General features: G+C 39.9%; 2 protein-coding genes across 3 annotated transcripts; one reads left to right on the forward strand and one right to left on the reverse strand.

The window, feature by feature from the left end:
• Nucleotides 1-386: 386 nt before the first annotated feature.
• Nucleotides 387-10,475, forward strand: PKD2L2 (polycystic kidney disease 2-like 2). Its single transcript, XM_009869020.1, has 12 exons — nucleotides 387-635; nucleotides 1,863-2,119; nucleotides 2,888-3,109; nucleotides 3,710-3,938; nucleotides 4,436-4,606; nucleotides 6,012-6,193; nucleotides 6,681-6,801; nucleotides 7,469-7,570; nucleotides 8,737-8,816; nucleotides 8,909-8,978; nucleotides 9,781-9,902; nucleotides 10,355-10,475. Exons 1-12 carry the CDS (start codon nucleotides 387-389, stop codon nucleotides 10,473-10,475), a joined length of 1,926 nt encoding a protein of 641 aa, XP_009867322.1.
• A 3,671-nt stretch (nucleotides 10,476-14,146) lies between these two features.
• FAM13B (family with sequence similarity 13, member B) lies at nucleotides 14,147-50,893 on the reverse strand. 2 transcript variants are annotated; one of them, XM_009869019.1, is made up of 23 exons: nucleotides 50,727-50,893; nucleotides 49,582-49,772; nucleotides 48,918-49,130; nucleotides 45,983-46,160; nucleotides 45,246-45,390; nucleotides 38,935-39,038; nucleotides 35,930-35,971; nucleotides 34,757-34,912; nucleotides 32,791-32,926; nucleotides 32,521-32,544; nucleotides 29,251-29,318; nucleotides 28,478-28,532; nucleotides 27,928-28,075; nucleotides 23,961-24,171; nucleotides 22,043-22,172; nucleotides 21,489-21,570; nucleotides 20,972-21,201; nucleotides 20,577-20,660; nucleotides 19,323-19,418; nucleotides 16,642-16,725; nucleotides 16,368-16,540; nucleotides 15,856-15,957; nucleotides 14,147-14,660 (listed from the first exon to the last, which is right to left on the reverse strand). In XM_009869019.1, the coding sequence occupies exons 2-23, from the start codon at nucleotides 49,736-49,738 to the stop codon at nucleotides 14,537-14,539; spliced, it is 2,742 nt and encodes a 913-aa protein (XP_009867321.1). In that variant the 5' UTR covers nucleotides 49,739-49,772; nucleotides 50,727-50,893; the 3' UTR covers nucleotides 14,147-14,536. The 2 variants fall into 2 exon arrangements, with proteins under 2 accessions (XP_009867321.1, XP_009867320.1); XM_009869018.1 differs by lacking the exon at nucleotides 38,935-39,038 and adding an exon at nucleotides 42,528-42,685.
• Nucleotides 50,894-60,413: the final 9,520 nt, after the last annotated feature.

Below are 60,413 nucleotides of genomic sequence, written 5' to 3' on the forward strand. Positions count from 1 at the left end.
GGCACCTGGGCCCGATCCCCGCCGGGCCCGCCCCGGCCCTCCCCTGCGGAGGATAGTGGCCGGGAGGGCTCGGTCCCCTGACTGCCCTCCGCCCCGAGCAGGTGCCGTGAGGGCCGGCGTCAGCCCCAGCCAGGAACGGGAGACGAGAGCCAGGCTGCGGGAGGGGCTCATCTACATGCGTGCGTAAGTCGCCCAACGGGCCAGACGGCAGACGGGTGCTCACACACAGGTCACCTGCGAGCTGTTCCCTCTTCCAGTATTTACTCCTTACTCCACCCGCCTTCCCTCTTCCAGTATTTACTCCTTTACTCCACCCGCCTTCCCTCTTCCAGTATTTACTCCTTTACTCCACCTGCCTTCCACCCAGAAGCGTCACTCGGGTCGAAATGGCTTCGACTGCCGTTCTCTGGCAGCCGCAGCGGAGGAGCAGGCTGGGAAGCTGTTGGTATCTGCCGCTCTCCAGCCACGAGTGTCCCTCTCCTTGCCCCTTCTTTCCAGTGACGTTCGGCATGGTGAGCACCGACATGTACCACCTGAACCAAGTCATGTCCCGTCTCTTCGTGAAGCCCTCCTCTTCCTCTGAGGACAACAGGAGCGGTTTCAGGAGCATTGAGAGCAGAGCTGATTTCTGGAGGGTAAGGCTTCCATCAAAAAGATGTTTTCTCGGAAAATAGACAAGGGAAGAAGCTCCTAGTGTTAAATTCTGAGCAACAGTCTCGTGGTTCTCCTAAAAAACCGTGTTCTAGATGATGTTTTCAGCTGAAGAAAGGCAAATAAGTTCTAAAAATGTTTGGGGACAAACAAGAATACTGATACTTGTGAATAGTCAGTTGAGGAAGACAATTAATTGCAGCATCATATTCTCAAGATTAGACTTGGTCTGAGAAGAGCTTCGATAAAACCAAAGATGCGGAGTTTACAGTTCTTTCAACCTCTAGCTGTTAAAAAAAAAATTCGTCATTTCCACTGGAGCAGCCAGGATAACAGCATCTTGATTCACCTGGTTTGCTGTCATATTACATCATATTTCAGTGATGGTTGGAAAACACATGCCTCGGTTTTCCTGACTAGGTGGAGGACTTCCCAAACTTACCAGCATCGCCCAGCTGACAGCAGAAGGCAAAGTTTCTCACCCTACTCTTCCTTAAGAATGGAAATGCCTGGTTATTAGAATTCATTTGGAATGAATTGTAATTAACACCTCTTATCACAGTGTCTGCTATTGCTAGTCCGTGAGATAGCGAGCCCTTGCTAGATAGACAATTTGTGTACTGATGTACTAGAAATGGTTGTAATACATGCTCAGATGGTGCCAGACCATGGGGACCTGTTGTCTGGTACTCAGAATAATACTATCCCCAAGTTGAATGCTCTTTATCTGCATCTAAGGAACACCCAGAAAAAGAGGGCTTTTTCTTTTCTTGCCTTCAAAAATAAATACTTCTTCATTTAGACTCAGTTGACTCAAAACTCAGTCAGAAATGTATCCCAAAACAGATATTCAGAGATTAAGATAACCAACAGATTTTGTTAAAACAACATGTAACGTGTTTACACATACTTGTTTGGAATTCAGCAGAATTTTGCAGTGAAACTCCAGACAGACATATGTTTTAGTCTTACCCTGAATAATCTCATTACACATCTCTGATAGAATTATACAGGGAATAGAATTGACTTACAGCAAAAAGCTGTAAATATATTTACAAGACAGTTCATAGATGGGAACTGTTTGTATTCTAGCTTAGGCTGTGCAGCTATGAAGTATCCTGAAAACCCTGTAGAGATTTGTGCACTAAAAAGTGGGGTAGTAGGGGTAGGTAAGTCTTCTTTTAAATCTTTAACCTCACTGGTACATGTAGTTTGCAGAGGGACCCCTGTTGGATGGACTCTACTGGGACAAGTGGTATAACAACATGGCATTAACCTTCAAGAACAACAACAGCCGTATTTACTATGAGAATTTGCTGTTAGGAGTGGCCCAGATTCGCCAGCTGAAAGTACGCACCGGCACTTGCTCCATCTACCCGTATTTCCGTACTCTTTTAGAAGACTGTTACAGTGAATATCATTATCTAGCTGAAGACAGGTCAGACTTTGGTCTAAGGAGCGGATCTGAGTAAGTCATCCTACTTCGGCACAGAAATGTTTTTGAAAACCTAACCAAATCCTTAATGCCACTATTCTGCCATTAGTAACACCCGTGCATACCATCAGGTGAGCTTTTCTCTTGGTTACATTGAGATAAACCGTTGGTTTTCTGCCAACATTATAGGCAGGAATTCAGAATGGGAAATCTATAGTGTGGAGAGACGGGAAGAACTGGAGAGAGGGAGCCCAGTTCAGCCCCACTGCGGTGTGCTTCTGCTGCTCTCTCCACTAACATCTCTGGAGAAGTGCTCAGCTATGTGAGGCCTGAATTTAAATCACATATTTATAGGTTGGAATCATGCTAAAGTGTTCTGTAAACAGAGCCAAAAGGCCTGCTTCACGCACTTCATTTAGCCTTGATTTAATGCAATGAAAGAACTCGTGAACATGTCACAGTAACAGTGAACTATGTAACCTAGAGATAATTCCAGTTACCTATAAAGGTTTTAAGGTAATAAACTCTCTGGCCCACGTTGGGGGAAATCCAGATTCATAAGCAATCGCTGTTTTGTGAATGCACTGAGTAGCTAAATAAAACAAATGGGAGTGTCGTAAGGCCATATGTCTTGTGTGTATTTCGTGGAAAGAAAAGTGTTATTTAAAGGTTTGCTTTAAACAGTCAGTTGTGGGTGCAGAAGAGCACAAGCACTAACAAGGACTGTATAAAATAAAAGTTAACACTTACTGCAGTCCAGTTTCCTTAACCTGAGCTGCTTTGTTTTCCCGTTTCTGACAGATGGAAATACACCTCGGCCTCCTCGTTATCCCCGTGGTACTGGGGATCTATGGGCTTGTACAGCAGCGGAGGCTATTTGTTCACCCTGCCTAAATCAAAGCAGGAGAGCGTGCAGAAGCTGGTGTTCCTCAGGCAGAACAGCTGGCTCACTAGAGCAACCAGAGTTGTATTTATCGACTTCTCAACCTATAACGCTAACATAAACCTCTTCTGTGTAATCAGGTCAGTTCTTACCTTTACTACATGTGAAATCCAATTTACTGAGGCGTGATGCATCCATAAAGGCACGAGGAGAGGCTGGTCACCTCAGGCATATGTAGCCGTGTTTCTCCCGTAGCAGCTGGCAAGTCAGCAATTCATCACGAATGCAGAAGTTCAGTCAGTGTGGGGAGCAGACCAGATCCTTCCTTTGCATTGCTTTGTAATACTGTGTCTGGTCGGCACGACTGGTTGCTGCTGTCTCTTGGAATAGATTTCATAGACTTTTGCAAGGTCAAAGACTGGGTTATTGGTCAGGTCAGCTAGTGAAGGGAAAAGACTGAGGGCTGGGTGAACATTTGCTCTTCTAAGACAGTTTCTTTTAATACTTTAACCAAACACCATCGCTTGGGTATCCAAAGAGCTTCTCTGTTTCCCCTCAACCTTCCCTGCCGTGTAATACTCTTTCAAGGGGCTACTTAGCATAACCCTTACAAGAAGATCTTGCAGTTGTAAGAGTTCCGGTAAGGTAATATTAATATAGTAATAATTAATATGATAAGATTAAGGGCTGTGATGATTTCAAGGGATGGTAACTAACACTAGACACCAATTTTTTTTCAGGTTGGTGGTAGAGTTCCCTGCAACAGGGGGGGCTTTCACCTCCTCACATATCTACTCTGTGAAGCTCCTCAGATATGTCACCTATTATGATTACTTCCTGGCTTCTTGTGAAATCACCTTTTGCCTCTTTATCATTACATTCGTAATCCAGAAGGTGATACAAATAGTAAAACTGAGAAAGAAGTATTTCAGGAGTGCCTGGAACTGGCTGGATTTGCTGCTGCTGGTGGTGAGCTTCACCTTGACTTTCACCTCTGTGCTTGCCCGCCTACGCTAGCGCTGGCGAGATGCCCAACATCTCTTCCTGCTTAGTGGGTCACCTGCTGTCCTGTACTGAAGAGGCCACTTGGCCACCATAGTTCAGGACACCTGAACTTTTTTCTAGCCTGGCTGCAGCTCCATATCATTTCCATTCATTATTCACCTTATTTGCTTGATCCTTAATCTCTGCAGAGCAGGGAAGCACAAGCACATAAGGGCTAACGCGGTAAAATTAGAATGTGTGCAGCACATTACATGGCACAAGCCCAGAACGATGGCAGTGCCATTTCAAATGATTTGGCCAATAAGGCCTCATATAAACACGTCATGACAAAACATCCAACTAACTCAAGTTCTTCAAATCTAACCAAGGGCCTTTTGAAATTGGTGCGGTCTTCCCTGTGCAAAGTGACAGTGTGAAGAGAGGGCAGGGAGCTGGACTTCAGCTTCACTGTTTTCCTGCAGGTATCCATCCTTGCCATTGCCTTCAACATCTACCGCACGGCAAAAGTGTCCCTGCTGATGGAAGAGCTGCTGGCTGATGCCCATGCATACCCAGACTTCTATTTCCTTGCGTTCTGGCAAGTCCTTTACAACAACATGATTGCTGTCAACATCTTCTTTGCTTGGATAAAGGTATAGGCTCTTATTCCCTTTTTTTTAACGTATTCAAGAATCATAGTGTTTCTAAGCATATCACAAATGTTCAATTTTTACCTTTTCATAGGTGGACTGCAAAGGCGGGGCTAAAAGGCAGAATTTTGTTTGTAAGATTCCAGAGGAGTTTAAAATTACCTCCTCCTCCTAAACACGGGTCACACAAATTCCAAGCCTGTCTAAAAAACAAAATTTGCATGTGGGCAGCTGTCTCCACTGGAGCAGCTGGGAAATTACCACGGCCAAATAGCCTCCCCAAACTCAGTCTTTTCCTAGACCCAGTATTATGCAGGTCACAGCCTGACCTATACAAACATAGGGCTCTAATAGGTGAAGCTATTGAGAGCTTTTGCAGCCAAAAGCGATGAAGAAAGTAGCTACTTTTTAACTGAAGGCAAAACACCTCTGAACTTGATTCACAAGTGGCTTTTTGCCAGGATACCTTTAATTTCGTTTTTATTTGCAAAGAGAGTTTGTGATCTCTGGACAGAGTAGCAGACTAAGATTACAGGCTACTTGTAACCAGGTGCTCTGGTGCCAAACCAGTCTTGCCTGTTCACCTGCCACTGCCCCTCATCTACCAAACCCTGCTGGGCTCTGCCCCCAGCAGACAGCAGTGGCTGTGGTTTAGGTGATGAATGTTCCCAAAGCTTTGCCTGATCCCAGGCTGCTTACAGGCCCCCTCTACCCTTTGTAAAACGCCCGGCACAAAGTGGCTGAGAAACAGGCAGGGAAGGTGCTTACATCTGCCAGAAAAAAAACCTGCTTTAGGGTCATGCTTCCAGTACCTGACCTTGGAGTGTCATGAGAGGTCACATCCTTTTAAAATCAATGGGCTTTTGGCTTTCCTGCACCTCCCAGGCCGAGGCCGCAGAAGCAGCTGTTGGGGAGTGCCGGCCGTTAACCAGCTGTGTGGGCAGCCTTCCTCCTGTGCCCATTCTGGGCCCCAGCTACACGTTCCCCCCCGCATCATCTCCTCTCAGGCCGATGACTCTTAATTGCATTTAGAATTAACAACTGCCATGGAGCAAGGCTTTTGTTCAGATCCAAAGTAAATAGAGCTCCTTACCAGCTCAGGCTGTCAGGGAATCCTCAGAGGCAGGACGGTGGTACGGCTCGAAGCTGCCTGGACCAAAGCTGGTGACACACACCAGTTCCCAGCAAAGACCTGCCCACACATGATTACTTGTAGCACGTAGAGCCTGTTTGCCCCAGCTTCTCCAGAAACACTCAGTCCTAGTTCTTACAGCTACATACCGTGCGACTTATTTCTAGGTAAGACTTAACTTATAAATTATGGGCACAGATAACATTCCAGCAGTTTTGTTAAGAAGTTGCAATATATTTTGATCCTCCGATAACAACAGGTTCTGTTCTCTTGCAGATATTTAAATACATAAGCATTAACAAAACCATGACACAGCTGTCCTGCACTTTATCGCGCTGTGCCAAAGATATCGTTGGATTTGCCATCATGTTCTTCATCGTTTTCTTTGCCTATGCCCAGTTAGGCTACCTGGTCTTTGGGTCGCAAGTTGAAGACTTTTCCACTTTCCAGAACTGCATGTATGATACTTTCTCAACTTTTTGGTACAAAACTCCCAATTGGTGCAGGTACAAGCCAACTTAAATACAGGTCTCCAACACTGAAGCTTATTTCATAAAGCAAAACCAATTTTGTTGGCCCTATGATCCATTTCCCAAAGCCTTAACGTGGTTTGTTAGTACAAGGTAAGGGATCATAAAACTAGAACAGAAGGGAAATAATTTTTAAAAACACAACTGACCAAAACCAGATTATTTATCCAAAATTTAAGTATTTTCTCATATAAGCTATTAAAAAAATCCTTTATACCTCCAAATTCTCAAATACATACTAAATGCCCAAATTTACCATTACTCTATTATCCCAGCTTGCCTTTTGATTTTCAGGTAATGGTGAACCAGTCTCAATTGTATCTATTAACTTTTTTTTTTTTTTCAAATAGTGCTTACATTATTTGTTTTTAGCAGAAGCCAGTCAACTTCATCTTGGTTATTCTTTTACTCCCAGCTTTACACAGTTCCGTATCATACTGGGAGATTTTGATTTTGAAGCCATAGAAGAGGCAAACAGAATCCTTGGACCTATTTACTTCATCACATTTGTATTCTTTGTGTTCTTCATCCTGCTGGTAGGTCTCATCTTAAAAACTCTTATCTTATTGCATAAGCAGTAGAGAAGGACTGATGTACAGTGCTGGGAGCTTGGCTTTCACCCTTAGATGACCCTGGGCTCGCCTCGGCTGCCTCTCAGGACACCGGGGCAGAGTCGGAAGTCTTTTTGCAGGAATTCCCAGCAGGGAAGACATTTCACAGCTCCCCCTTTCTCCAAACAGCCACAAAATGGGCTTTTGCACCACAAAACTAGCACGTCGCCCCTTTCACTCTGCTGCACCACCCATTTCTTGAGGTTTTAATTTTTGAAAACTTAGCTGGGTGCTCTTGAACTGTGTAATGTTAGCCCTGTCAGGTAAGAAGGTTAAAGAGAGGCTTTGATGGGGCTGTGTAGGTGCAAGTTTGTTTCATCAGATTGATGTTTCCATGAATTACTTCAGATTGAAACACCAGCTGAAAAAGCTACAAGTTACGCCAAAAAATCCCGTACCTCGAAGGAACTGGGCCTTGTAGCTGATATTGCCCATGGGAAATAAGTGATTTGTCTGCCCACAATATTCCCTAAGACTGTTAGATAATGTAACTGCATTAGGAGCATGGCTGCACACAACAAAGCTCTTCAATTCCAAAAACAGCCCCAGCAGTTTCCCGAAACACATACCTAACTGCATCTTTCCTTTGCAGAACATGTTTTTGGCTATTTTAAATGACTCCTACTCAGCAGTCAAAGCAGAATTTGAAGCAACACCCAGCCAAGAGCTTAAGATCAGAGACCTCATTAGAAAGGTAAGTAAGCATTTCTCATTTAATCCAAGGTAAGAGGAGGAATTCTGAGCTACATCACTCGCAAACAGCTGGGACATAACCCTTTGATGAACACCCAGTATTTTATTTTTCCCTTTAAACAAATACTTGACACATACAGAGACATCCTTCCATCACACTCACTGGAGCTCCTAATGCTAAGAGTAGCACATGAGTTAGGGTGCAAGGAGCCTGCCTTTACACCATCCTTTTGAAAGCAATATTCAAGCCCAGCCCAGTTTACGAGATAACCCATCACCAGCTTGCTTCAGCGTTTACTGTTGCTGCTCTACCAAACTGAAAAACTAAAGATCTTCTCTGTGTGGGAAGACAAAACAAGGAGAAATGGGTGCCTTTAAGACTCCCGAAAGTTCAGACTCTTTTTACATGCCAGAAATTAGTACAAAAGGGAAATGAGCCCTTCCCTAACTTCTCAGCTCAATTTAAAATCATGACGTCCTCCTTCCCTGCCAAATGCACGCACTGAAGCCCAAGAGCTTGCAGGCAGTTGTTGCTGGGACAAGTGAGTACCTCTGCCTGGAAACCTGACTTTGTATGGAGATCCAGCATCACCAGCGAGATAAGTAAGAGCGAGACGGGGTGTGGAACAAGGGACCTGCGCATCCACACAGCTTTCTCCAAGTTAGCGTACACTGACCCTGCTGCAGAGGGGGGCTTGGCAGCCCTACCTACCTGAAATTTTCCTGCAGGATTTTATCAGTGGCGTAGACACAGGTTACACGGTTTCTGCCAAGCCCAGTTTTCACTAAGGAAAAGGGAGTCTCTGGCCAGGGTACAGCTAGTCTGGTTGGCACCAGCACAGCTTAGATTCCCCGACTTGAGCTCATTCTCCTACTTATCTGGGACTAGAGCAAGAATAAACCGAATATGTTTGAGAACAGAAATTGTTACTGGGTTTGGTTGGTTATTACCTTCAGGAATTTCATGACAAATTTGAGATAGAGCATGTTAAGTTCTCTGAGCTAAGCTAAGGGAACAAAGAAAGTGACAGCCAGGTGGGATTTCTGTTTAATTGCCAAGGCTTTATGCTGACAGTTCGTTCCCTGCGTTCAAGTCCTCGTGTGAAAGCATCTCTGATTAAACACAAGCCATTTAACATGCCCGACCTTTTCCCTGCCTATGTTCAGAGCTGCAATGAGGCCCTTGTCAAGCTGAAGCTGAAGAAACCAGAGATGGATCCAACGCCAGCAGGAGAGAGCTTGGCAAGGTACCATCTCAGCATTTTCTGTTCCCCCCCACACCGAGCACTGGCCTATTCTCACAGGACTTTTCTCTCTTCTCATTTGTGCGAATGACAAGCAGGGAATTTCCATCTACAAAAAGAAAGGATATTTCCAAGCTTTCCAGCGGAGACAATGCTAGTGAAAAGGTAGGCATTATTCTTCCCTAAATTATGTGGAAATATAACGAGCAGTTTCGAAGTCAAATAATACAAAAGGAGTCGCAGTTGTCCCCACTGATACTTACAAAAGCTATTTCTCCACAGGATGCTATTTTTAACATCATAGGAGTAGCAAAAGCTAGACCTATAAATAAAGATAAGTCACTGATTATGCCCAAAACTTCAAATAAAAAGCCTGTTCAGGCAAGGTCATACACTGCAACAGCAGAGCTGGTAGTAAGGCGAGATCAATGTGTCTTAGCAATGATAGAAAACTGTGAGCTGGGCACTTGCCCAAATGTTAAACAGAAGCAAACGTACAGAAAACAAGTTTTAGAGCAATCTTTTGGGTCATAGAATGCATCTACAGCAAGATTACTGTATGTTCCTTTTGCTTTATAGAAAGGTTTCAAGCAGTCTTTGGTAGTGCCCTGTCTCGAGTAAGCCTGTGCAAGTACTTCTAAAACATAATTTATAAAAAAATCACTTCTACAACAAGAGGGGGAAAGCCCCTTGGTAGCTGTAAACACCACTACATACAGTGCTTGCAGTTTCTCTCAGTTCTGAAAGAAGTGTATTACTATATCGTGTCCTTTGGGAAAGGCCAGAAGGAAAACGTACTTTCAGATGGAGAACATTCTTCTCCCCAGAGCTGCCTATACCTTCTGCTCTTGCATGCTCCCTCCTCCCTGCAAGAGGGACTGTGTTACAGGTGTCCTTGTGAGCCAGGCTGACTGACTGGGCTTTTGGTTTGGGTTTTTTTTTTTAACATCCCTCTGATGTTGAATAGAGCCACCTGAATTTATCAAAACGACAGGAAGAGGAAGAAGAACATCACCAGAAGTATCCATCTACTGAGGACATGGATGCATCCACAGCCCAGAGCTATGTGTCCCACGCAGAATTCCAACAGTAAGTGTACGAGTCTGTTCTTGGCCATCGTGTTCCCATCCTCAGGCAGACTGTGGCCCTAGCGGAAACCCTTACCAAGCAACAACCTGAGAGACAGAAGATCAACACAAAGTCAGCGATTTTAAGATATTTTAAGTGCACTTAGAGCAGCTGTTGCCAGCCAGTATAAGAGAGGGAAGAAGGAAACCAAAAGAATTAATAAGAGCAGGTTGGAAGGACATTAGTCAGGAATGAGGTGGGACAAGAATTTAAGGTATTGTCACTCCTTCAGAACATCTCCCTGTGGCTGCCCAGGGCAGGGGACAGGGACTGTAAGGCCTTGCTCTTGTGAAGGGGTATTTCAGGACTTAGACCCTCAGCAGCTGACACAAGGCAGCAAAGAGGCAGGCTACAAATGCAAGGTGAAGGGCAGCACCATCTCAGGGATATGTGGCTTTATTTGTGTGTTCTAGGCTCTTGAGGTATACAGCCGAGCTGGTGGTGGAATTTAATAAGAGCAATGCAAAACTCAAGAGAGTTATGAGAAGCGTACAACGACTGAACGATGCTTCGCAGCATGACAGCACAGTCTGACCATACAGTTTAAATAAATCCAAAGTATCCCCCCCTTTATTTTTTTTATTTCTGGATAAAAGAAGTGGGAACGTTAATAAAGGTATATTTCATTGTTGCTTCTGGGCCTTTTCTCCAAGAGTTTCAGGTGCTTTACCTACTGAGAAACCTTGCTAGAGTTTTGGTTGGTCATCTCTACAAATGCCTGAACGTTTACTCCTCTGCTTAATTTTGGGGCTGCTTGTGAGACACAAGATGTGTAACCAAGGGAGCGCAGCATCCTGGGCCTGCTCTGTGTCCTTCTCTCCATCACTGGCCCTACCTCAATCGCTGAGCACAGGCCAGCACCCAGGGCATCAGCCCCACACCACTCGCCACATCTGCCGCCAAGAGTGATGCTTATTTCTCAACAACTCTTGTTCCAGGCACCTGTCGCTTCCAAAACAGGTTACTGTTGCCTTCAGGAAAAAAAAAGATTCAGGGGAAAAAAAAAAAAAGGACACTCTTAATTTTGATCAGGCTGTACCAGCTGGAACCACTAGAGGGTGCTTTGCCTCAACTTCGCACCGGCCTGACTCCCCCAGAAACGCCCCGAGCTCGGATTTACAACACCGCAAGGATTCGCAACGCTATAAAGCCTTACGGCCTGCAGAGCACTGTCAAGCTACTACGCACTCTGAGGGCTCTTTTCGTCAAATCACGGTGTGGAGAAGCCGTGTCAGGGAGAAGGGAGCAGGCAAGTATTGAAGGGACCCAGAAAGAGGTAACTTCAGCTCAGCAGCACCTTGTTTGCCTGTCGGGGTTCGCCAATTTTGGACTTCAAACTCCCAGGCAAGCCAAGCCATCCTCTTTCCTCTAAAAGGGACCAGTTTAAAATAAAACACCTCTTCCCTTTGCTTCCCAAGGGTTCTTGTTGCTATGCAGCATCACAGGACACTGTCCCGGAAAGGGTTATGTCACGGATGATCTGTTTATTTTGATTACTCAATAGCCTGACAGGCAGGAAAGCAGATGTATTGCACCTTCGGCATCTCCAACCTGTCCTCCTCCTGGCAACCCTTCTTGTACAAACAAGTCTCAAAAACTTCACACACAGTTACTTACCCAGAACTTCACGGAAGAGCCTTCAAGCACTTCTTAAACACGCTCTGCTCCGCTAAGGCACAATAAACCCTCTTTATTCTGTCTCTGAAGAACACAGTGAAGGCTGCCTTCTGTCTCTTTTTCCCTCATTTGCTCCCTCAACCTTCAAGTTGTTTCTCTTGTTCCCATTTACCTGCACTGCCACACACCCACAGATAGAGTCTTCACCTTTGGTTCTTCTGTCCCCTGCCTGGCCTTAGGCTCAAGAAAGGTGGATTTACACAAAATACAACAGGTAAGTCAGCTTGAAAGACCTTGATCACTTTTCATATGAACTTACATCAACATATTATGAGAAAAAATAAATTCTATTTGGTTCAGAAGAAAAGCATCCTCTTATGTTTACAGAAGTGCTTGCAGGGACAGCATTTTCCAGCCACAAACCGAGCCGCCCCGTAAGCTGAACTGACAGTTGAGGGGCTGATCTGGTCACTTCCTCACGGTCTCTGCTGAGAGGCACAGTCTAAACGGGTCAAACAAGGCTTAAGCTGCCGCAATTTCATTTATCAAGGGCTCTCTCAGCAGCCAGGCCCCAACAAGGATCCATGGGATCCACCTCAGCAACACCATGAAACTCAAAATACGTACAGGGACAGCAAAGGATTCGGCGCTTGGTTTTAAGTGACGGCAGTGGAGGAGAAAGCACGATGAGCAACGAAGATGTATGACAATAAAGGTTAAGGTACTTTTATTATAAAAGTCTATACAATGAGCACCAGACATAGCAATGCAATTATATCTGGTTTAGTTATATATATTCCATATCTATATATCCATATAGATATATAGGTTTTGCTTTTACCAAAGTAAAACTGTTATATCACAAAATGCCTAGTTCTACCATTTATTTATTGCTCAACAAGGATGGCACAAAACACACTCGGCATAACTGTTGCCATGCTTATCTACTATACTGAATAAACAGCCAAACACTGCATAACGAACACAAAGCAGCTGTTAATTCTGAATTGGAACCAGTCTGATCACTCACTCACTTATAAAAATATTGGAATCATATAGATTTAAGCATTATAAAGGAGGAATATATTATTTAAAACATTTAAATAGTGCATATTGACATTTTGCATGTGGTATATAAAACACAAACATTCATGTACAACACTATACAGTACACATTAGTTTCAATGTTTGGATACACCCGTGTCTGCAGACTGATAGAAAAGGAACTGAAGTGTACATTGCACAACGGAACTGAATCAAATCGAGAAATGGTCTCACGACTAGTTCAACCTCATAATTCTCTTAAGGTCCCAGATCATTTTGCAGTTAAAAACAAACAAACAAATAAAAAAAAAAATAAAGGCATACCACCAGTGCTCAATAGTTTTAGTGCTTTTTTTTCCTGAATTCCAAAATTACATGCCTACAAGCAGAATCAAAGAAAACAAGAAGTATTCTACAGTACGCAGATGAAATCTGAGCACTAAAAATCCTACTTTCAGCCTATTTCCTATGCTCCATGACAGAACAGCAAGCCTATGAGGTTACATGCTAGCCATTTCTTACGTTGTGAGAAAGTTCATTTTTGGTCTTCCATAAAGCAGTGTGGGTAACAGCTCTGTTGACATTAGCTAGTCATAAAAACATGCAGTGAGAATAGGTGCATGCAAAACATGGCCACAATCAAACCGATTCACTGAAGAAAGAAAAAAAAAAAAAAAAAGGAAAAAAACTGAGAAAGCACCAGGTAAAATTAACACAAGATTTTGCCAGATCAAACCCAGCTGCTGATGGCTGTTGCAGAGCAGAAAGCTAGTAGCTAAATCATCATTCAGCACAGCAGATGTGATACTCAAAACATTAGTTTCAACTCTGAAGCTAAATCATGCAAGGCCCATAAACTGTTTTGCTTACATTATAAGGGTTAGGTAACTTATTTTTATTCTCCAACTGTAAAACAAAAACCATGATAAACAGCAGTAATTTTTTTTCACTCCAAACTGACAGCTCACCCCGTGGTGTGCATTAACTACACTATTTTAGCCCTTGAAACCATACTTATGTCGGGTACAGCGGAATTTTAACTGTCCTAAGCCAGCTCTTTCCTGCTGGAGCTACGCAAGTCTGAGCACCGTCACGTTTCCCACACACTGAAATGTTCATTAACGTTCCTCAGATCTTCCGAAAGTGGAGATGCAGTATCCAATTCAGACAAAACACTATGTCACCGCTAGTCGATAAACAATTAACCGATAAAATGATCAAAATGAACAACAGTAACGCAAGTCCTGCAGGCAGCATGTGATAGAACTTTTCAGTTTTCCAAGTTTTTAAAGAAACTACGCAAGGTCACTTTCTGGTTTGTCCACTGTCATTCTTTATCAAGGAGGAAATGTGACCATTAACGAACAAAATCCACAGATGTTAATTATTACTGTGTTCTAGGTGCAATTTAGAATACCAAAAATTAAAGTTGTTCCACAGCAGTCCTCTGACAGGAATTTCAGTCTGGTTTTTTAAAGGTTCCAAGAAAAAAGAGCTGTGCGTTTGGTTTGCTGACTTTTTTCCCCCCATAATAGCAAAGAGGCAAGAGGAGTAGTTCAGTGTAGCATTATGGTATTAATAACTTCTCCAATAATGCAAAGAGTTGGTAATAACAAAAGTCTCGAAGTTCTTGAACGCTAAAAATAAAAAAAAAAGCTATGGTTGTTTTGGAACAAGACGGGTGTGTCTGTAATACAAAACTTTGATGGAAACTGTGTTTGCTAAAGTTGGATAAAGCAGCCTCAAACTTCGAAATCTTACTCGCTCTCTAGGCAGGACCTACTTACCCTTCCGACACGTTAAGAGTGGCACCACAGTAAAGTGCACAAAGGGGATTCTTTCGACAGTGCATGACAAATGAACACAAGCACCCAATAAGTACAGCGGTAGTACAGGGAAACAGCGTGCTACTCAGCGACTTGGAGAAACAGCATTTAAATCGACTTTGAAGAATCTTGTTTGCTGATAAGGACTTCTAACAGCCTCAGTTTGGCTTTGATTTTCTTGTACTCCCTGTACTCATCAAGCATTGGAACCCGATCTTCTTTCTGTACGTTCCTGTAAAAATAAAACAAAACAAAATAAAACAAAAACCCCATATATGAAGTTTCAAGCAAGTCCTCCATGCAGCAAGCCAAACACAAAAGCAGCTACGTGCAGTTATCTTCAGGCAGATAAAAACATTTTTGGCAGGTCACTGACCAATAGACTCATTATTGTATTTCAGTTTATTGTATTTCAAATTGCCATCATCTAACAAACTGAATAGAAAACCCAGCAGCATTTATTCAACCCAACTCCTGCAGCATTGTTTATAAATTGCTCTCAAGTTCTTCCAGAGGTTTCATTAAGAGGGTATGAAGACTTTCATTTTGGATCCTGTGTACACATTACAGAAAAACGCCAAATTTAAGTTAATCTATATTTTCACTGCATACAGACTGACCCACAAATTGATAGCAGAGAATTATTTAAGACTAGAATATAATAAACTTATCTATTAATCTGACTTATTTTTATATTAACCTTCACTATTAGTCTCATTATTTGCCAATAAAATCAGGAGTTATGCCCCGCTCTCAGTAAGTGCACAGTGAAGCCCTATTAGTACAGTTTGTGTGACCAATGGTGCAGGAGTTTATAGTTAAGGAGAAACAGAGCAGAAAGTGTAGTTAAATGAGAATGTCAGCCAGTCAGGAAAGTGACTGACCTCTTAGAAGTGTGGTTCGTTTTGTTCATGAGGTGATACACCTCAGAAAACCTCCTATTACACACAATGGGCAGCAGCTCAATCAAATTCGTAACAGCATGTATGCAAGTAAGATGCCTAAAAGTACTAAACAGTACAGAGAAGAATTAAAATTATATTCCCCTTTAAAGGTAAAGCACATATCCAGCCAGGACTGATCTACTGAAACAAAGGGCAAACAGGCAAACTTTGCCTGCCCTATGTTAAAAACAGAGGGATAATCTGAGGTTTGTGGGGTTTTAGTATTAAAAAAAAAACCATTTTCATGAATATTTTAAAATATTTTTTTTTAACTGAAAAAAAGAACCACTTCTTCCATTTTCATTATTATGCTTTCCAAATTGTAACAGAAGAAACAAAATCCAGGAGCCAGCTTCCTCCACTAGTAGAAACACACAGTCAGATTCCATTGGGCAACATTCATACAGAAAGTTGAAAAAAACCAAAAATACTTGGCGACAAATCGAGGCTGCTGTCCAGCATCTGTTTTTGAGCTAAACAAACCTTCCATTCTGCTGATAAAACTCCTCTTCAAATTCTCGTAAAGTCTTGCGTAGCTTCTTTTTTTCAGCTCTAGCTTTCCACAGTTGCTCCAATAATTCAGGCCTAAAAATTTCAAGTGAAAGAAAAATACCGTTGGCCACACAATAAAATTTAAATCCTTCAAAGCACACTTACAAAGAACTGAGCTTGCTGCACTAATAATCAAATCGTCTTGCTCATCAGGAATATGCTATCTGTCTGACAGTGCAAAATTAAGAACAAACTAGTAGTTAATAAAAGGGTATAAATTTCCTGCTGTCTACCCAGCTCAGGTAGGGCTGAAGGTGGTTTAGAAGAAACCAAACAATTCACTGAACACAAAAGGATCCAAGTCAGACTTATCAGAGGAAAGAACGTTCCTTCAAGTGAGAAACTTTTGTGAAGCGCTGAATATGTCCCTCCCTCGCCCCCAACATCATAGATTTGGTCTCGCATTAAGCGCAATAAATTAGTCACTTTTTATTTTTACATACATGGAAGCAGCGCGGGTGCTCGACAGCCTGAGGTCCCGGGTCAGCTTCTCTTGACCATCTTCAACATCAGACTCGGAGTTTTCAACTGGGCTTAAAACCGACTGTGTCTGGGCAGCAGTTTTCAAGATATCATTCAGGTCTGCAGACAAACCATCGCTTTCCTCCTCCTCCTCCTGAAAATCAAAACCAGAAATTCACAAGTCTGAAATATTTCAGTTCCCTATTAAAAGTGCTGGGAAGTTTGTTTTTGTTTTTTTAAATGGACTGTACGCACCTTAATTTCTTCAAAAAAGTGGGCAGTTTCACCTTCAATAATGGGCTGTAACATCTGGCCCCGTCTCTTGGTTGATGGTGACCCCTGCAAAAATTTTTTTTGTTTTGTTATGTGGAATGAGATGTTCAATGCTGTGTGGACTCAGAATTTTGTTCAAGTCACCTAATACCTACAGGCATTCCTTCTTTCAGAAGAATAAAAGACTGCAAACGTACTTACAGAGCACAGACACATACAACAGAAACATACACAAACCCAACATGAAACCATATAACTCAAAAAGCTCAGATGCCCAAAGTATTCTTGACACAGAAATAAAAATATCTGAAACTCTAATATTCTTCTTCTGGCTTAAAATAAAAGCACTCTCACTCTCTGTGTTTTGTAGAGAATTCATAAACCCAAAGTACTTAAAAGGGATCCTACAGGAAAGATGGGGAGAGACTCTCTATCAGGGCGTGTAGTGACAGAACAAGGGGTAACGGCTTCAAACCGAAAGAGGGTTTATTAGATTAGGTATTAGGAAGAAATTCTTTTCTCAGCGTGGTGAGGCACTGACACAGGTTGCCCAGAGAAGTTGTGGATGCCTCATCCCTGGAAGTGTTCAAAGCCAGGTTGGATGAAGCTTTGAGCTACCTGGTCTAGTGGGAGGTGTCCCTGCCCATGGCAGGATTGCGATGAGGTGACCTTTAAGGTCCCTTCCAACCCAACCCATTCTATAGTCTCTGAATTTCACATTTACTGTTGTTCCTGCTAAACCACAGCACAGGGAGATCATCAAAATAAAGTTGCGCAATGCCAAAGCCCTTTTTTAGACTCTTCTGCCAGGCATACAGGAGAATTATACTGCCAGTTTCTTTTTCTAGACCACTCTGAAGCCCTGCAATTGGAAATGCCACGTAAGAGTTATCTCTTGCCACTTCAGAATCAAAATTGTTTGAACTTCAGCCTAAAGCGGGTGTCCCTGTGCTGTACAGGTGTCACTGGCAGCTGCTGGTCACACACAAGCAATTATGTCCCGCTCATCCGTTACCCCTGGATGGCACAAGCAATTTCAACAGATGATTCTTTGGACAGAAGGAAGGTGGAACACAAACGTCACACAGACAACAACCTGTCGACAAAACTTTACTTCATGAAAGGTAAAGACCACAGAGGCTTCAGCGTACGTGATGACTATACCATGATACCGTACGAGAGCTCAGGGAAGCAAGTGTCATACTAACCAACAGCTGGCACTCAACAGAGCCTGCACAGACCAAAAAAGAGCCTGAGCAGTTCTCGGTATTTAGAGAGCTCCACATCTCTCTTACAGGTTTCAAAAGCAGAAGCCTGTGAAAAATATTTTACAGCTGTTGCCTACAGCACAGATTAGGAATTATGCTACCACGATCTCTTCTGAATTTAAAATCCTCTTGGCTGGTTATCACCTACCTCTTTATTTCACAGCCCCCTCAAAAATAAAAAAATAACTACTATTATATAGGCATTAGGCTACCAATAATATAAAATGCAATTCAGCTGAAGAGTCAGATTTTTGAGGTGAGAGATGGGACAAAACTCAGTCAGTCAAGGGCACTACCAACAACCTGGGACTCACCAGTCACAGAGAAACACTGAGGAGTTTAAGAGCTACCTGTGTTTCTGAAGTTCAAAAAGGGATTTGCACACAAAAGCCCTTAAGCTGAAAAAAGGACTGTAATGTAAATCACATTTTTCTATAAAAGAGCTACCCAAAAACGTATGTGCAAGAAAGGAATGATCTTGAACGGATCCCTTTATCCCAATGTACTTGGGCTCGAAGGGCAGAGCTAAGAACAGACTGAGTTAGTGTAAACAGCCGATGAGGTAGCCATGCCCGGCTGCTGAAATCTGGCAGAGAACTGTCTGTATGGAAAGAGATTCTCTCACGTCAGCTGTGCAGTCCCTTCCTTCTGAAAGGGTCAAACAGTAACATCAAAACTGTTTTGTTGCAAGTCTGGGTCAGCATGCAAGAGTTGGTCACAGGCCACCAAGAACACAGACAGACAGCTGGCTGTCACCCCCCAACTGTTGTACAGGTACTACGAACAGGACTACATCAATCTCCTGGCACAGAATGAAAACTTTCTTCCTCATCTCTTGCAATACCACCAAGAGAGGAAAGAAAAGAACAGAAAGTGCTGCAAATAAGAAGGGAATGAAGTGAAAACACAATGAAAAAGCGCAGGTGATGTACAGATGCCGCGGGGGTCAGTAACACGTCTCACACTGGGGAAGCATGAAGGAATGAAACTGTTCTTACGGCCAAGTGTCACTCACGCCTCTGGTGACAGTAACTTGCCATGGAGAAGAGAGGCGAGCTGCACTGCAACTGGTGTTACTATTCTTGAGAGGACTAAAAGTACAGTATGTGCTGTGGATCCCTCCCTAGCACAGCGACTGGGGAATGCCTCGGCAAGTCAGACCACCTTGTTTACTTCCACCGAGAACCATTCACTCCCTAAGAGCCACCAAGGTCACAGGCAGCTTCGAACTGCTCTGCTCTCAGCAGTAAATCAAATGCCTCAAGTGCAGTGACAACAACAACATCTTGTATCTTCCACAAGAAAGATGCGTTTTATGGGACGGCTCTTTTTAAAGGCAGTCTAGCAGTTCAAAAGGGGGGAAAAAAAAAAAGAAATAGCATTTGTTTTACTCACAAGAATAGGAGTAATGCTTGCTCTAGTTAACATTTGTTTTACAAGTCTGTATCTGTCATAAAGTGGCTTCACAATATGTCTTTCTTCTCTAGTAACCTAAAGGCAGAGAAACCACAGAATTAATTATACTGGTCGCTCAGTCATATACAAGCAAACACAAATGCTTCTCATGCCAGGCCACGCCCCTTCCAGTCGGGAACACAAAAATGGTTTAAATTGTGCACATGAAACGGGGTTTATGCAGATAAAGAGGAAGGAGTGCTTTCTCATCCTCTCTTCTCTCAAACTTCCTATATTTTTCAGGAAGTAGTTTTACAGACTTCTTAACAGTTAGGGGAGCTTCAGCAGAAGTAAACCGTCTATCTTTAAAGATCCATGGACGAGAAACAAAAAAGGGACCAGGAACTGGTGGAGAAGACCATGTGCCTAGCAATGAGGATGATTCTAGAGAAATGGCAAGGGGAAAAAGAAAAAGATGAAACCGTAGAGAGATTTTATCTGACATCTGCTGTACTCTCGATTCTTGCGCGCCGCGCACTCCACCAAAATGAAGCTTACAGGCTATCCTGAGCAGTTACTGGCATCTTCTCCCTAAGGGGATTGTAGAACCAGTGCTAGTGTCTCCAAGACCACCACCCTTCCTTGACTTTTAGACTGAGAAGCTTGGTCAGGTTTATTTGGCTGTGCTGATCATAAAGCTGCTGTGCCAAGTCCAGAAGGCTGACAGAATAGTAACTGGAAAGACCTTGTGACTGGACTAGTGATGCTGATCATCGTCCACAGTAAAACCCGAGAACTTCAGGCACTAATTGCCAGTCACTTACTCTAACTTTCAAGTATTTAAGATATGTGCCACAGACTTGAGGTAGGGGAAAAGAAAGTGTCTCTTCATTTCTGTTTTTGTAACATCCAAGGTAACATTTCAGGCCTTTTCCCAGAAAGTTCAACAGTGTCATTTGTTTTTAAGATTTCTCTTTGCCTCACACATGTATAAGGCAAATGACACCAACCACTTTGCAAATTCCAGTAACCTACTGATTTATGGAAAAAAGGCCTATTAAAAAATACTTTTTTTTTAAAACAAAGTCAGTGCAATAACTTCCTGTGAGAGCAACATGGAAGCCAACAGATAACTTTGTATTTTGGAAAAGCAAAAGAGTCCCTACGCAACAACATTCAATTCTACTCGTGCACAAGAGTTACTGTTGCCTAAGCACACATTAATATAATTTGATGTAGAAATCCAAGTATTACCGGCCGTCCATGCTGACTTTCATAATACAGGAGGCTTTTCTGGAGAGACGTTTTCTCTTCTACCAAATGGTCCTTTGTCATTTTCTGTTGAAGAATAATTCACGATTTCAAACACGGGTTGTGTAACAGTTTTTGTACATTATCAACAACACACACGCCTTAGTCAAACCGAGTCAAAGTGCCCAAAATCACCAGCATGTACTCATAAATATTTTAACATAGAGCAAGCAAGGAAAATGTGGTTGATATTGATAATTTCCCCACAGAGTCTGAAAGAGGGGGGCTTGGTAAAGGGTTGCTGCACATCATTTTGCCAATAAGGTGAGAGCTGAAGTGCCTGATAGTGCTCTACTTCCCACTGCTTAGAAACAGCCTATTCATAACCTTACGCTTACTTTAATATCTTCTGGCAAACATCTCTCAACTCGTTTTTCCTTTAATCTTTTCAAAATGAGTTCAAGTGTAGCTTCCTTGGTGGGCTTCTTCTCCTTCTCCGTAACCTGTATCTCATCGCCATTTTCTTCATCCTCTTGGTCAAGAGAGGAACCAAAGCTTTTTGGAAGAGTGTTGCTTCGTGGACGTGTTTGAGGTATGAATTCTCCATCTGAGCTCCTCTGCTTTGCATCTGAAATGAAAAAACAATTGTTCAGTCCAAAGGTTTAAAAGAAGTAACTCTCTCAGTTTGTTTAACTGCAAATAAAGGAACGTAACAGTTCGCATAGGGCAAGTTTCTATTCTAATGAACTAAAAGCAAAGCCACAAGAATAATTCGATTTTGCTTTCCAACTAGTTTAGAATCCAGAAATGAAGCATTTCTACTGCTCTGTAGGAATTTTACTGAACGATCTTCGCCCTTTTGGTCATGTAGATAATTTCTGTTGATAGAAAACACAAAACTGTCGCATCTCTTACCTTTTATCTGCTTTCTCAATTTCGTAAGTTCAGTCATCCATTTTAAAACTTTTGGATTGGCTGCAATATCACTATAGGAGGGCTGAAAAGTAATACAAATTACATTTTGTGAAAATAAACACACCAAATCCTGTTTATAAATACTTCTTTCAAGTTTTGGCAATATGTATGACAGTAAAGGGGACTAGTGAGGTGGATGCCACTCAGCAAATCCCACTTGTGCCAACCCTACAGAAACCACTTGTAAAAACAAACTTGAAACAAGACATCGGAACTTGAACCAGAGAGTGGTAAGATGCTTCTGTCTCTCCACGTACTTCATCTGATATTGCCTCAGTCTGACTGCAGAAGTGTCACTGCCCGCCCTTGTGCGGGCTCAGGCATTACGGAACATTCTCTAATATTGCTCTTGCTCAGTTCACTTTTGCAGACAGCAGCATATTACAAAATTATTCCCATTTGTGAACCCAGTTATTCAGTGATGAACTACAAGCAGCAGCTCAGCTCTACCATGCAGTCCTTTATGCTGAGTAAAAGCAGAAGTGCTGACTTACCTTGCTGTTTTTCTCTTTTTCAAATTGTTCTTCAAATTGTTTTATTTTTTTCTGTAATTTTTTGACAAGCTGATAAGGTGTCTTGTCTTCCCTTTTGTCATCTTTTGAGCTAAAGGATGCTCTTCGCGTTCTGTATTAAAAACATTGATAATATGCCATTTAAATAATTAAATGAGTGCAAACAACTTGTATATTTGAGTAATAGATGACTAATTGTATTTTTTTTTCTTTAGTTCATAACAATTCTTTTCAGGTTTTCAGTCAGAGCTATTTATTTACTGAATCAAAACGCTTTGATCCACTTTGATCACATCCAAAATGTGAAGTGGTATTTTTTCCTCTCTAATTTCAGTAATACTCCTAACAGAAAAACAGCACTTGAAATTTAGGTGTAATCAACTAATGTACTGTTAATTGTCATTAAAACAGTTCAGATCTTTCTGGTGTCTGGGCTATTTAAGTTACCGGATACTCAGTATTTCTCGAAGTACTGGGCACAGAATAAAGGCCAGGCTAGAAGAACACTGAACAGTCTTTGGTAATCAGACAGCTCCATTGAACTTACGAGATACTTATCTAAAATATCAACACCTTCTGTTGGCCTCACTAATATACTTCTAGAGAAAGTTTTAAATGATATTTTGCACTTTCTCAGCTCCTTGACATTCGCTGCTTGTGAAAAAGTCCTGTTATTTCAAAACTGACCAGGTGAATTTTCTAGTACAGTTGTTACATGAGGCATCTGAAAGATCCCTCAACACCGCTAGTGACACCTATGTAGTTCAAGATTTTAGAAATACTGATCTAATAATCTGCTAGTGTAGATCCCTGTTAGTTTCAGAATAAGGAGAACATCTATAACCATCAGCACTTTTCAGCAAGCCAGTCTTCTGCATCATTGTAATAGTACCTGTCAATGATCTTCTGTGGCTAACCAGAGAAAACTGGGGTAATTATCTTTTTTGCATCAAAACACTTGTCAAACAAAGAACTGGAGACTCTAAACTTGGTCTCTCCCGCCCCAGATGCTTTTCATTCTTATGAGATTATTTTTTCCCTAACAAGCACAGGAATTCTTGTTAAATGCCCTTTCATAGTAACAGTAGTAGTGCAGGTGGTAGGTTATTTACACTTTGGGGGAGTCACGCTCTCCGATGTCACACAAACAACTTGCAGCCTTAGTTACAACTCTACTTCCATCCACTGGGTTAAAAGGGCTCAACCTTTGGACTCTGCAGGAGAAGACCTGCATTAACTGCCTTAACTTTCCACTGCACTGCTGTGCCATGCCGTGCTCTCTAATCCATCCCTTCTGAACAGAGACTTCCCACAGCCCAAAGGAAGAAGCTGTCCAGACCCTTACTGCACACTTCAGCTGGGATGGTTGGTACAGCTTCGCTCTCTTTACTGGGAGTGGATAACACACTATGCAAAACAAATCCAAAATTATGCAGCATGAAAATAAGTACTCATGCTACTGGGGGGAAAAAAAAGAAAAAAAAAAAAAGCCAAAACTTATGTAAGATCAGAGATCAGCAGTCCACCAGAGACTGGTAAACACAGGATATAAATACCATCTTCAGCCCAGGAAGCACCGTTGGAGCAGGTTGTCAGAAGCCCTGACCAAACGCCAGGGCAATCTGTGCAAGCCTGCACTATTTTTAGACTCTTTCTCTCAGCATCTGCCAGCGGCTACTTTTGAGAGACACGATACCATCCCAGACAGGCTCTGGTTTGACTCACTGCAGCAGTGCCTGGGCACACAGAACAGTCAAATGGCCGTAAAGCGCTACTTCTGACCTCGGGCTGCAATTAATTCAGATTGTGAACACCCATGAGGTTCTTCAACAGTTGTATTTCCATACTGGCAGCAACATCTCCTGCCCCAACACCCACCAAGTTGCATTAAAACACATACCTAACAAAAGAAAGTGCTTTGGATGAAGAATCTAACGTTTCTGGATCGTGTAAGAAACGTTGGCTTTGCCCAAAATCCAAGCTGCGATGTGACAGTACCGGGTGACAGTCTTCTTCCAGCGGATGATTAGTCATCCTTCCAGCCTGCGGGGAAAGCTGCGCTTCTCCAGATTCGCTGTCCTCCTGCCAGGATTTGAAAGCAGGAAACGGATCTAGAAGATAAAAGGGGGACACAAAACGGTATTTTTCTGTTAACAGAATTATAAACGAGAGTCAGAAGGAAACAAAAATGCATACCCAATGCTTAGGCTCATACGCTATAGTGGATGTGGTGTCGTACACAAAGTGAATAAAAACATTAAAGTACATCAGAAAGCTACAAACTCTGTCATATAACAATTGAAAGAAAAAAGGACTGAAATGAAGTATGCACACTAGGATCCCTTTTTCAAAGTGTATCTTGGGAGTACGCATTTCTGAACAGTTCTGCAGTGTAAGAGAGCCTTACTTGCTTATCCAAAACCTGAAGGTAAAAGAATCTATTTGCCTATTGCAATATTTTGCTGTGGAACTTAATTTTCCTACCATACACATCTACTTTGAAAGACTGTCCTCTTGGTTCTGAAGAAGGTAAGACTGACAACACCACTTTAGGCGCAATACCCATTTGCTTAAGTCTTTTTAAAGGAGTGCTGCTGCATTTTTAAGTTTCAATCCATCTTTATACCACTGAGAAAAAGAGATTTCTTAATTTGTGGAAGGTGATTTCTTTTAGGCAGGGGATTCCAAAACAATTTCTTTTTTAAATCACTATAAAAAGTTAGTTGCTAACATCCCTTGCAATTCTCAGATACAGTTTTCTCACTGTCGAACCTAAAGCTGACATGGTCTTCCAAGCACTTTAATTCCCACCCCCCCTTCCTTTCAGAGAGCTGCCTGTATTTTCCAGTTCAAATAAGAAATTTGAAAACTGGGTTCAAAGTGTGCAGAACAACAATAAAACCCACAAAGTAATCTTGAAAAAAAATAACCCTTGTACCTGCTTTCCACTGTACGTTTGCTAAGTGTATTGGGATTTTTTTGTTTTGTTTTTAAGCTATAATCTTGCCTGTTTACACAGTACAAGATACCAGAAGGGGACCTTTTAGGAAAAAAATAAAAAAATTGCGGATCAGAACATTCCCAAGAATTAAGGGACAGCAGGTGAAGGGTTAGTCAGAAAGCAAACCATAAACTATCAAAAGGCAGATAACTGAACGTATGGCGAACCATACTTACCCTCCCCTTCTCTCTGCAGATGCATTGTTTTGAAATCAATGAGGGGGAAAGTGATAGGGCATGGCGCTAATAAAATGAAAAAGAATGGCAAAAATACTGAAGTGAACACACAGCACAGTCAGAACAAACTATACATAACATGTAAAGCAGGAAGATACAGTACCAGGGAAAAACATCCCATCGCTTAGGCCAGCCCTGAGCACTCTCAGCTTCCAAGCAACCGCTAAGGCAGGTAAGGATGCTCAGTCCTGAGCAAATTTGAACTTTTTACTGAAAAGGTTTACAAAGAGCTGACACAGGAATAGTAAAAGACTTATTGTAATTTAAAGAGAGTCTCGTGCACCTTCACGTTAACAAAAGACAAGTTCTAAATACGTTTATGCTCACAGCTTGTAAATAATAGAGATGGCAGCCATTTCCCAAAAGCAGGACAAATGCAGAAAATAATAATCAGAATTACAGATACACTGATCTGCATTTGTTCCTTAAGCCAGCAAGCATCTAATGTTCCGTTTTGAGAACTCTGTTTGTTACAAGACTTTAAGTTTTCTATTATACAGGCTTTAATAACCCAAATCTTGTAACAAGATTTAGACTAGGATAGATTTCTTTGCAAAGCCAATCCATTTCAGTGGAACGCCACGAGTTCTTGCAGCGTCTTGGAAGGCTGAGATCATAACAACCCTTCTGAACAGGACTGGAAAAGAGCCACAGTTAAAATGCTTTGCAATGAAGTAACACCTCTCGCAAAATATCATGGTTTTGCCACTGAGAAGATTCATATTATAAATTTAAATACAGATATGCTACTTTCTTGTCAAAGTAAGAGTCATAAAGCTATTGGGGTAAGTAAAACCAAAGCAACGTTCATGAGCAGATTTAAGGACGTAATGAAAATGGAAGCCACAAACCTTTTGAGAATACGTATTAAACCAGATTAACACAAATAGAGGAGGCAACAAAATGTAATGTGCAAGTAAGCAATTCATGTAAATAAAACACTGAGAAATAAGCAGGACTTCATTTTTTAAAAAACTTAAGGTTACTAACTTGAGCAAAAAGAATGAAGATCCGGACTCAGTGTGTTGAGATGTCTGCAAATCAACTTTTGTATGGACCCGACCTACTCTGAACTGCTGGGTTAATGGTTGGACTCGATCTTAAAGGTCTTTTCCAACCTAAACGATTCTGTGACTCCCCGAACGTACAGTTTGCTCTGGCTCAAGATGACCAGCCAGCAAATATTTTACCAAGAGAGGCAAGCCAATCACACACTGCAAACCTCATCATTTGAACCAGGGTTAAAAGGGCAATTAATTTGGAAAACAGTCACCACTGGTGACAAATTACCAATAAGTCACCATCATCTGAGCTTCAGGACAAAGCTTTATGTGCTGGCATGGTACAATCATATGCTGCACTGTTAAACTATGCACATTCTGGTTATATTTCGGTAATTTTAATACTTACAGCAAACCAGAAGTGCAGTGATTCTTTGTTATCAGTGTGTTACCAACATTTGACCATGACACTTTGAGGCATCTCAAAGACTAGCTCTCACAGGAAAAGCCTGCTGGAAGTTAAAACCTCATCCCTGCATAGTAAATCTCCTTTACCCACCAAGTTGTATTTTGCAAGTTTTTTACAACTGGAAACAAATGGACTGCAGCCATTGTACTGTAGGTGACAGTTCACAGAATTTTAAGGAAATGTATCATTTGCATTTTTTACCTATGTGTGGTGGTTCAGAATATCAACACTAGGCAAAGGAAGCAGAATATAAGGAACACTTAATAGATAAGTACTTTGAAAAGATTATATTGAGAAGAGAGTTTTGTTTTGGTTACAACACGGTTATGTTTTTCCACAAGTAAAACAGCAGCCTAAACACTTATCACCACACACTTGAGCAACGAAGTTCAGTAAAGTCACAAGTTTAGAGACTTGCTAAACCTGGAAGGCCATGAAGAATAAGGTCACAAATATAAGGAAGCCTGCCTGAGAGAAAACTACATTTGAAACATTTTACTTTCCCTAAAAATCCAAGCAATGGAGGGAGAAGTGGCACGGGAGTAAAATCCATCTACAGTTTTAACTTTTATTTGAAAATTTAGAGCTCTTTCAAGTTGTCCAAGGACATGGAAACCAACACCTGACATTCCCTATGCCTACAACAAAACAACCAACAGATTTTTCAGAATAAATTAAATTGCTGTTTCATAGCTTAGCGATTTTAAGTCAAATTCAGCCAGCATTAGAACTTCAGTAGGTTACATTTAAAAAAATCCCACAAAACAAACAAAAACAAACCAAGACACAATGTAAATACTAACTGTATGACATAATCAGAGAAAGTCTTTTTAAGGACTTGGATGGGAGACTCAACGTCCTGGGAACCATAAGTTATTTTTCAAAACCTCTAGTACGGAATTTAGTATTTTTTGCTTTCTTTAGTTGCTCCTTTGACTATTTTTTTACACTTTTTCTAAGGTCCTTAATTAAGATGCAGATAGTTCTGAAACAGGATGGCACGTATGTCATGACTTGATCAATCTTACCATGTGTACAGGAACATATTATTCGGATTAAACTAAAGAGAAAAGCCTAAGTTGTCTTCTGCTTCTGCATTGCCAAATGTTCTATTTGTCATTCCTAGCTAACGATATGGGCAGCTAAAGGGTGAAAATTACCTTCCCATTTGTCACCACCAGATACATTCTTCAGATCTAGACGTGGTACTTGGACGCCCAGAGCTTCCTCAGAAACGTTAACGGTGCCGTCCTCCGACACCTCTGAATCCGTGTTTGCATTAAGATCACAAGTCTTGCTACTTGAATCCTGCATTTAAATAACACAACGATTTTATTATTATTTAACAACCAGAAATCAGACACCTAACAAATGCCAGCTCCAGCACTTCTGGAAATTTGGGCGAGGGAATAAAAATCTTCTTTCCTAACTCAAGAAATTACAAACAAGCTTCTCCCTCACCTCTAATAATAGTCAATTATTTGCATTACAAAACATTCCTTACATGAGATACACAAGTACAATCTTTCTGCGCTGCCAAATGTTTCTGCGAAGCGAGATGAGAGGGCTAACAAAGGCTTTGCAAACCTTGCAGCAGGCCAAACAACGTAAGACCTTAAAAGCTAAATTTACAGATTTTCTTAATATCTGTATTTCATGTAAGTTCATAAGATGCTATGCATCTGTACATAAATGAAACTGTAACCTTACCAGAAGCATCTCTGAAGATATTCTATCATTGTCACCAAGCAATATACTATTTTGCCTAAAAAGAAGACACACACCTCATTATAATTTTAAACAAAAATTCTTCACGGACAGTAAATAGTCTCCATTCCCTTTACATTTCACTCTTACATATGCTAGTCCAGTTTTAGCAGATATGCAATGTATTTCTTTAAAGGGATAACTACAATTCTGGGGAATAAAAGTTACATCGCTGCCCTCCCTCCCCTTTGCTCTTTACACTGAATTTCAAGCTGATGCATGTAAACAACTGGACTAGACTCAAGTTAGAAATAAAGACGGCTCACACCTTTATTCTCAAACGAGGATTTTAAAAGTCAGTTGAACTTGAGCTGAAATTTTAATCAGTGCTGAACTCAAACTGCAAATCAAAGTCTTCTGGCTAGTCACTATCACTGGTGTTAATTCCTCACTCATTAAGAGCAATATTTTAAAGAAAATCACTTTTTCTTCTTCTATTTTTTTTCTATTTTTCTTCTATTTCTCAGAACGTAGGGTTGCTCACAAAAAAATCCCACAGTATATATCAGATCGGCTTGTGCCTATGACTTTTAAAGTGCAGAAAGTTCCGTGCCTTTTATATCATCATCATTCAAAGGTAGCTCCACCTTCTCCTCTCTGTTTTCACATGTGAAAAAGTATGTTTAGTTCCACCTCCCATACATTACACCCGTTTGGTACACTTACTTTCCAAGTTCCACATTCTGCCATGTATATGACAAAAGAAAAATTAGTACCTTTCACTATTAGTTTCTCCATCAACATCTGCATCTTCATCACACGGTTTCAATAACACATCTGCAGCCTGTTGGCAAAAAGTTATGATTAGAAAGATTTGGGAACAGCTGTCCCAGCTGAAAACATCTCTGTAATCACCACTGACTACAAAAACCCCTCAAGAACCAGAAGCACGGCTCGTTGAGGGGGGTGGCAATCGTACTTTTGAACCATGTCAAATTTTTCCATCTAAAGTAAGGCCAGTAACTGGGTGCTTTCATCACTAGAAGACAGGCCATGACTTTCCATTTTCAGTTAAATCATTTTATTATTTATTTTATATATTAACACCAACAGCTTTACTGTAAATTGTCAAACATAGCATGAAGTTTGAGGTGACTAAAATCAGGGCAGTAAGTATATCCTAGTCTCAAAAATAACCGAGCTGGATGTAGATATACAAAATGGAATAAGACTGACAGACTTTCTAAAAGGAGTCACTAATCCCTGTTACTAAATAAAGTGGCAACAGAACTGGAAGGAGCCGAAGAAATGTTGGCATTTCTATGACAGCATCTCACAAAACAAGTCCAGATGAATCCTCGTCACCATTTTGTGCGCTAAAAGCTGGCACGGGACAGCTGACTACTTTAAGCATTTATGCCAAAGCCCAGAACTTCATTTCTTCAAGAAGTGTCTTATTTGGAGGAACATGAGAAATTTGACATATAAAACATGTCATTTAAAAATAACCGATTACATCTGGTTTCAGGCTTCAAGAAGCTCTTCACAAGTGATCTTTAAACTGTCTGAATACAAACTAAAGTAACCTGGAGTGTTCAAATATACATAACAGTTGGTGCTGACAGTAATATTCACTCTTACGAGACAGAACGCCATTATTCTGTTTATGTTATTTCAAGTCCAATTCCTATTGGGGGAAACAATTTTTAATTACAATGCATCTGTCGTCCTCCAGCGGATAATTTCCACTGTGGAGATGAGCTCTGCAAGTCTCACATAGTCGCACTTAGTGTGGTTGTGGAAGCAGCTGCTTCTGTTTCCATTTCAGACCCAGAGGAGAGCTCAGGGGCACATCTTTCGCTTCTCACAACCCTACGTGCTCCTCTCAACCTCCTTCATACAGAAGAACCAGCGTGTTTCCCTTTAACATCTCCCCAGAAGACACAACTCGCCAGTAACCTCTGCAATGGTGTATTAACAAGGTAGAAACTAACATTGAAAAGAAATAAAACTTCACCCCAGAATGACACCTTATCACTGCTCGCCACGGACAGAAGCATATCAAAAAGCAAAAAAGGCCAAGAATAACATCACAGAGGACCACAAAAGCACATCAACTCACGACTGCACATCCCCAAGCACCGGGTTCCCTTTATATTCTTAGCTCAGTAACGCACGTGGAACTCCAAAGCGCAATTTTCATTTCTCAGCTGTTCTTTGAAACCAACAAAACTGCCTACAATGCCCTGAAAAGCCACCAACTTGCTGTTTCTCCAGCCATGTTTGTGTTTTCCAAGTTTGGATTTCTAAAGCTCAGCTCAACGTTTCAACAAGGAAGCCGGGAGGAAGTAAAGCGTTAGGAGTTTAGATGAGAAACTCCCCACTGCTTTTGAAGGCTTTCATTGTCAAAAGCCTGAAAACCGAACACAAATGCTACAAATAAAAGAGAATGTACCCAGCCAGCCAGTAAAAGTTGTGTGGCAGAAACATGGAACTCTCCTCTGTACTTTCAACAGAGCTCTTGCCTGAAGTGGATAAAATGTCATCTAATTCCAACACTATGTTTTGTGCATTTTGTGCTATAGGAGAACAATCTCATAATTGTTAATAATAAGATTTGGCACTAAGGCATCAGGAAAGAACCTAGACAATCAATACATTCTGTGATATTTTAATTTACAGAACAGCATTCTAAAACAATAAGCCAGTTTAGCAGGAACAATCGAAAAATTTGGCTTGTTAGGTGATTCAAACAAGTCATTTGGGATCAGTGAAAGCAAACAGAAGGCTAGGAGAAAAATACATTACAATAGTGGAAAGTGCTGTGGCAACTTTTTGTTCTAATAAAATCATAGATTCCAGACAAGACTCACAGTTTCACTACGCTAAGGCATCCATTTCCATCTTCTCAAGTTCACGGACCCATTAAATTCTTCTAGTTAATTTAAGTCTACTTACGATAGGTTTGCTTATCTAGTTATCTTTCAGGAAACCCTCAGAAAGATTTATGGACTCACAGGCAAAAAGCTAAAAAACACTGCGGAAAGTTCTCTACACGTGCCTAGCAAATCTCCCTACCCACCAAATCTATTATTTAGACTTAGGACAATAAAAGTTTTACCAAATAAATCAGGAACTACAAACTTGAATTTTTCAGAAGTGCTCATCTGACAGCTCCACACGTGCCATTTCACACAGAATGCTAGAAACTTAATCCTCTTGCATTTCACTGTTATACTTTAATTCATTTTTGTCAGTACATATTTTACAGTATTGCTTGATCACAAAAAGATACTCTGAATGAGAAATCGATGGCTGCTTACTGATTGCATAACAGAAAAGCCAAAATCTATGACACCTGATAATTGTGTGGTTTGTTGTTATATTTTCAGTTGCTTTCTGAACTTCAAAAGCAACCTCAAGCATCATTAACGTTGTATTTTCTGGGAAAAACTGTTTTTTAAAAATACAAGTATTTTATTTTTACAAGTGTGGTAGCATCACACCCTAACAGGTGCTCATGTAGCACTCTAGACAAGTTTTTCTGCTTTGGAATACACATGGCCAATCCTGATACTTTTCAAGATGACTCTGTTAAACTTACAACCTCTTCGGGAGGTCACAAGTCTGATTATCTTTCATTTTAATTTTGCTAAACAGCTCAAGTGTAAGAATTCAAAGTGCACACCTATCAGTATGGAAGGACACAGGCTATTAGCACAGAAGTCAAATATCTAAGCCAAAAGTCCTTCAACTAGAAGGGAGATGAAGATGTGTTGAAAAGAACAGGACATCTGTATCTGCCGCAGAAGAAACTGTAAATAGTGAGAAAAGGCTTAATCAGCTACTTACAAAACCACACCTTCCTAGCATAAGCACAGTCAAGGGATTGCAGAGTCTCAAGGTGAGGGCTACTTCTACTCTTTCTTCACACACTACAAGGTGTGAATAACTGTGGGCTGTGCTACAATCACAGCTCTTTATCTTCTGCTCCTCAGGAAGCCTTTACCAACACAGATGCACAACTTGCTGATACACTGACTTACCTCAGCAGAAGGAAGGGCTGGTACCTGTGAAAGACCAATTAAAAAAAAAAAAGTTAGTCAAGGTCCAAACAAGTTGCACCAAAATACATTAAAAAATTTTCTCTGTGCATGTTTACAAAATGTGCCCAGCAGGGAAGGCAATTAACTGCACAGAGCAACAATACTATGAACGGCTTCATCAGAGCCATCAGGAAAACCTGGATCTCTAAAGGACTTTGCTAAAGTCACAGCAGTTTAAGATTTTCATATACAGAAGGCTCTTCGTCTCACCTGAATGCTTTCTTCTTCCTCAGATACAGTATCATGTTTCATAGCTTCGCTGTCTAACTCAGTGCAAACCAATACTTCAGAGCAGCCTCCTGTGTTCTCACTGCTACCAGTGTCATTATCTTCAATAACATCATTCCTACAGATAGGAACAGAAAGATTTTAGCAACCTGTCATTCCACCTTTAAAACAAGACACCGCTTTTTTTCTTTCCCTTACATAGTATCAAACATCAGGTTGGTTTTTTCCCCAACAAAATTACAAAGTTACTAGTAATATCTGCAATTTCAATCATCTGTAGGCAAATTTATGTCATTTGTACAGAGATTTACACCCCCTACTTACTATGCTAATCTAAGGAATAAAAGCACTAACAGCCAGAAGCAACGATACATTTAAACTCCTGTGACTCAATGAACTTGCTGTGGCTACAATCCTCTCAATTTTAAAGGTTGTAACCAGTATCATCATGTTCCCCTCCAGTGAGAAATCCCATTATTTCTAACATTTAATCTTCCTAGAATTGAACTTAAGGCTTGTAAGAGTACAACTAGATTAAAACTAACTTACACTGTATTCATGTTTGTATGTTCTTTACACACCACCATCCCTGTTACTGCGGTTCTCTAATTGATCACAAGCCTTTGGCTTCCTTGTCTGCTGCTTTAAAAAAATGCTCCTCCTCTACCAGATATATAGATATTAAACAGGATGGTTCAGATTTTAACATTTTAAGCTCTTTTTTTCTTAATTCCAGCAATTATTTTAAGTTAGTCTTAAGAAATCTGCACTGGATCACTGCATTTTTAGTTCCTCATTTAACTGTGTGTTTGCCTCATGCACGGGCTGCTGGCAGCCCTGCTCTCAAGGACCCAGATGACCTCTTCCAAGAACGCTATCATGTGTCCTCTATTACGGTTAATCCACAGTGGAACGATGATCAGAAGCATTTGAAACAGTCACTGTGCCAGAAGAGTATCTCGGTTTCAAACCCACAGTGATGGTACTTTTAGCCTCCACTTGTGAAGTCAGCCAGCCTTTAAAGCGCTTACGCTCTAACTGAAGGAATTCGGCAACAACAGGTTGTTCAGGCAATTACACACTTGCTTATAAATTACTTCAAAGACATTAAAACTCTAAAACTCAGTTTTAATTGATCATTACCAGCAATGATGACTACTTTTATGATCAACTGCTAACTTTAGTCTGACTTCCCATCACAGAGAAGACGTCTAAAAATGGTAAAGACCGAACAATTTAGAAAACAGCATTCGAGTCTCTGAATGCCGCATGGATTTCAGGCTCCGATCAACAAATTTGGGTACTGAAGTCCTACTTAACTACATGTTTTTGGAGTTTGGCTATTAATCATGACTATTTTTAATAAAACACCAAAATGTACCAGTTTCTCAATGCTGCCATGGCAATCCCTACACTCATAACACAGCAAGATCTACAATTTAAAAAAAAAAAGCTGATCAAATGAGGCTGAAACTCTGTGCTGAGTCACAGAGCTTATTCTATTCATTTTTAGCTGTTTCAGTGACACTGGCAGCCAGAGCAGTAAAATAGCTACATTCATGTGGAAAGATTGGATAAAGAAACTGAAACAGTATCTACAACTGCTTTCATACAGTAAAACTGTGTCGTAAGTAGCATCAGCAATGTAAGAACAAAAATACTTGGGTAAATTTCAATTCTTGTGCTACTTACACAGAATTCAGCAGTGAAGCACTTATACTTCACAACATTTTTAGTTCTAAGATCAACTGAAAATATTTGCTTCAAGAGCTGTCGATTACTGGCAACTGATGGAAGTTAATTTGTTTTAAAAATGTGAGATGAATTGAAGTTAATAACAAAAGTTGTAACTTTTGATTTGGGTTGGGGTGGGGGACTGGGGTAGTTTATTTTGGAAGAGTTAAGACAGAATCCTACAGAATTCCCTACAGATAAAACAAAATCTTACTGGTTGTTAGATCCTTCCTCATCCCCGCTGGGATTTTTTGCTTCACTGTTACAGCCCAGCCTGTGCTGCTGTATATGTTTAAGATCATTATCTAAGCTGCTCTGCAGGTCGAAAAGGTGCTGTTCCACAGCTGCTCTGATTGTTCTTTCTAAAATGCTAAAAAGAAAGACAGACAGAAAGCTCTTATTAGGATCTCCCCTTTTGCGTTGATCAACTATGCAGAAAGACAGAGATAAAACTTCACACACGACAGGAACCTTTGATGACAACTACTTCAAGGCAAAAAAGAGACTTTTTCCAAAAAGGCAGTGGAAATTACCACAGTTAGAATCTTTTATTTGGTAAGATTTACACAGTATTACGAAGCCTATTAACAAAATTTTAAGGGTAATCACATTACAGTGAATAACTTATATTAGGCTTTTATAAGTTTCTGTGATTTATTAAAAAATATTAATGTGACAGTAAAATCCTGTGTCTGTAATTGGTCAGACTAAACCCTGGAGCAGGCCCCACTTCAGCCCAGCCAGCTGTAACCCCTCCTGAACAAGGCTGTAATCTTAAAAGGTGAGAGCCAACAAATAACAGAGACAATGAGCAAGTACCTGATGAAGGACACAAGATAAACCCAGAGAGACATCAAGAAAACAACAGCATTCTTTAAAAATAGACTGAGCGCTGCTTAGCTAGCTCACCAAAAATACACAATTAGGCCTGTAAAAAAATCCTCCTGTAAAATTTTGTAATTATTTTACTCCATTTTTAACTCTGGAATTGTGCATTTACTTTTCCTCCGCATTTGTACACACAATTCCACCGAACTCTACTTGGTATTAACAACTAGAAGTGGTGCTAGAACCACAACGTGAATGCTGTAGGAATTTTCAAGTCAAACACCTATGACGCGCTTAAGGATAAAACTGAAGTGTTTTGGAGTCTAGATTCTACCATACTGTGCCCTCATGCTTCTGCAGTGGACAATGCTGACAGACAGGAGGTTTCTCCTGGGTTAGAGTTCGATGCCCTAAGGGAAACACCTCACACCCGAGTATGTTCGCTCACAACTAATCATCAAATCTACCGCAGCACTTTTTCCTGAAAGAAGACATGTATCTTCTATGCATGTTCTAGTGCCAGCAGAATTCAAACATTTTGTGTTTTCATTATACTTACTCTGCAGAGGCTGGCAAGATACTTATGGGAGAGATATGAGCACTGCAATAAAGAAGAAACAAGTTACATAATGCAGAAACTTATCACATTAAATAAAAGTCAACAGAAAGGGACTTATGAAACCCTTACAGACTGCATGTAATGTGGCAAATAGAATAAATATGCAAAGAAAACACTGAATCACAGTTCCTTTATTATTTAGATGAAGAAATCTTAAAGAAATACATCATAAAACAATGTTGTAGAAGCCGATTTTGGTCTCTCTCGAGTATATTATGAAGTATATTATGAAGCTATAAGCTCTCAGATGTACAGTCTTTCCCATGGGAAATATTAATCACTTAAGTCTCCACAGATTTCCTGACACCTTGCTTAAGAATGCAGATTTTAACCTCGCCTAAAGCAAATTCCAAATGACTGTTTTCCTCCACAGTCACAATTCATGGAGGTTCTTCCCCACCTGTCAGACTGTTGCATAATTCTGTTCTGTCATGTTCGACAGATCTGCAGCACCCTCCAAGGACAGCTACGTTTCAAGTCCAAGGCAGGCACCTTCCAGAGGTTTTGAGACAGAGCAAACCATTTGAAAAGCATCTGGAAATCTCCCAGCACAAGCCACTGGGAATATTAAATTCCTAGGAGAGGTGGAAGGGTGGCAAGCTCAAATAAGTTAACTCATCTGTATGTGGTCCCTCTACAATTTTCCATGAATACAATCCAAATTCATTAAAAACAGAACACTTGAATTTTATACAAAGTGATAGTAAATACGCTAAGAATGAAATAAGAGAATGCTATTGCAAACAGCAATTGGTTGCAACTTACATGTCTTATTCAGAAAAAAAATAAGATGAACAAATGCTTTTTTTCCTATTATACATGATGGGAAGAGTTATATAACTAAGCTCAAAAAGCTGAAAAATAAAATTTTAGTCTACTCTTTACCAAGCAACAACACTGCTGGCAGCCAATGTTGATTTTAAATACTATTTTCATGAACACACAAAGTAAACCTGGAAATATGAGTGAGCTTGCCACTCCATTGAAGAACTGAATAGATGCCACCTTTGCAAGACAGTTTTGACTGATACTAGTCTTGCTTGTTCGAAAAAAATACAGACAGTTTCTCTGCAAGAAATACCTTGGTTAGACCTTTTCAAGTTTATTAGCAGTTCCACTACCAGAGAGGTAGGATAATTAGACCACCTCAAGCAGACTGTCTGTTCTCAGTTCCTCTAGGGAGATGAAACACAAGCAATAAAGGACTTGCAATTCAACACTAACTGTAAGTGGTTACTGTATTTATTTAAGAACAGCTCTGCCCTTTTGCCTTAGACAGCCAGTACTGGGCCAACAGCAGAGAGCACTGTGTTTAAACACCACCACGGAACAACTGAAGAGGCAGGTGCTCACAGAAGGTTTATTTATTTATTTTTTAAATGGAAGCTTGATTTCGAATCAAGCTCACTTCAGGATTTGCGTGTTTCTTGCCTAGGTGCAAAACCAAAGCGGATCTATTCCAAATGCTTTAACAGAACAAGCAGCTCTAAAGTACTATTTCGGAATAGATGCTGCCACATAGCTTTGGGAAATTAAAACACCAGATGTAGAAGCCAGATCCTGTAGATACTAATTTCAAAGCTGCTGGATCAAACAAACTGAGAGTGAACACACTGGTATTTCAATATTTTCTTTCAAACAAATAGATTATAAGAAAAAGTTTACAGCTTAGGACACCTACATTTTGCTGATATTTCTGTGCACAGTTTAGCACAGCCCTACTACATGCTCCAAGCGTTTACGTTTCCTGGTAACTTTTGTTTTGACAATACTTGAAATAAAAACATTCAGACATGAAGCTGTAAATAAGTTCAGCTTTGTGAACGAGGTAAGAGGAGCACGAGCAAGAACCTCAGGGAAAAAAAACACCCACAGGATTTCAAAACAAGAAAAATGTTGGTTTAAGTATCCAATCTCCATCTCTTCAGCTAGTTGTACCAAAGTTGCATTATAAAATGTATACTTAATTTCCAAAAGTACTAATACATAGATGTACACACTGAAATCAATTTACTATTAAAACACAGTCTCTCGTAGGACAAACTGGGGGGTGGGGAAGGCAATCAGAGCACAGAATGTTCTAACACCCTAGTTGTAGAAGAGGGCAAAAAAAAAATAAAATCAATCAAGGGCACAAGTACACATACTAATTAAAGGAAAATGTGATGACCTGGAATCCTTTTATTCTTCCACTTGGGACAAGCAGGAACTGTGTCAAGAGTGGGGAGAATTAAACTCGTCTCTAAAGAATCCGAAAGATTTCAGACATGGTTCACAACAAAACGCTCCATCTCGCCGCGTAACCTTCAGCCCCCGTGTAGGATCCTTCACGAGCACTTTTATTAAACACCTTGAGACGCATTAGAGGTTCTCAGCAGAGATGTGCATAAATCAGCACTACTGTAAAGCCTGAAGAATCCTCTTACTACATAAAGAATATCTTATATCTTCAACCAATTACTTCAGCAATTAAGCACTTTTTGACAGAAATGTATCGGTCTCTTGGATGAAAATACAGGACAACTTTCAAAGCAATGTGCCACAGTTCAAGGATACTTTTTAAAAGCTGTAATTTATACTGCTAGACAGAGCCTCATCGCAGCATGACACAGCAAGACACAGAAAGGTAAACATCTTTGTTTCATAATGCTAACCCTCTTCTGACAATCCCTTTTTGCACTGTCTCCCTATCCACAAAACGTCCCAGTGAAAACACTGCTTCAGATAGAAAAATACATTAACTAGAGATAAAACATTTCAAAGTTTTTCTGGGAAATTACTGACTGTACATAGATTCTTACTTCTCATTACAAAATAAATCAGCTGTGACATTATTTCATTTCACAATACCTCTGAAACACATTTAACCTCCCAAAATTTAAGTTAAAAATCAAGTCTGCCTCGCAATCCCGTCAAAGCAATGTTTTCCTCGCATATATTTTTACCTGTGCAGCAGAACTTTACAGGCCATTCTGATTATCTTTGCGATCCCAGAGGAGCACTTCATGTAAAAATGCTTCATCTGAAAGACGGCAAAGCGCGGTGTTGGCTGCTGGTTATGCATGCTGCTCGCCGGGATTCAATGGCTGCTTGTCAGCCGGCACTTCTGGAGTGCTGCACTAAACCCTGCAGTCTAAATAGGAATAGACTGCAACATGAGGTCACTCCTGACAATAAGCTGCCCAATCAACACTTGAAAGCTTCCCTAACGTGTTGATCTCAGCTTCTTCTAGGTAGGGGGGCAAGTATTTGGATGTTAAAGGGAGCGCTGAGCTAAAACAATAACGTATTTTCTAGCAATCCAGGCAGTTGTTATGTTTGGTCAGCCTCGCTTGCTTTGTTGCTCTTAATATTATTGCCTCTGTCTTACTGATTAAAACAAAAAAGGGTGAACAAAAACATCACACGAGCAGTGAGGATGTTGCCCTTGTCATTGCATTTCATACAGACAAAGTGAACTGTTTACTGATCTTACTACTTCTCATATTGCCTATATTTTACACCTAAAATTATGAAAAGCCCAAAGAACATACCAAGAGGGTTTAGTGTTAGACTTTTGACTGATAATATTTGAGGTGAACTGCAAAAAGTAAAGCAAATACTGCCTGGCAAAACGCAGTGATGAAAAATCTGGAATAAGGACAGAGAAGGACTCTAAAGTGATTATTTCAACAGCGTATCTTAAAAGCTGCAACGCTGAGTCAGTAATTCTTTCTTCCACAAGTCAGGACAGCAAAACCAGAAGTCTGTTCCCAACAGCTCTTTTTGATATCAGAGAATATGATGTTTCCTTGATATACACAACATCAACTCGAGCGCAACAAATACTCCCTGCGGAGTAGTGGGCTTAAAGACCAGGCAACAGGTTTATTTTAAATATTATTTTCAAGCAGTCACTAAATCAAACTGCATTAATGATTATCCACATTCTCACCAGATCACTTTCTAACTGTCAAATTAATACCACATAGTGCATGAAGGTCATACGGTTCAGAAAGGACAAACAGAAGGGGTGAAGAAAACAGGTTGGGAGCAAAATTGTGAGCCAGTGATAGTGCAAGGAGCTGGAAGGAAGGTCACGCACACCCCATCGCGCAGAGCAAGATAACTCATCTTTGACACGCACAACACGCAGCCTCAGTGTTCCCCTTCGCTCCACAAAGAGACGGAAATATACAGATAGCTGGTTCCCAAAAATCCAACAATAGCAAAGAGGCAACAAAACTGCAGGAGAAGGAACTGTAAGAACCGTGTTTAAGATCTGCTTCTCCTCTTTCCTTTTTAAGATGCTGCAGGCCCTACATCAAGGCAAACATCCTAATAAACCCACATTAACATTTGTGCTTTTTAATTTTATTTTAAAAGCCATTAAATGCATACTATGAAAGCCTTTAAGTTTGGAAAAGTATTTATAGTATTTATAGTGGTCAAAAGTTTAATGAAGCATCCTTTCTGATTCTATAGTTTTTTTTCATGTTTACTGCAGTTCTGGTTTTACAGTCTGAATTCTCTTTCTTATTCTGCAGGATTCCTCCTTATCCTTTACCACAAGTTATGTAAAATGCCAACCATAATTAACGCCTATTAATTTTTAATTAACCCTAAACATTGAGTAAAAATGTTTTTCACTTCAGGCTATCAAATATAAACTCTCAAACACGTTGATTTTGTCGCTGCTGCTGCGCTTGCACATTCCACAAGCAACTCAACTTATGAAGAGTTAAATTGCTTTAAGATTTCCAGTGGAAGAAGGAGCACTTCTGTAGAAATTCCAACCGCAGCAACTTTAACAAAAAAAAACACCTCCAACTGAAATTAAACAGGTCTATTGTTCAGAAGAATAATTAACTACCAAAATATAATTTAAATTATGAAATAGAAGTATGTTGCTCTCATTGTTTTACAAATTCTTGCCATGAAGTAGGAGGCAGCACACGAGGAAATTACAAGGTGAAATCCACATTCCCGATGCTACTTGGTCTTAGGCAGTAAACTCGCGTGTGATTTTCCCTGCATTTCTTCTGCTTTGAGCCACACTCTTATTATAGATTCTTCCTCATTCCTCCCACAAGTTCTTACATGCAATGCCCATACCTAACGTGCTGCAGAGCTATGTAAACCGTAATACAAGGGAAGCAGCCTGAACAATTAAAACTTGTGGACTAGAAGCAAGGAAAACAAACCTGAGAGTTGCAAACAAGTACAAACACACTCTCCAACAGAAATGTCATTTTTATTTTATGCATCTCCTTCAGGAGGACTGGTCTTAACCAAAAGCTGGGTCTCTCTCTCCAATACTCCTTCACTTTGCAACTTCCAAAGCTGCTCACAGCTCTCTGCCAGCAGAGCCCACCCACACGGATCCTTCTGCAGAGCCCAGCTCCCAGGCAGGTAACGCGGGTCCCTCCAGCTGCAGCAGCTGTTACACCTTGGCCTGCTATGCTTTTTTTCTATATTTTTTCTTTAAAAACTTTTTCTTCTAAAAAGCAGCTAACGATTAAGCTTCAACTTGGGCATAGGTGCCAGTAACACCAGCCACATTGGTATAAGAAAAAAACACCAGCCTCCCAGATAAATCCAGTCGGCAGAGTGTAAATTAACTGAAGAAGGATCTTCAGGCGCTTCAAAAACATATTAGCAGGTCACCTGTCACAAAATAAGGTATGCAGTCTTCATTCCTACTCAAATTATGGAGACTTTCCAGACCCTTAAATCACTGGGGTTTTTTTTGCAGGTAACCCATTCTACCAAGTAACCTTACAAAATGTCACCTTTAAAGTGCTCAAAATTTCCTCCACATTGCTGCTATTAAAGGCCTTTCTAGAACCTCCAAATTCCAACTTAAAAATCACGAATGTTCAATATCATCCTGCTTGCTCTCCACTATCCTTTTGGTCATACATAGTTCCTTCTTCACTCCTAGCATTTTCTCCCTCCAGCACATTTTCAGGAAGTAACGATATCTACAGAGTTCGTTACAATTCTTCATGGAAAATATCACACTGTACTCTACTGAAATAAGGAACTACTTTCCTCAGTTGACACCTGACCAAAGCGAGCATAAAAAAAAAATTCTGGACATAAAATTTCTCACAGGCTTAGAAAAGAATTTGAGTCGTGTAAAGACAAGTCTGCTCACTAGCATGTGACAAGAAACAGTGCTAGGATTTCCCACTGATGGAAAGATGGTACAGAATGGGCTTCCATCTACCAATATTCAGATTCCTTTCATATTTCTGCTATAAAATCTACTGTTCCCATACCACTTTACAGTTTCACTAAAATATGCCCTTTTTCCCTTTCTCTGCGTAAATCACCATAGCTAATCCAATCGGAGTTCTACACGGATTGCTCTGCTGAATTCAAGAACAGCTATTTTGCCCCATATTGTACTACTACAAGGACTGCACTTACTTCTACAGCTTGAGTTTGCAGACACCACCACTTATCTCAAAACCCTGACAGTTTCTTTCTCTCTCAGACAGCAGAGACTCTACGCCAAACTCTAAATCCAAACTCCAAGGCAGAAATGAGTTACCTTGTTGATGCTGTAATGCTTCTGGAATCTGAGAGACTCCCTGCCATATCTAGATGCACCACAGCCGGCCTTTCAACACTTTTCTCTGTGCCATCTTCCGGAAGTTCTTCTGACTGCTCAAGCTTTACATCTTCCTCCTCTTCCAAGAGATCATTGATCTAAAGAAGATTTATTCACAGTTAATGGCTTGACAAGTTCTTTTAACAGGTTCAGGGAATTAAAAGAGCATAAGAGGTATGAAAACAACGTATGTGTAATTTTTCAATTTTGGAGAAATAGGCACACTAGACAGAAAATTCTCCTCGACTCCACAGGTAGCCTTATTCACAGGAGAAGAATTTTCAAACCCCTCTTTGGAAGGCCATATAGAAGTCTAAGAATCCAGACCTTAAAGCACTGAATGAGTACTTAAAAAGGCAAATGTAAAGAGCATTCAGAAGTTTCTGTGAAGGCTTTTGTCTATTTTGGTTCTTTGTTTCCAAACACAGAAACTGTTTTTACTGAACCAGTAAAATATAGTCAATTTAAAAAGCAAAACAATGTAGCCAACTGACAACTTAATACAGCCACTGTGGCTTTTTAAAAAGCAGCTATGTCTAAAGCATAAAAAGATAGACACAACACACTGACTGTTCGATTTGAAAAGCTCCTCTGTGATTGATTACTGATCTCACAAACCTGCAAACCCAAAAATTTAAGCAGCAGCAGCTTCAAGAAAATATGCTTTATAAAGTCTGCCACATGAGTATAAAACAAAAAGAAAAATTCAAACCTCATAAATTTACGGGGCCAGTTAGCTCAGAGCATGGTGCTGATAACACCAAGGTCACAGGTTCGATACCCACGTGTTGCCTGATCTAGTCGACAGGTGTCCCTGCCCGTGGCAGGGAGGTTGGAGTAGATGATCTCTAAGGTCCCTCCCAGCCTAGGCCAGTCTAGGATTCTATGAAACCTCATAAATTTACGATTACACAGAAAGTAGAGATGTTTAGTTCTAAAAGGGTTGTGTTATATGGCAAGAAACTTATTTATCCCTGACTCTCCTCTGCAATTGCAGTAGGATGTGCCAGGGACCAAGGGCAATGCCCCGCACAGGCAGCTGCCACCGGGGCTGTGCCCAGTGGGGACTGAGCTCCTTCTGCACCCCACTGGGAGGGGATGGGACCCAACCGAAGTGCACTGTTGACACCTGGTGGAGACACCACGAAATTCAAGGGACACCCCACCAGGCCTCAAACTCAAGGGAAAAAATAAAAAAATAAAACATACCGACTGGTCCACTTGGGAAAACCTTTTGCAAAAACATACCACGACCCACAGACAAGTCAGTAATTGAGAGTATAGATCAACTAACCAGACTTTAAAAAGCAGTTATCTCAACCTAAGGTGACACTCCTTAGCCTCAGGCTGCAAAAGTTAGAGCCCAGCTTTATTTAACAGCTTCCCACGTGCAGGAGGGCTGTGTCAGTTCTCAGCGCTAGACATATTCCTGTAAGGAGCTGAAGAGACAGCAAACATTGCAAACTTGCAGTGTGCTGCTAGAAGAGTGAGCAGAGCAGAAGCTGCTCCATCCAGAACTTGCTGCCCACGCTTGGCAGACCAGACCAACGGGTGAGGCGTCTACTGCAGCAAAGAGGAAGCAACCAGCTGCCCTAGTACTTGCCTTACCTGTCCTGCCAGAGGAGGGGTTTGTGGGATAGCTGGGCTTAACAAAATTCAGTATTTCTTCTCACCTTCCTTAGCAACTGCTGCTTATTTACCCTTTTTCCTCTTTAAAGAAAATACACCATTTGTTAAGTCAATCAAGCATGATAAAGTTCAGTTTATAGCTTTCCATATTTCCAAGGAAGGGTTTGAGCCAGGATTTTATTAATAACCCGTGCACCTGGCTTTGATGATACAAAAAGTACTGCTTCCATGCATTATCACTTGTGTGTCATGACTTGTTAGAATTAAAAATATTTGGCAACAGAAGGAGGTTTGTATCACAGTATCATTTTCATTTCCTTAACAACTCTCCATCTCCATTTATCCCAGCATGAGATGGTATCTTGCCTCACAAAGTTAAATTTGTTGTGAGGAAAGGTGTAACAGTGATAACGGATACCATCAGTCACACGGACAGGTCAATCTGGCAATCCTGACTGTTGAATGCCAGGACCCAGAATGCTTCTATTCTACTCAACTTTGTTCCTTCAACACTTTGAAACCTCAACACTTTTTCCCATTAATGTCAAGATGATATTTGCAAGTCTTACAATCAGGAACACCACTCGGAAATGTTGGCACAAGGAACCACCACTGATAACATCATCAAGTGCAGCGCGAGACCCTGCATGTTTCTGTAAGGCACACCTAGAAATACTATTGACCAAACCAACAGCAGCATGGTTCTGCATTTGCTTAAAGAACAGTTCTCATTTCCTAAAAAGGTAATTAAAAAGCCATACTGTTTATATAGCGTGCCAGCATCTATGTTGGGACGGATATCGTCCATTTAGCTCTTACGTATTTTTCTACATAGCATGGCTCTACTTCCTACAAAGCAACAATTTCATGAGCAAACCTACGGTAGGAAAACACTCTTAAGGAAACAGCAGGTTTTGTCAGTTTGCAAAAAAGTACCAAAAGGCATACTAAAGAAATGTGTATTTCAACCTATCTCTCATAAACATAAATGTGTGTAAGAGTTACCTAAGTCATTTAAAATATTCCTACCTGCTCAGTTATTGAGCTTAAATCATTAGTAGATGAAAAATCTTCTTCTTCATTTTCAAAGAATTCATAGTAGTTCTCCAGAAGTCCCGCCATTATTCTGCTAACTATTTCTTGTTCTTTCAGATCCTCCACATCTGTGTAAATGCTAAAGATTTCAACACTGGTTTAGTTTAAAAATCTAAATCCAACCAATTCACCAAAGAAATTCTGTGAATGACTTCTATGACTAAGGGCTACCTTTCGTACAGTTATCCCTAATCCACTCTGAACACACAGAACTTGAAGCATACCTTCACACTACCGCATTTCATACTAGTTTATACTTAAAAGCAATGAAGTAACAACTATTAAGTCAGTTAACTTTTCATGTGGAACACTTAAATTCCAAGTGCTTTCCTGTGGAGAGGAAACCCCAGTATACGTTTGTACTTTATCAGCTTTCTCCAAGAACGACTTTGTTGCTACAAATCTTACAAACTGTCTCTAAGAATTGTAAACCTCGTATGATTACAGCGATGCAGCGATGGAATCAGTGGTTTCTAATGCCACAGCTCATAGCCAAGCTGTTTAGATTCAAGTCAAAATTGTAAGACAAAACTGGGGTGAGAGAAAGAAGGATATTGCTCAAAACAATGTACTTGCTACCGTTACTCATAAACCAGGAAAGACTTTAAACTACAGATGTACACCATCCAATTCACATAACAAACACTCATGAACTTTCATAACTAACTTACTGAAAAACATCCGGGCCAAAGACTGCAGCTAAAGAACTTGCCGACCAAATTTCTTCATGATGCGATGCTACATTAGCTAAAAATTTACACAGAAACTTTAACAAACTGTAATTAACAGGTGGAAGCTGCTGCAAGAGGAACCTCAACTTTCTTCCAAATTCATCTTCATTATTATAATCTGAAAAATGTAATAAAAATATTTTAATCACAGGCATAAAATATCTGCTTTTTTACATTGGATAATGATCAACTCTTGGATTCTAACAAAAATTACTTAATTCTTAAGTACACCTAATGTGGTCAGACCACAGCCTAAAATGTCAGAATTTTATTTGTATTTGTATCTGAGAATATTATAACTTTCCATGGGAAAAAAGTAAACAAAAAACCAAACCAAAACCAACCCCAACAGCACACCCCAAACAGAAAGATGAAGCATTCAGCCCACATATGTGAGGGGCATTTATAGACATAGTACTTAGAACAATAACACAGAACAATCTATCTGTCCCAGCATCATCTCATCCTCTCATTTCAGTCTCTGGATTAGTCTCTTCCTCTCAGATCCTTCCAAGAGAGGTGCACAGTTCCAGTTCCATCACTCTGTTTCAGTGATGTCAGAGATTCGCGGCAGGGGAGTTGGTAAAGAAGAAAGAGCATAACAAAAAAAATACAAAACAAAACTCAAAAAACCTCAGCAGTCTTGTTTCCATCAGATTACTTTCCCTAATAATAAACAATAAGTTTAATTTCTATGAAGCAGACATCAATAACCTAAACCAGTAATTTCCACCGTATTCTCCTCTGTTAAGTCCTCTCAGTAGATTCCAGCACGTTTTCCCCAATGAATGCTCACTCAGGTTTCTGATTACACAGGGCTAACTCCTCCACATCCTTTCATTTCCACACCATTCCTAACAATTGCCTTGCAAAAAAGAGCTCCAGAGACAGCAGCAGCTCCAGAGCGGTAACCTGAATGCTAGTTAAATTCTCCTCATTTCCGACAGGCTACTTGGACACTTTTCCCCCTGCAAGCACCCCACTGTAAGCACTCTACCTCCTTCTGTAATAACTGATGGATACAAGCAAAGTCCATGCAATCAGCTTAACACAAACTTAGCTCGAAGCCTGCCACTTCAATTTAGACCTGAAAAAGGGGTCACCAGAAAACTTTCTCATTCCCACCCCATATTTAACTATGTCCTTTATCAAAATACCTCCCCATAACTCTCATTTGTTACAGGCAACAAGGTTCAAAGGGTTTACAACTGTTTGCACCTAACAGATAATTTCCATATAAAGGAAAGGAAAAGTGAGGAAAACAAAACAGGAGAAAAACTGATACTAAACAGGCTTCCCCTTTTTTTTCCAGAACATTTGAAAATACTACTCAGATCAGTTAGAAAGGGAAAAGGCTGTTTGAAGATGAGGAGCAGTCCCTCTGCCTTTCTCCTGTTTTGGTTTTCCTGACTTTTCCTTTCCTTTATATGGAATTTATCTGTTAGGTGCAAACAATTGTAAACCCTTCGAACCTTGTCGCCTAGATTAGAGAGGTGAGATGTCCTAGTCCTTAATATCAAAGAAGTGAGTAAATTCCCTGTGGTGTATGTACAGTACTACCAAACAGTAATGGTGCAGGACTTCATTTGCTCAGACATTGCTCAGTATTTCAATTCAGGTGACCAGCCACAGAAAAACAGTTCTTTCCAAAACGTAACACAATAAAAATAAATTATTGTTAGCTTTTACTCCAGAAATGCATTTAGAAAAGAGAAGAGCAAAGAACTTTAAAAAATACTTTGTAAAAATAGATTTAAAAAAAAAAAAAGGCAGCAAGAGAAAGTGGTGATTATTGTTAGTTTTCACTCCAGAAATGCATTTAGGAAAGAGAAGAGCAAAGAAGAACTTTAAAAAATACTTTGTAAAAATAGATTTAAAAAAAAAAAAAGGCAGCAAGAGAAAGTGGTGATAGTCAGACAACCTCCCATATACACCTACAGATGCTTTACCTAACCAACCTGTCCCAAAATTTAGGTTCTAAACAACAGTCAGAGACCTATAGAGAACGTTCTTACCCACCACTGAGGTTCTCTGAAAGGAAACCATGCACACACACTTCTGGGACATGTGGCTTAGTGCACTGGGGTCAACTTCACACTTCAGTTATCAAAAATCACTTGATTTGAGGAGCCACCATTAGGCCTGTGTGGAACAAGCCTCAGAAGCTGCACAGAGGGCACACCTTGCTGTGTAACTCAATGGCTTTGAGAACTAAGCTTAAACTATCAATGTGGAAGGCTACGAAAGAGGGAAAATACCAGAAGTAACAGACGGATCCAAAGTTAGTTGCTCACCTTCTGTGAGCAATTCCTCTGCCTAAAATGCAGCTGTAATGATACTGTTGTTCTGGAAACTAACCGAGATCTATCAGACAGTCAAAATATCAAAGGCCACCTCCTGAGTAGAGGAAACTGAAACTCTAATTTTAGTATCAGGAAACAATGTTTAAAAGTTCGTGTGTTTCGATTTCCTTGGTTCAGATAACTTTTCAGAAATCACTTTATTTTACAGTTTAAAAGAGACAGTAAAGACAATCAGCAAGTTTAAGTAAAGTTTATCTTCCAGTGGCTTTGACCAGTGTCCCAGTACCCACAAACAAAGAATATTCAGAACTAATCAACATGATAGGCGGCAGCCTCACTATTTTCCTGCATGGATAAACTGTCCTTGAATCCAGACTGAGTTTCCTAAAAAAAAAAAAAGCCTGTTTATTTGGGTTTTGTACTAAGAAACATTATATCTGAAAGCCTCCTGATACACACATTATTACACAAAACACCAAAGATACTCTAGTGGTACTACAAAACCCAATTCAATACTAGTTTTCACTTTTAAATTAATACAATAAAAACACTGAATCAAAAATAATTATTACCTTGAGAAAGTTGCATCAAATGTACGTGCAAACTGCCTGGGATAACTGGCTCTGGAAGTTCCTGAAGAAAGAATCTAAGAAGGCTGATAGCTGAGGGTACATCTGCTTCTTTAACCAGGTCCACATCTTCTCCATTATCATATCGTTGCCGAAGCCACTCCACTGTCTCAGCATTCCCATTGACTTGAAAAAGTCCTTCTTGTTCCAGACCCCCTGAGGTAGAGAGAAATTGCAGAAATAAACTTTTAGATCTAGCACGGACAAATGCATCAGAAAATACTGACAATCAGATATTCACAACTCCCATACTAACTGAAGGACTTTCTGTACAACAGTTCTGCAAGATTTCCACTAGTTCTTTTCCCAGCAGTCTCATGCCCAGCTAATAATACAGGAGTAAGTTAAACCTTAGCACTACCTAAACCACACCATTTCCTATGAAGTACCCAACTGAGTCGACTACATCAGTGTTACACCTAGAGTTAGCCAGAAAACAGTGATTATCAAACATAACAGAAGAGTAAAGAAAGGAACTGTGTATCACCAAAAAAAAATAATTCCAAATCACATCAAGTGACTTAAGAAAACAAACACTCTTCAAAAAACAATCTCCTCTCTAAGAGGAACAGCTAAATATATTAAAGTACAGCAAAATAATACGTACCATGTTCCTCAATATAGTCCACGACATGGCGGACTATGAATGGAACCTCATTGTCTGGTTGCCCTTCTTGCTGCAGCTCATCAAGTGGAATTCCAAATATTTTGTTAGCAAGAACAGAGTTGCAGTTACTCAAGGAAGGGGAGGAGCTCTTCCTCATATCTTTTTGCAGCCAAAAATCAAAGCTGTCTTTTCTGTCAAATAAGAATCGAAACCAAAACTCATACTCCAGTGCACACAGTTGAACATACTGATTTGTAACACAACATGCTTTAATTATCCAATGCAAACATTCTCCACCTCTCAATCAGTTCACTGATTTAATTAAAAGTTCTGTAATGACTTAAAATATAGCTAACTAGATAAATTATTATTATCAAAGTGTTCTGCTCAATCCTCAATAGAGGAATAGGATAGCAGCAAAGGAAATTGAGAAAATTCTAGTTACAACATTGTTACTTAAGTTCTAAGGTCCTTCGGGAGACCTATATTCAATAAATTTTCTGACAATATTTATCAGTCAGGCTTTAAAAATTCAACACAAAAACTTCTCCAGAGGAAATGAAACTAGCATATCATACCAAACCCAACCCCCAAGTTTTAGTTACATTAAATTATTACGTATTTGTGATATGCAGCTGCACTGCAATCAGCTTCTAACATATTTGGCATCTTCTGGTCTACACAATAAACCTTTCAACCTGCATCAGATTAAAATTTTTTACTGAACATAAAACTCCCAAGACTAGTTTCTAGATGCTCAGCAATACTGTTCTTCCCTTCACTCAACCTTAATTGCAAGTCTTTGCTTGATACAGGATCTAGATAGATAACAAAGGTATTACCAAAGGCAGCATAAGTCACTCAGTTAAACTGTTATCCTGTCAAAATCAAAACATTTCCTCTAGAAAGAAAAAACTGTCTTCTCAAGATAAATAAATAAACGACCCCATACTTGTTTAAACGCAAACAATCCCTTCCATAGAGGATGGCACACAGAACATGAACACCCACTGTTAATCAAAGCACTGCAACCAAACTTGGTTCTCTATTTACTAATGGATTGACACGTTCTAACAGATTAAACATACTAAAATCTGCAATCCCTTTTTTTTAACAGCCTAAGTAAAGTAATTTAAGAAACCTACCTCAGAGTACTTAAACAGCCGAGTTTGAAAAACGTTTTCTGCGCCAGCTGCCCTCACTGACCAAGCATTCTTTTGTCATTTATGGTTGTTTAAGATTATGGCAAAAGATCAACCTGTAGTTCCTCATTGAAGAATAGCAGAACTCGATCAGTACTTCAGCAGTTAATCTGAAAATAAGGAAAATATTCGTAGACCGTTAAGGTTTCAACACTTTAAAACTCAGTCACAAGTCTAAACATCATGTTTGAGGAACTTTCCTTGTTAAATCATCAGTTTCTTCTGAAGAAGAAGAAAACATAAGGACCACACCAGCACAGCTCACAGGACAGCACGCAAAGATCAAAGCCCCTTTATCACTTTGGAGCTAACCAAACTTTAAGCAAAAGTTAGCATGAGACATCTTAGCCTTAACAATTACAAAATAATTTTCAGACTCATTCATTCTTCTTGCAGAGAATCACAAAAGCCTAAGTTAGGTTGAACAGAAGTGTTTTATAGTACCTGCTATACTATAATATTAACAGCTATAAAATTTTCAGAAGGACCTCAGGCACTGGTTTAACATACTGTCTTTAAATAGCATGAACGAGAAAAAAGTCCTAACTAAGGAACAACAGAGCTAACCAGTTGGCAGTGGTACAGATCAGCTATTCGAGAAAGTCGATTGTCCAAATTTTCAACATTTTCTTGCATTGAGGCCGAGAGAAAAAAATATTTCATGCTTTCAAGTGTTCAGATGTTTGCCTATCGACATAAACAATACTGACCAATATTCTTTTCCATCCTTTGTCACTTGTCTCTACCTAGCACTTTGTATTACACACAGGCTGTAAAACTGTTACGTATCTTGCACAAATGGATCCTAGTCCAAGATCAGGACTCGAGGAGAGCTGACAGCAGAAAATAAAGGGTTAGATTGCAGTTGACAGGCTTTACATTTTTTTGCTTGTTTTAACTAATCATGTTCAAATCTGTCAAAATGTATTCTTGGTTACTAAAAGACCCTGCCAGATTTCAACAGTGAAGCAGGTGCAACTCGTGACTGCCCTATAATTTACAAAGACACTGCCCAGTCATTTTTTCTTATTATTTTGGTATATTAAGGGATAGTAAACACAATAATTGCATGCAAGTAGATTTCAATCAAGCCTAACATATCATACAATTTTTAAAATATGAAGATGCACACAGTCTATTTTCTCAAGTTCTGCTGACGTCAACCTATCCACAGTAAAGCAGAAAGACTCATGTTAGCCAACTGTGGGGTTAATGGCAGCTGGGAAATAATCTTTGACGGATCTGCCACAATGCTTCAGGCTGTCTTCCTAAAACAAACAACAAACAAACCTTCAAAACAAACATCACCTAATAAAAAGAGCAAATTAGAAGCAACCACTTCTTTAGGATTCAGCACCAAAAGAACAATCCCGAGGCCCAGGTAACTCTGTGTTTCCTTAGCTCACATAAAAGCACAGCCATTCTTACGAGGTGCTGCAGAACAACTGGCTACCTTAATACTCATTTCATACAAAAGGCACCCTAAGAAAGAAAAACAAGTACTTGTATTTTATCTATCTTGGCAATGAAACAATGAAGTTGAAACAGCCTGGTTGTCTCATTGTTAGAGCAAAACCGGATTTACAACCTAAGCTTACACTTTAAAGAAAGTTTTATATGGCTTATCATCACCTAGAAGAATGAGTGAAAGCCTCATTTTCACCCTTTCAGACACGCACTTCCTTACATACACACACTTCAATATATCACTACACAACAGTTCCTTTTCAGAGCTTTCTTTTGCTGTATAGTATAGACTTTGGTGCAATCTTCACAGGCGGGGATACAACACATTTGATATTTATCAAATCTAGAAAAGGTTAGAAATTTTTTTAAAGTTACTTGACTTCCAGTAAGTTTTATTTCCAATATTGCAAAACAGAAGGACAGGGTCAGAAACTCTTTATAATTACATATTGTATCTCCACTTTTCATATTGATCAAGAGCTTTCTCTCTGGCTCTCCCTTGACTCAGGACACGCACCACTTCAGTGCAGACATGGATGAAAATCAGGACAAGATACGTAACCTTCAGGGTTATTTCTAGAGTCTTTTACAAACACTAAGCAATACTATGTGGGTTTTCATTATTTTTTTGTCATCTGAGAAAACAAGAGCTGATCCATTCAGTCAGCTATTCCCACTTTTTTCTGTATTGTCCTGACCCTTTTTCTGAACACATGCTTCCTACTGCCAGTTTCACAGTCTACCTGCTTCACAGTCCTGGCAAGAGAAACAAAATCATTTAACAAACAAACTCACTTCCAAAATCCAAACCAAAAACCACCTAGTTTGTGCTTTATTATAAATGTTGTGGTTGCATCTTTCTTAATCTCCCTCCCTGCTTTGTTACTACTAACATTTACAAAGATTCCTTAAGCTACAATAATGTTCTACAAAACTTAACTATGGGTGATCACATATTATACCACAATTTTACAAGAGGCTGAAAAGCCCAAGCATCTTAAACGAGAGTAAAACACTGAGTTTCTCTATTGCGTATTTCAGTGCTCTTGTCTGTTATTTAAAAAAAAAAAAAAAGTTTGGGTTTAGTTTGTGGGAGTTTTTTGTGTGTTGGGGTTTTTCAGTTTTATTTTTTGTAATAAGGCATGTACTTTAGAGAGTCTGCTGGGAAAACAGCACCACGAGTTTCATTTTGCCATCATAATGGCAATTCACTTATCTTGGCATCTAAATAAGTATTCACACCCACAGATGAAATGCCACTAAAGAAAACACAGAATACATACCTAATTGTTAATATATGAGGAGCACATATGAAAGTTTAGATTTAAATTTAGTTTAGTTCTTACATTACTGGCTGAACTACAATATATCGGTGTCATTTTAAATTAAAGTCCTTAGGGCACCACCAGCTGTCCTTAAAACAAAGGAATGAAACAAGAAGTAAAAATAAACGTAAAAAAAAGGCTACAAACCAAAACCACGCCATAGGAGTGAAAACATTCATCCTGCACATAGAATTTCTGCCACAAGTCTCAACTATTCAAGCAATTTTTTGTTTATCTAGCAAGAAATTCATATGGTCTGCGAGCCAAAACCAAAGCTAACCGCGACTGCCATTCCACTTTATTGTTAATATATTATCTTGTGGGATTAGCAGACATCATTGCTGATTTTTCTGTAACACATGAGAAGCAAAAACTAAACGTTAAAATTTTTAGACAGTGAAAAATAAGGTGCTATAGGGCAGCAAACTGTCTGGCTCCTACTTCTCAAGAAATGCACCTCAAGTTTAGATTTTGGCTTTCTCAGCCCCAGCGCTGTGACCCCCCGAACCACCCCAGGCCTTGTGACTGGCTCCCAACACAACCCGGGCACGGCCTCCGGCACAGGAAGCATCAATGCTTGTTTCTGCAATACAAGGAGATTTGCTTGCAAATACAATTCCACAAATCCATTACGGTGTCTCAAAGTTCTAAATGTCTTACTCTATATTTGATAAATAAAAAGAATGCATTACATTAGTTATGTGACTTATAATTACACGAAATCCACGATACAGTAAATACACTTTTAAATCCAAATAAAGAATTCTTTTTTTTCTTCCCCCCACCAAGTCTTATACATTCCAAGTTAAAACAGATTTTTAAGAATTTCAAAATGATGGCCTAAACTTGTAACACAGATTCCAACCTGGAATCCACAGAAACTTTCCTCATGTAATGACCTCAGCCAGAGGCAGCTGCCAGGTGGGAGCAGGAGCGAGGAGGCTTCCCCAGGAAACTGCTGCGTCCCAGCTCCTGCAGAGCCCCATTTGGCAACTGCTGCACCACCGGCTATTTCATTTGCCTCTTTTTCAAACGGCAAGCAGCGCTCTGCTTTTAAGTTTTCTTGACATAAAAGGATTTTTTTTTTTTTAAACACAATGTCATAATATAATGTTTTTAATATTATGTCATTTGGGCACTCTAATGTTAGCATTCCCAAAGGATGAAATGCTTTTGGGCAGAAGAGTCTTCGCTCATCTCAGTTCAGTTTTTGTTCAGCTAACAAGTGAAAATTACAGTATTTTGCTCATTTGATTTAATCCAGTCAAAATTGAAAAGATGGACACGTTGTGCCAGGAGGCACAGTTTGGAGAAAAAGAAAAAGCTGAAAAAGAAACCACCCCAAGCTTTAAGAAAACAAATAAAACAAAATCACAAACTCAGCACACAGAAACGGACAAGGGAGACTTGTCTCAAGAGCATGTTAGAAGTTAGAAGCATGCAAAGCTGGGCAAGTGCTTGAATATTAAGAAAAACAATTGTAAAGCTACACTTAAGTACTCATTAATATATTTGAATAGTCAAATCAATAATCATTTAAAGAAGTTTAAAAAACAGCAAGATCAGCTTAAGATAGATTCGTACAGCAAGACTTCCTCTTTCTGTCAGTGGAATGAGCTATTGAAAGGCATTTTAGTCAGAAATCTGCACTGACAAATCAGACAACTGGGCTGAGTTATTATTTTAAATTTAACAAGCTGATCGTCTTAAGGATACATTCCCCATCCCCATAAAGGCATAATATTTTAAAACAAGTATAACTAAAGAATTTAATTTGCAGTGTTGAAGGAAACCATGTTAGAATAAATGTCTTTTCAAGGAGACGTGACTTTCCCGCTCCCCTCATTTTTCAGTACAGTTATTAACTCTTCACTGACATGTTTGCTTTCTGGATAAATAACAATCAGGAGGAGCCAAGCCTGTGCCAGTTTTGCACATAACCACAAAAGAAGTCAGGAGAAGCACGAGCACCAGTTCTTTAATTAATAAACTCCCTACTTGCATGTATACGCCTTCACATGTGTACTCTGTACTCTCACCTACCCCAGATCTCAACTCAGCTGAAATTTTCCATCATCTGCCACTGGTACTTCTGAGACAGCCTCAGAAAACACTCGACTGACAAAATACTGGTTATACTGACAAACCAATGACAGCACAAAAAAAATACAACATCAGATTGAGTAGAATGCAATTGTAACTGGATTTTTGTTCCCTGGACAGGGAGTAGCAAACCTTCTAATTTACAGATTAGAATAATTTAAATTAAGCCTTTATGTCCTTATCATGGAAGAAAACTCGTGAAAGCTCCTCTGAAAAAGGAGCTAACTATTAACATCGATAGAATTCTGGATTTTATTTCTAAACTTTACAAGCCAAGAAACAATATTATCGATTAGTATTTACTTTCCAGTCACTGAAATTTAGTCTATGATTTCAGCTGACAGAATCTGATGACGCTTTCTCAGAAAAAGCCCATGAAATACAGATCTTCCTGACAGGCATATCCTATCTGCCTCTTCACAAGAGGGAGAAAAGCAGACAGGCTTTAGTCATATCAAATGCATTTTAGGAAAAAAGAAACAAAAAAAAAGAAACCACCACACTTCAAATTTTAAGAAGCAAAATAAGCATTTAGCAACTGTACTGCAGTAACAGTAGTAAAGCCTCAAATATAGTAACAGATTTAAGCAATATTCAAAAAATTTCTGCATTTTAAAAGAGAAAGCCGAGAGATCATCAGAACATGAGCTGATTCTCAAGTGTTTTGACATGAGAAGGTAATATTTTATATTCACTTACTAGATAAAATCCAAAGGCTTTTTAACAGCATTGCAGCCACTCATAATCCTTCCACAACTATACTGTAACAAGAGGAATTAAATACAACCATCAGCGATAGCAGGAAAAAGTAGATGTTTGCTCACTGCCTCACCCCCACCCCTGAATGCTGCCAGATTTGCTCTCCGCTGCTGCTGCCAATGCACATGTGCAGAATTATAAAGAAACTTCCTGCTCGCACAGATCCCATCACATTCTTAACAACAGTAGTTAATAAATAAAAAGGCTTTTGTATCTTGTGTAACAGCTAATTATATTCATCCTACTTGCCTCCCCCCAAAGTAAAGCTGTACTCCACCAACCACACACATATAATTGTCAGTACATCAGATAACACAGGACTTAATTGCAACGGTATTATAAAAATACAGTAAGGTAACAAGACAGGAAGAAATTTCCAGTAAAACTACGGAACTTGAGAAGTTTATGTTATAAAACCAAAGTAGTTTCACAATTGTCACTGCTATTAAGACAGACTTTGGAACAGAGGTCAAGCTACCTCGGAGAGACCAAAAAAACTCCAAACTATAAATATGTAATGCACTTAATTTATTATACATAAGTTATCCTATTACATATATTCATCACCAGCTTGTTCCTCCCCCTCCCAAACAGGTAAGCAGAACTACACATTGGAATTCAGCACATCGCAAAACGTAACACATCGGCTGTTCACGACAGAAATGCTGCCTCTGTCACAACGATGGCCACAGGCCACCAAAATAAAGGCTTGTCTTAGCATCCCCACTGAAGGAGTGAGACATTTCAATGAAGAGTTCAATTCTGTAGCAATGACTCTTTGAATCGCAGAGAAAAGGGGAGGGGAGGGAGAGAGAGAAAAAGGAAAAAAAAAAAAGACAGAGGACTGCTAATGAGGTCTCCTCCACAACCAATTCTTGTCACAACTTGAGCACAATCAAATTTTAAGATAACACCAGAAATCACAAGCTTAGAAATTATATTGCAGGTTAAAATTAAGCAACTTGATTACATTAAAAGATTGACAAGACCACAAAAGATGTAATGAAATGTGAAGTTCAGCAAAAAGGGGGAAAGAAACCTTTCAAACATAGACGCTTCAAAAAAAGAGCATAAAGAACCACATTCATAAGATTCCTGCTCTCATCTTTTCCATTTTATCCATGTATTATTATCTCACACAGATGCTGAACACGCTGCAGGGAACAGGGAACAGAAGGGACGTCCGACGAGAGCAGCTCGCGAGGCTGGAACCTGGACAATCGAAGCAGGGTTCCCATTAGATACTCAGTTCTGACCGAGCGGCTGCCCCACCCAAACGTCTTTACAGCAAAGAAAATAAACCTCTCACTATAAGAAAGCCTCTGCAACCTCCGTCTTTGTTACAAGCTCTTCAAACACAATCATAATGCAGTATATTTTAAGCTCAAGTTTGTCATATTTTTCTTCTTTTAAGACAAATATACAAGGTAAAATTTCACACATGCACAGGTGAGAGAGATCACAAGAGCAGAATTGTTCATTACTGTCACAATAGAACTATTCATCTCACTACAGTTAAACATAGTCCTAGATCCAGCTGCAAAATATTACCCATTTCTTGTACCGAATGACTCCACCCATATGTTGCAAACATAACAGGTTTTCAGCACTGTAATCACCTTCTAAACTATGTTTTTTAAGACTTCAAAACAAATCAGCTCTACAAAGGGGAAAAAAAAGAAACCCAGTAGAAGAGTCAGTAACACATAAGTTATCTTTTAGGCTGTAAGAATACATAGAATTTATGCGAATTGACCGAATCTTCACAAATCTCAACAGTTAGCTATAAAGCCAGTACAAAACTACAAAGCCAAACCCGAATTTACTAAAGCCTTGAGGTAGCCAGTCATTATTCTCAAACGAAGCTCTTGCACGTAAAATTTGTAACTTACAGGAAATAACAGTCAGCAAGAGACTAAAAAAAAAAAATGAATTTTACTAGCTTTCCAGCGAACGATGCACAATTCTTGTATTCTGTGCCTGAATACAATTTTGCCATGAGACATACTGCCTCTGCTGAATAACCAATAGATTCATCACTTCAAAAAATTGTATGACAAGTAACACATCTCCTTCTGAAAGAGCCCTTCATAGAGAATTGAAGGAGTGGTAAATCCTCTATCTCCTCCTCAGATGTCTTGGATAAAGTGTTATTTTTTGGTTCCTAAGTAACAGTCCTCACATCTGAAATTATTAATGTATAACTAGGTCTGCAACACAAGCAAAAAGTTTAAAAAGGTTCACCATTTTTCAGCCTCACAGATGCAAATACTGAATTGCCCCGCAAAATGTCAACTCACACTGATCCCCACGGCCACTAGGCTTCTGTGTGCTAACACAGCAGCAAAAAATAATCTGGCATTTACGCACAGAATTTAAGAACAAATCAAAGGCATTTTCTTACCTACATCGCTTCCTCAGAACCGCAGCTTCTTATTTTCAGGAAGGGTGAGGGGGGGGAAAACCAAAACAACCACCCAAAAAGCAAAAAAAACAAAAAAAAAAACTAAAAAAAAAAACCAGCTCAGCCTTGGCAGGTTCTACTCGTTTCTAATGAGCCCTACGAAAGGGCATCACTGCTAGGCTATAAACATTTGACCAGAGATCAAAAGGTTGAGTGTTTGAAAAAGGCAAAACCACCACAAAAAGCCTTCACACACAGAAAGCGGAGGGGTTTGCAAAGCTCACTGATGTCAGTTCCCAACGCATGGAATACTTCTGCAGCCTCACCTGCTTTTGCAAACATGCTGTTATGTACATTATAAAGAAAAGCTTCACCGCTTGCACAAGTTTTCATATTATGAGCTGCACATGACTAATATTAAGACTTTTAATGAGCTGTTAGAAGGTCCTTCTATGTTACAGGCAGCAGAAACAGCAACAGCCCAAACTAAGACAGAGCAGATAAAAAACTATCATTTGCCAAACTCAGACATTTTGACGTGTTGTCCATGTCAAAACTTGCAAGCACGAGAAATTATCAGGAGCTCCTCCTAGCCAACTTTTTCAATAGAGCCATGAAATGCTCTACTTCATTGATTTTTTTTAAAAATAATACTGTAAATTTCCAGTTTGCTGCTTTCAAAACATTGAGATATTTGATTCATTACTGTAATATTGTCAAGGCAAGGCAAAGATCCCTACAGTGCCAAAACTATTACAAAATACAAAGCAGATAAAAAAAAAGACTCTCAACACCTTGAAGTCTATGCAACAAAGAATACATAAAGCAATTTACTAGAAATGAGCAGTAAAAAAACCCAACAAGACAGCAAACAGGCTAACAAGACAGCTGAATTTGTTATAATATAGGCCAACAAATTAGTTTTTTCTTTTTTTTATGCTGGCAGAACAAACTGCACAGAGGATAGAAAAACTTCAAACCTAAATGCTAATCCAATTCAACAATTTATTCCAAAGTCACATACTAACTCTTCCATCCCTGAGGACGCTTCAGAATACATACCTGAAAAAAAACCCCACCTAAGTGTGTAGGTTTTGATACATTCTGTTTCTTTTTTTGTAAACATGAAAGAGCAATTAGGTGATATTTACTTTCTTCATTTGTTACCTTTTCTCCCCTCCTTGGGCCTGCCAGCAGCAACAAATTTTGTACAAATTTAAAAACGCAGGAAGACCAAGGGAACAGTGTTGCCAGTTACAAGTTCAAGTTACAGCGTCCAACTGCAGATTTACTTTTTGTTTGGTTTGTGTGATGGGCTTTTTTCCCACTCAAACCTGGAAGAAGCCCCCTACGACTGGAGCACCTCATGCTAAAGTAACTTTTTGGAAGCATGAAGAATTTACGCTCAAATGTTTAAGGAGCTTCCAAGAACAAGGGAACCCCGCCGACAGAATCCTCAGAAGATACATTTGGTCACAGGCTGAAGCGTCAAGTCCATAAGCCAGAGTTCTTAACGCCAGCCCTGGCTGGCACCGAAGATGCAGTGACCACCCTTCCGTAACTTCTGGAACC

This window comes from Apaloderma vittatum, unplaced genomic scaffold (genome assembly GCF_000703405.1).
Source record: "Apaloderma vittatum isolate BGI_N311 unplaced genomic scaffold, ASM70340v1 scaffold1305, whole genome shotgun sequence".
Classification (NCBI taxonomy): Eukaryota; Metazoa; Chordata; class Aves; order Trogoniformes; family Trogonidae; genus Apaloderma; species Apaloderma vittatum.

Bases quoted from the DNA above. Each gene is read 5' to 3' on its own strand.
- FAM13B (XM_009869018.1), bottom strand. From the start codon at position 49,738: ATGAGGAAGAGCTCCTCCCCTTCCTTGAGTAACTGCAACTCTGTTCTT. The intron at 32,927-34,756 runs GTAAGATTTTGT...TCCTATCTGTAG, and splicing joins GAGGAAGGATCTAACAACCA to GAATGATGTTATTGAAGATA. The intron at 21,571-22,042 runs GTAAGTCAGCAC...ATTACTTTTCAG, and splicing joins AAAAAGAGAAAAACAGCAAG to CCCTCCTATAGTGATATTGC.
- PKD2L2 (XM_009869020.1), top strand. From the start codon at position 387: ATGGCTTCGACTGCCGTTCTCTGGCAGCCGCAGCGGAGGAGCAGGCTG. The intron at 636-1,862 runs GTAAGGCTTCCA...TGGTACATGTAG, and splicing joins GCAGAGCTGATTTCTGGAGG to TTTGCAGAGGGACCCCTGTT. The intron at 3,110-3,709 runs GTCAGTTCTTAC...ATTTTTTTTCAG, and splicing joins AACCTCTTCTGTGTAATCAG to GTTGGTGGTAGAGTTCCCTG.